The 72,089-nt window shown below is 40.3% G+C and overlaps 1 long non-coding RNA gene across 1 annotated transcript; it reads right to left on the bottom strand.

The window, feature by feature from the left end:
* Positions 1–21,957: 21,957 nt before the first annotated feature.
* Positions 21,958–42,331, bottom strand: LOC125924835 (uncharacterized). Its single transcript, XR_007458592.1, has 3 exons — positions 41,780–42,331; positions 39,742–39,777; positions 21,958–23,225 (listed from the first exon to the last, which is right to left on the bottom strand). It is a non-coding gene; the product is annotated as an uncharacterized LOC125924835 (long non-coding RNA).
* Between the last annotated feature and the right edge of the window lie 29,758 nt (positions 42,332–72,089).

Genomic DNA, 72,089 nt, shown 5'->3' with positions numbered 1-72,089 from the left:
GGCTAACACGTACTCGTTTACCAGTTAAATGTCCATGTACCTAGTTTTTTTTTTTTTTTCCTTAAAGCTAACATTGGGCTTTATTTGCCTTTTTGAACTCTTTTTCTTTTAAATGTTTATTTATTTTTGAGAGACAGAGACAGAGCACAAGCAGGGAAGGGGCAGAGAGAGACAGAGACACAGAATCCCAAGCTCCAGGCTCTGAGCTGTCAGCCGAGAGCCCGATGCAGGGCTCAAACTCACAAACCGTGAGATCATGACCTAAGCCTACGCCGAGGTCGGACGCTTAACCGACTGAGCCACCCAGGTGCCCCCTGCCTTTTTGAACTCTTACAGCAATAAATAAGTGCACAACTAAACAACAAAAAATACCAAGAAATAAATGAAAAGACAAGCCATAAACCATAAAGATGTATTTGCATGCTTATAACAGATAAAAGAATAATTATTCCAGAATATATAAATAGCCCTACAAATCAATAATAATAATAATAATAATAATAATAATAATAAGATAACCCATTCGTGTTGTTTTGTAGCAACTGCAAATCTGGGTGAATCTCCCCAAACCTTCCTTCCCTCGTCCTCCCCTCATCACTTATTCCCTCTGCACAACTCCCAACAGAAGTTCACACCTGAGGGCAGAGGGAGCTTGAAGAGAAACTACCCCAAGTCCCTTTTCCTTGCCCTGAGCCCATCCTCCACAAAGCAGGACACCAACAAGACGAGATAAATTGCTGTGGGAATCTTAAATGCCATTATTTCTTTATACTTCTACCTTTCTTTCTAACAGGGAAAAAGAATGCTGGTTGTGCCTTATGTCTCCTTGTGAAAGAGGAGGGGCACGTTTAGTGCAAGAATCTTTCTTAACTCTCCCCCACCCCCCAGATTTGCAGGGTAGGTATCAGGAGTTCCACTTAATCAGTGAAAAAACCAAGCCCAGAAGGATCAAATAACGCTCAAATGTCCCACAGGTAAAAACACAGAAATTGCATTTGAACCCAGGACTGTGTGATTCCAAAGCGCAGGCCTTTTCCCCTAAACCACACTTCTAAGAATGCAGTGATTTCATCTGGATTTCAGGAAGTGAGTGTGTCCCACGAATCAACATCACTGTGAACAAGCATGACACTGTGACAAGGCTCTGTGCCAGGTGGTGGAAGTGGGGACAAGGGTGGACTCAAGAGGGGAGTGCGACATGCGACGAAGGAGGGGAGCTGGTAAAGGTCAGTGGGATTACTGGACACTGGGAAGTTACCAATCCTATTTGGAGTGCAGAAAAATCTTTTTTATTTTTTTTAAAGAGAGATTGAGAGAGAGAGAGAGACAGAGACAGAGAGAGAGAGAGTGGGAGAGGGGCAGAGGGACAGAGACAGAGAATCTTAAGCAGGCTCCATGCTCAACATGCTCAGCACAGAGTTCAACCTGGGGCTCAATCCTACGACCCTAGGATCGTGGCCTGAACTGAAATCAAGACACAGATACTGAACCAACTGAGCCACTCAGGCACCCCAGAAAAATCTGTTCTCACCTGGTGCTGTACATACAGCCTTCCTACATATCTGGTATTCAAGCTGGTGTTTTGAGAGGCAGCTTTGCAGTTCTGCAGACTGGAATTCAACCCCTGCTCTGCATCTTGCCAGTCGTGTGAACTCAGGCAGTTCACTTATCCTAAGCCTTGGTTTCCTCTGATTTGCAAAGCAGGACTAACACATCAGTCATAGGAGGCCCCTGAAACATTAAAAGAAATATGAAGTACTAAGCCCAGGGCCTGGCCTGTAGTAAACTTTCAATAAAGAGTAGCTATTATTTGTTTTGTCATTAAGATCATAATTTGGCAGGTAGGGATTACAAGGTGCAGAAATTCATTCATTCATTCAACAACCAGTCATCGAACACTAGGCTGTGTCACAGGCACCTGGCTGGGTCTTTGCTGTGCATCAGTGAATAGCACAGACTGAGATTCCTGCTCTCCTGGAGCTGTGTTCTGGAACAGGGAGTTAAACAAGCAAAATCACTAAGTACATGACATGATATGCTGAAACGTGGTATGTCTCCCAAAGAAAATATAAACAGAGGTTTAGGTGACTATTTAAGTCACACATTTAATGTGAACACTCACCTAACTTGAACCATCATCAATGAATGCTGACAATGGTAGTGAATTTGGTTGGAAGCTAATGCTGATCTGGGATCTGACCTTTTTTGGTAATAGCACATCATGCTTTCTCCAACCATCTAGTGTCCCAGATAGAGCAACCTTGTCACTCACTGATAGTTAAGGGAGACCTTAAAAATTCTAGATGCTGCTTCCAGAGAAATGGTTTCTTATTAATAGTTGTTTTGTTTGCAACAAGAGTAGCACCCAGTGGTTAAGTTGCTAACTGTGTTATTAAAAATCAAAAACAAAAATCCGAAGCTATAGGTATAAGTGATGGTATTGTTTTATTGGTGGTTGAGGAGAAAAGTATCTCATAACTTGAAAAATCTTCTGAAAAAACAACCAGTCTTAGGAACTCCACGTTGGAAGGGACCTTTAAGGTTATGCTCCAGTTCCAAAGAATAATGTGGTTCAGACATGACTGGTTTGACTTGAACTGTATTGGACTGGAGCTCCATTTTCTGGGAATTACAGATTGATAGAAGTTGATACTCAGAAAAGGGAAGATGTAGTTATCAATAGATCTTTTAAAAAAAATTTTTTTTAATGTTTATTTATTTTTGAGAGAGACAGAGACAGAATGCAAGTGGGTTAGGGGCAGAGAGAGGGAGACACAGAATCTGAAGCAGGTTCCAGGCTCTGAGCTGTCAGCACAGAGCCCGACGCAGGGCTTGAACTCATGACCTGTGAGATCATGACCTGAGCCGAAGTCGGACACTCAACTGACTGAGCCACCCAGGTGCCCCATCAATAGATCTTCTTGAGAACACTTGCTAGGAGAGAAAGACTTTCCTTTACGAAGATGCTACTAAGAAGGCTGTTGGTGAGATACGGTTTTCTTTTTTTCTGCCACATACGTCAAGGCAGGCAGAGCTGGGAGAGATGCGACCAGAAGCAGAGCTGGTAGACCAGCCCTACAAAGCTGGTGTCTTTCCCACTCTGCCTATTGTGCTTGACTATGAAAAGTTTCAAACACACAGAAAAGTACAGAGACTACTGTTACAAAATATCCAAAATACCTACCCCAACCCAAACTTAACGTATTTCACGTATTTCAACAACATTCCTTATTTGTTGCAGGTACCTATTTAATATGGATAGATAGTAAATAGATTTAGTTGTAACTGATGTCCCCTTCATACTATTCCCAGCCCTGTTCTTCCCTTCTCCCAGAAGCAGCCATCATACTGAAGTTAGTGCATATACTTCCTGTCTATATGTTTATATTTTTATTCATATATATGACTCTAAAAATAAGGCATTGTATGTATGCTTTTAAAATTTACTTAAATGGTATTTTATGTCATATATTTTTATCGTAGCTTTCAGGATCTCCTTTGAGGTTTGTCAATGTTATTATAGATGTTATTATAGTAATAGTTTATTAGTACTCTTTCTTTTTTTTAAATATAATTTATTGTCAAGTTGGCTAACATACAGTGTATACAGTGTGCTCTTGGTTTTGGGGGTAGATTCCCGTGATTCATCACTTACATACAACACCCAGTGCTCATCCCAACAAGTGCCCTCCTCAATGCCCATCACCCATTTCCCCTCTCCCCTGCACCCCCCACCCCCGCAATTAACCCTCAGTTTGTTCTTTGTATTTAAGAGTCTCTTATGGTTTGCCTCTCTCCCTCTCTGTAACTATTTTTACTAGTACTCTTTCTAAAACAATGACCAGTTGGATTTCTGACCCCTGGGACCCATCTGGAAGGTTAACATGATATATTATTCCACACTGTGTGGTCTCTCTGATGAATTCTTTACCTTATTCATCAAACTGTCAACTTCCTAAGACCAAAATGCCAGTATAGGAGGTGAAATTTGCTGAGACAAGGACAAGAGCTACTTGAAGAAAGTAGGTGAAAGGCAACTAAGCCATTTAAGTGTAAGGTGCAGAAAGAGGGGGGCACTGAGCTGCTCTATACACTTTATGACCTCAGCCTCTCAGAGGTTTTTTTCTCTTTCCAATCCCTGTAGAAGCAACCAATATTTCAAGTATTTCTACCATAGGTTGTATTTGCCTGTTCTAAAACTTAATGAAATTAGAGTCATATGGTGTGGGTTTTGTGTTGTGTTTCTTTCATTCAGCATATTTTGGAGATGCATCCAAGTGGTCACATGGTCATGGTTCATTCTTTTCTTATTGCTGCATAATGTTTTGTTTTATGGCTATTCCAGTTTCTTTATCCATTGTCCTATTTATGGACACCTGGGTCCCTCCTAGTTTTTGGCCATTATGAATAAAGCTTTATGAACACTCATGTACATGGTTTTTGTTGTTGTTGTTTTGTTTTGTTTTGTTTTTGTTTTTGTGGACATATGTTTTCCTTTCCTTTTGGAAATCCACATTCTTGCCAACACTTGTTATTGTCAGTCTTTTAAGTTTTAGCTATTCTTGTGGGTTTGTATCTCACTGAATTTTTTTTTCACTAAAAACTTAGTAGCTAAAACTAATTTTAGGGGTGCCTGGGTGGCTTAGTTGGTTAAGCATCCAACTCTTGATCTCAGCTCAGGTCTTGATCTCAGGGTCATGAGTTCAAGCCCCATGTTGGGCTCTGCACTGGGCATGAAGCCTACTTAAAAACAAAACAAAACAAAACAAAACAAAACAAAAACAAAAACAAAACTAATTTTAAAAACACAAGCAAGGTTATATATAACATATATATTTGAAATATATCTGTGTATCTTTCAAGGAAAGGTATTCAAGAAAATCTAATAAATATTGTTTGAAGAATATATTCACAATATTGTATGCAACAAACCAAATTTGAAGAATGATGCCCCTATACATCCTTATAACAGTTCTAAACTTTTATGTATCTAATAACATCACTTCAAAATATCTCATTATGGGGGTGCCTGGGTGGTTCAGTCAGCTAGGCTTCTGACTTCAGTTCAAGTCATGACCTCATTGCTCATGAGTTCAAGCCCCACATTGGGCTCTCTGCTGTCAATGTGGAGCCTGCTTCAGTTCCTGTCTCCCACTCTCTGCCCCTCCCCAGCTCGTGCTTTCTCTTGGTCTCAAAAATAAATAAAATATATATGTCATTATGGTTTTAAATTGCTCTTCTGTGATGACTACCTGTTGAACTTCTTTTCATTTATTCATTTGTATTCATGTATCTTCTCTTGTGAACTATTTGTTAAAATCTTTGGCCAAGCTTTGAAAATGTGCTGTTTATCTTATTATTGAATGGTGTCTTTCATAAACTGGGTCAGATACATGTTTTGCAGAAATATATCCAGTCCTGTGGTCTATCTTTAAAAGCAATAATTTTTAATCTTGATGAAGTCCATTTATCATTTTTTTTCATTTATAGATTGTGCCTTTGTGTCCTGCTTAAGTAGTCTTTGCCTAATCTAATGTCACAACCATTTTCTTCTAAGAGTATAATTAGTTTTAGCTTTTACATTTAGGTCTATGATCCATTTTGAGTTAATATTTATATGGTGTGAAGTGAGGGTCAAGGTTAATTTTTTTCCATAATTTTTTTCCATATCTAGTAGTTCCAGTACCTATTATTGAAAAGACTCGTTTCTCCATTGAATTATCTAATTTGGCACCTTTGTTGAAAATTAATTGACCATATAAGTGTGGGTCTATTTTTGGAAAGTGAATTCTGTTCCAAATAAAAGTCATTTTCTTTTTCCTCTTCTTGCCAGTATTTTGAAATTACACTATTTAAGGAGCTATTTGTTCATATTTATTCTTGTGTTTCTGATAAATATTTCCTTACTCTGGTTACCATCTATGGCAATGGTCAAGCATTTGGTCTTTTCTCCTATCACTTCCCGTCTTTCTCCTGCCCTCAATCAACACTTCAGACACATATGTCAGCATCTGTGACTTTAAACTAATTAAAAAGTTGACTTACCCAAGGTTCTTACTTTTGTATTTTTCTAATCCTTAACAGATAATGAAACTTCAGTAGGTCTGATGCTAGTGACACTAAGCTAACACTTCAACATGTGTTATGTGTCATCACTGATCTGAACACATTAAAAATTATTTAATTGTCCTAACAACCTAATGAAGTTGGAATTATTATCCTTCTTACAGAAGAGGAATCTGAGTCCTCCAGGGGCTATTGTAATTTGTCCAAGATCTTACACATGGTAAGTAGCTGAGCTGTGTATTACACCCAGTCTGTCTCCAGAGCCTGTAAACTTTACCAAGATGCTAAATTACAAAATGACTTTGGTTGTAGATTGCATACCATCTATTATTATTTTTAAGTTAATATTTTTCTATTAAGTGGAGCTGTAAGACGTCTTAGAAGGCATTTTTCAGATGAGGAAACTGAAATCCAAAGAGAACTAAGCTGGAGGCAGAGCCAGGCCCTAGCCTTGGAGGCCCGAGGACTTTTTCTTTGCTCACACTGACTTCCTGGACTTCCAGGAGTGCCTCAGTTTGGATTCCACCACCCTGTGGTATCTCCCAGCAGTGGGGTCCCCAGGATGTAGCCCTCTGTGCTTCAGAGAATTGATCCTTTAGCCCCCCTGCCCCACTCACCAGATCATACGGTCCTCTCCTCATGAGGCATACTCTCAACTACCTGCCATGCAGGAAAGTTACCCAACACGTTTATCCTGTGGTCTCCAGGCATAACAAATGGACATTTACTGAGCCCTACTATGGAAAACATTGTATTAAACTCTATTAAAATATAAGATACAATAATAGCATGCCCTCCAAAGGCTCATAAATACTACTAGCAAGTAATATTTATTATATCTCTAAAACATTTCTTTAAAAAATTTTTTAATGTTTATTTATTTATGTATTTATGTATGTAGGTATGTATGTATGTATGTATTTATTTATGTATTTATTTATTTATTTTTGGTGTTGCTTTGCCTTTTATTTTTATTTTTTCCAGTATTAATTTTTAAGTATAATTTATTGTCAAGTTGGCTAACATACAGTGTGTACAGTGTGCTCTTTGTTTCAGGAGTAGATTCCCATGATTCATCACTTACACACAATACCCAGTGCTCATCCCAACAAGTGGCCTCCTCAATGCCTATCACCCATTTTCACCTCTCCTCCACCTCCCCATCAACCCTCAGTATGTTCTCTATATTTAAGAGTCCCTTATGATTTGCTTCCCTCTCTGTTTGAAACTATTTTTCCCCTTCCTTTCCCCCATGGTCTTCTGTTAAGTTTATCAAAGTCCATGAGTGAAAACATATGATATCTGTCTTTCTCGGACTGACTTATCTCACTTAGCATAATACCCTCCAGTTTCATCCATGTTGTTACAAATGGCAAGATTTCATTCTTTTTCATTGCCAAGTAATATTCCATTGTATATATAAAGCACATCTTCTTTATCCATTTCATCAGCTGAGGGACATTTGGGCTCTTTCTATAATTTGGCTATTGTTGAAAGCACTGCTATAAAAATTGGGGTACGTGTTCCCCTGTGAATCAGCACTCCTGTATCCTTTGGATAAATTCCTAATAGTACTATTGCTGAGTTGTAGGGCAATTCTATTTTTAATTTTTTGAGGAACCTCCACACTGTTTTCCAGAGCGGCTAATGTTTACTTATTTTTGAGAGAGAGAGAGAGAGAGAGAATACACAAACTGGGTAGGGGCAGAGAGAGAGGGAGACACAGAATCTGAAGCAGGCTCCAGGCTCCAAACTGTCAGCCCAGAGCCCAATACAGGGCTCGAACCCACGAGCTGTAAGATCATGACCTGAAGTTGGATGCTAAACCGACTAAGCCACCCAGATGCCCCTCTAAAACATTTCTGTACAGAACAAACTTTATAAACATAGCTGTCCCAAGTGTCCTCTTCACCCCATCCTTCTACTAATGTTTGTTGTCTCTTCACATAGTTAATAAAGGTATTGGTGGTGTCTTGGTCTAACATTATTATATTATAGTATAGAGAAATGAACATTTATTTGGAGGCAGTGATCTTGATTTCTAGGGTCCCCTGTGTTACTTATTAGCTGGGTGAACTTCTGCACATCATTGAGCCCCTCTGAGCCTCTTTCCTAATCTGTAAGGGGATGATAATAGTACCCACTTTCACTGGGCTATTGTGGCAGTCAAATGAGATAACAAAATGCCTTGAAAATTCAAATCTGTTTGAGGGCTATAGAAGAAAGAACTTGGACTTCAGAGTCAAAAGAGGTAGATTTTGAGCTTCACTGAACACATGGCAGAATCTAATAACAAAGTCATGTTGAGGAGGTGGGTGGTTGGGAAGGCTAACCCAGGAGGTAAGGGACTAACCCTATACCTGATTTTCATTCTTTCTTCAGCAAATCACAAGTTATTACAAGTCATAGCCCTTCTTCAACAATCAAACCAAACTGTCCATGATCAGATTTCAAAGATTTAAATAGAAGGAGGCCTTGATTGACAGGAAGAGAGCATTCTCAAAGACTGATACAATAATTGAGTTCTCTCTTTCATTCATCCCTCAACCAACTTTCACTGACTGTCTACAGTGTTAGCTGCTGGGCATTATCTTAGATGCTGGAAACATAAAAACCAAGATGGGTTAATGGTGCTTCTAAAACTTCTCAAGGGGGCGAGGAGAAGGAGGGGGAAGGGCTCAGGGGAGATAATCTGGTTGGCAAAATCTGAGAGAAGGAGTGGAGGAAACTTGTCTTGGGGAGAGATGATGGAGATGGGGAGCAGGGCTAAAGAGTCTATTAACTAGTAGGGAAGACAGACACAGAAATTAAGAATGACAATGCAATGTAATAGTTGTGTGAAGGAAATATGAGTATAGTGATATAACATCCCCCCCTCCCGAGCATGAATTCAAATTGACAGGGATACCAAGGGAAGAGCTTTGCAGCCTCAGGGAAGACACAGATTTATGATTTCTTAGACCATTAGTCTATGCATTTAGTGCTCCTCAGCTCGCTTTCAACAATACCTTACTTTGCATGACACTTTACATTAAAAAATACTTTCAGGGGCGCCTGGGTGACTCAGTTGGTTAAGCCTCAGATTCTTGATCTTGGCTCAGGTCACCATCTCATGGTTTGTGAGTTCCAGCCCTGTGCTGGGCTCTGCACTGGCAGTGCGGAGCCTGCTTGGGATTCTCTCTCTACTGTCTCTCTCTCTGCCCCTTCTCTCTCTGTCAAAATAAATAAATAAACATTAAAAAAAAAAAAAGATTCTCTCTCTCCCCCCTCTCTCTGCCCCTCCCCCACTTGCACTCTCTCAAAATTTATAAATAAACTTAAAAAATACTTTCACATTCTGCGTTTCTTTTGGTTTATAGAAAATAGGAATGGAAAATGGGATACTTCCCATTTTACAGATGAGGAAATAGGCACAGAGCAGTTACTAAAGTCGCAAGTCTTGTCAATAGTCTGGTGGGAATTACAATGTACTCTTTTAGTATGAATAAATAACTTTATTGTCAATCTAATAAGGGCATTATCTGGCTGTTCTTAACCTTCATTGATCTAATTCTCCTCTTTCGGTCCAGTTGTGTATTTTGTTTGTTTGTTCTAGAACATAGTAAGTGTTTGTGTAGTCCTTTGCCACTGTGATTTGAACAAGCAAAAACATGAATAATATTCTGGGACCCAAAGGCCTCATATTTTCAAAGCAGCTGTAATTATAGTCCAGCCATATTCTACCCTTAGGAAAGAATCTTGCAGTTTCTGCAACTGTCAGATGAAGGGCTTAGGCTACAATCGCTCATTGCTAACATTCTAGGATTTGCTTTTATAACCATCAATGTAATTTTAAAGTATTCATTAAGAGAACACACACACACACACACACACACACATATACACACAGAGAGATTTTTAAAACATGGTAATTACAAACCAAAATATTAATAATCAGTATCTTTGGGTAGTTAAATCTTATTTGATTTTTTTCTTCTTTTTGCTTAAGTATGTACCTTTTTTTTTTTTTTTTTGCAGTAAGCATGGATAGCTTATATAATTTAGGTAATAAATATATAATTCCACTAAGAACTGAAACTATGCCAAAAATGTTATCAGCACTTGGCAAAATCTACTATACTTACACACAATGGAGTCTTTACAAGTCCGTGTTTGAAATTTCAAATTCATTGATGAGACTAAATATTACCAATTTTTGACAAATGTATGTTAATTCAGTAAGTTTTGATATATAGCCAAAGAGAATTCCCTAAAAGAGAGTGTTGGGCTCATTATCGCCAGAAGATACAGTGATTTCTAAATTATTCTGTCTTTATGACTTATGACAACACCAAGATGTAAAGACCCTGATTTTGCCTCCAAGTGCTTATCATTTAGTGGAGTTTAATTTTATGGGGGTGGGTGGTAGTGGTTAGGTTTTGAAGGTAGAAATTATCCCAAGTCTCCACAACCCCTGAAAAGACTTAAATCAGCTTCTAAAAGTAACATATGGTTGCATTTATGATGGAGTAAAGATGCTACTAACTCGAGACTGCTTTTCTGGGGCCCCCAGTTTAATTCTTTAGTTTCTTGGAGACACAACTACTGCCAGCTTTCCTGGCTCTGGGATCCTTAAAGCCACTCATTATCACTGCCATCAGCCTGTGTGGTGACTGGCTTGCTTTACTGCTTAGGAACATCACTGCTCATTAGCTCGTTATTTTCCTTCCATTCTTTCTCTCCTTCTTCTCCTTTAGTCCTTATGAGCCACAGAAGTTCACACTCAGAATATGTGGTGCCATTTTAAGCGGGTAAGATATATTCACAAATACCCAATTGAACAAGACCATGTGAGTTGTGTTAAAACAGACCAGCAGCTGAGGCAGGGTGGGAAAAATGGAAAACATTAGGAAACAGTGTTATGTCAACTGGGCTTCTATTACTGGAATGTGGTTTCCAATTGCCCACTCTGGGCTTTAGGCCCTCCGCTGCACGCCAGGGTCACAACACAGCCCACAAGGACAACTGTGCCCACTCCCCTCAGAATTCTCAGTCTAATGTGGGAGACAGACATTCATTAGGCAATCACACAACAAAGAAAGGCAAATTCAGGAAAGTGCTCAGTAAGTTTAAGAATAAGTCATCTGGGGGCAATGTATGTAAGGCGGAAATAGAAATCACACTTTGTGAGAGCTCACCATGTGCCAGGCTCCCTGAAAGAGGGTCTTTCCTTCTGCCACATGCAAACCTTAAAACATATTTGACAGGTCTGTAATATGGGCCACAGTTTTTAAATGAATAATGGAGGCTCAGAGAGGGAAAGTCATCTAGAAAAGTAGAAAAGGCCAGAAAAGAGACCCTCGGTGGCAAGCTTTGGAACTGGGCCGTGTTTGGCTGGCAGTGAAGGAGTTGCTGGAGGCTTCTGAGCAGGCACAAAGGCTTGAAGCAAGGTACGCTTAGGAGGGTTTGAGGTGGGGAAGGAAAGGCTGGTGGAGTCAATGAGCCAGCTGCAGGGCTGGCTTAGATAGGGGTGAGGAACACTGCTCCTGAGGGAGAGAGAAAGCCTCCAAGGAGGCTTCTTAGATGCAGCCTTAACAACCAACCAGGTGGGGAGGGGGTTGGGATGCAATAATCATATTTTATTTTTAAAAACTCCAATGCGCAGCATAATGTAACAAAGGAACATGCATCCAACACCTTAATTTATGCTGCTAAATTCTGTAGCTTATAAAATAAAAATATTTAATATTCTACCAAAGACAGAATTCAAGTCAAATGTGGGTAAAAGCATAGACCAGTTAACAGGTAAGACTGGCGACATTTTTCACTTGTTTTAAGCCATAATTAATTCAATTGATTATTTAAGGAATAACTAATCCCTGGGGCGCCTGGGTGGCTCAATCAGCTGAGTGTCCAACTTTGGCTCAGGGCATGATCTCGCCGTTCGTGAGTTTGAGCCCCTCATGGGGGCTCTGTACTGACAGCTTAGAGCCTGGAGCCTGCTTCGGATTCTGTGTGTGTCTCTCTCTCTGCCCCCCCTCCCCCACTCATGCTCTGCCTCTCTCTCTCTCTCTCTCTCTCTCTCTCTCTCTTTCAAAAATTAACAAAAAAAGGAATAACTAATCCCCACATCTTATAAATGCCAGTCTTTATTTTATTTTCAATTCAGTATTTTCTTTTTTCTTTTCTTTTTTTTTTTTTTAAAGTAGGCTCCATGCCCAACCTGGGACTTAAACTCACTACTGGGAGAGCTCAAGAGTTGCTTGATCCACGGACTGAGCCAGCCAGGAGCCCCCAGTCTTTATTTTACATTCAGCTTTGGGCTATCTCACTTGGTGATGTCCCCAAATAGCTGTCTTTCCAAAGCAGTGGCCATGATGATTTTGAGAGATTGCTGGATGGCAGTTCTCTGGGGGAAAAATCTAGGCCTCACAGTGTGGGGGGAGGAAGAGGAGTGTAGGCTTGACCATCCCCACCCCATTTCCCCTACCTTGCACCACTGTGCTGCAGAAGGGGTTAGCAGCCTCTCCACCCACAAGGGGGCTCCTTAGAGTCCTCAGTCACAGAATGTGTGGCTATCTCACCAGTTCCTGTAGCCCTGGGAGGAATTTAAGCACTGTTTGCCCAGCCCTGTTCTTGCCCCGAGGGTTTAAAGATTCTGAGACAGTCTCCCAACCACGTGTAAGCTAGGACTGCGTCAAGCCCCTGTGCATGGTGATCTTATCCACTTTTGCAGCGTGTTCAGAGAGTTTATGGTGAAACTGTTTAATGTTTGGTTCAGGTTCCCAGCTGTAAAGCACTGAAGTGAGGCTCTCTGAACTTCGGCATACCTTCCTCCTTTGCTTTATTTCTGCCTCACCCAGAAAAGCCGCCCTGCCTGGTGATAAGCTTTGGGTTTGCTATCCCCTGTGCGGTCCTCTGGTCCTCTGCAGGCAGCCTTGGTATCCCCCAAGAGCCAGTAACAAAGGCAGACAATCGGGCCCCACCCAGACCCCACCCCGACCTTCAACCTGTCCCCTAGGTGATCTGTGTGCCTGACCAAGCTGAGGAAGCCCTGGGCTAGCACTCGGCAGATAGGTTCCTAGAATCATTTCCCAGACTGGGAGAACAGCAGTTCCAGGGGAGAAACATGAATACTGATGAGGTGCTGCAGGGTGCATCAGAATTTCAAAGGGGAGAGATATCAGGCCACAAGTTACATTTCTAAAAGGTCCAAAGTAGGACAAAGAAGGGTTTATAGTCCTAGAAGCATTTAATTGACTGCATTTAAAACAAAACAAAACATTACAGGAGGAGCACGTGCCAGGCCTGGGGCAAGTGGGCCTCAAAACTTCTTTGCCCCTCGGGATAAACCTACTGAAAGACTGTGTGAATGGTTTTAAGAGTTTCCCTGACTCTTGGACAAAAAAAGTGCCTTCTGAGAATTTGAAAAACTCTTGTTGGAGACAAAAGGGGGAGAGATTTTTTTTCTTCTATTTTTATTTTTTAAAGGATTTTTATTTTTTATATTTTATTATTTTTAAAAGTTTATTTATTTTGAGAGAGAGAGAGGGTGCGAGCCGGCGAGGGGCACAGAAAGAGAGAATCCCAAGCAGGCTCCTTGCTGTCAGTGCAGAGCCCCACACCGGGCTCAAACTTACTGTGACATCATGACGTGGGCCAAGATCATGGGCCAAGATCAAGAGTCGGTGGCTTAACTGACTGAGCCATCCAGACGTCCCTCTTCTATTTCTAAAGACGGGATTTAATAATGGTTCTTCAGTCTACTGTGAGACCTGGAATCCTAGTCAAGTGTGCATTTCAAGTCCTGCTGCTGTCAGCTGAGTCACCTTGGGCAAGGTGCTTAATCAGTTTAGGCCTCCGTTTCTCTCCGAGAGATGCATAAGAATACCTACCTCACAGGGTTGTAAGCAGTCCGTGCATGGACGTGTACAAAGTAGTCAGACTGGGGCCTAGCACAGAGTAAGCTTTATATTCCTTTTGTTTACAAAACAATGAACTGAAAATGTCTAGCTTTGCATACTCCCTCAAAATTGTTGCCCTCAGGATCAAATCCCCACCTCTTGTCCCTGCCTGGGCCCAATGTGACCTGACCCGTCCTATCTGTGACCTCAGCCCCTCCCGTCCCTCTCCTCCCTGGGACCCAAGGCTCCAGCTGCACCTGTCTTCCTTCTGCCCCTCCAGCATGCCAGGTTCAGTCCCATCTTCTGGCCTTGTCCCAGCCGGTCTTTTCGATCTGCTTCTGCACATGACTTCCATGTCACCTTGGTCTCAGACCCACATCCTCTCCTAGAGAGGTCTTCCTTTTTGAAGAAATAGTCTAGCATTACTAATGGCTATTGCCCCTTTACATTTTCTTAGCACTTACCATTACTGAATTCGTTTTGGGTTTGCTCATTTACATTTTTACTTCCTGACTCTCCCACCAGGAGAATGTTAGACTCAAGAGGTCACAATCTTGTTACCACCCGTTCCCCAGCACCTAGAACAGGGCTTCCACTCAGGCGGGGCTCAAAGAACATCCGTGGAATGAAAGAATGCATGAGTGAACCAATGGAAAAAGAAATGTCACTGGAAGAAACACTTGAAGCTGAAACCCCAGGGAAATTCAGGGGTTGCTGCCTTTGTCTTAGGTAAAGGCAGAGGGTCAGAGAGAGAAGTGGAAAAAACCTGGGAGAAAACTCCCTGGCCATCCTTCCTAGGCTGCCTTCACCCCTCTGCCAATCTGCCCCTAACATTGAACTGGGGGGGTTTTAGGTTGGCACTTGTCTTGTCTCCCCAGGGGCTTCCTGTTCCTTGAGAGAAAAAAAGCCTGTTTTTATACAACTTTTATCAGTGCACAACACCATACCAGTCAGGCATATAATAGAGGCTCATTAAAAATATTAGGTGAATGAATATATACAAACATATATATGCTATTACATTTCAAATTAATGCTAATAAAGTTCTCGATGCTTGTCTTTGGAAAATATTGGGTTTTTAGTAAATGAAAAAGTTTGTTTCGCCTTTCTATGTTTTGGAGTCTCCTTAAAGTAGGGTATGGAAATGGAATGGAAGGTGTGCTTTGGTACACGGTGGCCCAGAGTGGAAAGCAGTTGGAGGGCAGGGAGGATCCGGGGGCGGGACACCTGGGAGCAAAGTCCAAAGCTGGAGAAAGTTTGCTTGCAGCTTATTGTGGGAGGGCTGGATACAGAGAGGAAGGTGAGGAACCTGGGATTTCCTGGATGGAGGTGGTCTGGTGGCCCTGCCCAGCCTGTCCCACCTGGGTCTTCAGTGTCTGGTAACAGGCCCAGCAGGGACTCATCCTGGGTGCTGAGGGTGTGGATGGGAGGGGTGGGGACTGCTGGCTGGATATCTGCGGGGAGTCAGCAAGTAGTCTCTGAAGTACCTTTACATAGATAAATGAGGGTGGGAGAGGGAGAGAGAAAGAGAGAGAGAGAGAGACAGGGAGAGAAACCCCCCCAGGGAGAACAGAGGAAGGTTCTGTAAAAAAGGCACTCAGGTGACCCCTAAGAATTCAAGTCTTCCATTAAGCCCCACCTGAAGGCCAATTCTTCTGCAATCTACAGGGTGGTTTTGGCTCTAGGCTTATCTAAATCCAGTTGGGAGTGTGGGGGAGTGGGGGGTTGTGTGGGGAAGGGTTTCTTCCTTTAAAGTGGGAGGACTAAGGAAACAGCTCAAACAACAAAAGCTTTGCTGGAATTGAAATGCTTCAAAAGTGAACTGGCTACCAAAAAAGGAAAATTTGTGTTTGCTTGAAAAATGTATCTTTCTCCTCCCCCCAACACACATCCATAGTATGTACATGTCACACACACACATGTCCATAGCACGTATGTGTGCAGGGCTCCTTTTAAATCCTGTGTGGGAGCATAAAATAGAATTAGACTCTTCTACTCCTGCTTCTCCTGGGAATAGCAATTCTAATGACAACATGCTTGGAAACATTTTATCAAGCAAGCACACTACGTGCCAGCAAGATACAGAGAGATCTGGACCATTTGGTAGGATTAGGGAGTTTTGGGTTATAGCTAAATCAAGAGTAAAACTAGGCCAATGGTTGAACCTAAGGAATATGTGGTGTTCCACATGGAAGAGTGTCTTAGGACAGGTCACTTAACCTCTCTTCGCCCTGTTTGCCTCATTTGGAAAATGGAGATAGTACTGGTTCCTACCTCACCCTCTCATGTCCATTAAATGAGCTAATGTGTGGAAAGCAGTTGAGGGAGTGTTTGGCCCACTGTTAGCACACATTAGAACTTGTGTATCCAACAGGACTTGGGTGCTGTATTACTGGAAAGCTCTCAAATTCATTTCCACTCCACAGATGATCACTTTAGGGTTTGGGACGTAAAGCGAAAAGAACACGTGCCAGCCTTCAGGGAGTCCAGTCTAGGGTGAAGACAGACATGTGGACAGGTGATTATAATCCTATGTGTTGTGTAGTGAACAAAGTGTGCACCACGTGCTGGGGAGCATCAGCTTTGTTTCCCTGTGGTCTGCCTGTAGTGTGGCAAATGAAAGGGGGCCCTCTGTTAAGGTAGTCTACACTATCTATTCGTTCCAGCACCTAGCACAGTACCCGCCATATAGAAGGACTTGAAAAAAAGACTCGCTGAATGAATGGAACTCATTTAGACCTTGTCTCTGTCCGTTTCAATAAAAGAACAAACCCGTGTCACAATATTGGTACAACACTTTAAAACCGAATAGAGGGGGGGAAAAATCCAAGGTGGGTTGGGTAGAGCGGGCTGGACCCAGTGGTCTCTATGCAACATTATTTTGGGGCTACTGTCTTTTCCTAGACCCCGGGCTAGGCAGTGGGCTGACAGCATGGAGAAGAAGTGGAGGAAGGGAGGGCCACACCACCAGGTACACTCAGGCCGAGGGCTGGGCACTGGACACAGGGCAGCAAAACTGAAGGGCCACACAGCCAGTTGAGTACAGAGGAGTCAAAAAGGTACTCGAGGGCCACGTGGAAAAGCTAAACTTTGTACACGTGTGGTTCTCCAAGTGTGTGAGGGGACACGCGGCAGCTGTCACAGCAGAATCGTCTCAAAGCTCTTTTAGGCTTCATTTCGTTTTCTTTCCTCCCACACCTCATTAGGCCTGACTTTCTCTACTCTCCCCAGGGTACAGTGGGGGTTAGAAGCACACACCCTGGAGTCAGGTGCATATCCCAGTCCCATTAGTTCTGTATCCTTTTGACAAGTTATTTCACCTTCCCGTGCCTCAGTTTCCCCCAACTGTCACGTGTACAGTTGTTGCGAGAACTGAGTTAACACAAGGGCAGAGGGCGCAGCCTGGCAGGGAGTAAGTGCTGGTTACACTCCAGACGTTAACATGTCACCCAGATGGTGTGGCACTGTCTTGGAAGTGAGCCACTTTAACAATGGGAATGTCCTGGCTACCAGCCACTCATGGGCCCTGGGAAGGCATGGTGTGTTCAAAGTAGAGGCCTCGTGTGGTCACGTTTGCATTTTAGACAGAGGCAGATTTAAAGAAGGGGGACAGACCGTGAGGAGGTCAGAAGCCAGCAAAGAGGCTGGGGCAGAGCCTCCTTGACAGACAGGAGGTTCTGAATCTAAGAGGTGAAAGGGAGGGAAAGAACTGGAGGTCAAATTGGCAAGGCTTAGTAAGTGGTTAGAAGTGAGCAGTAAAGGTGAATTCCCCAGTTTCCAGCTTACTGACTGGGATAATGGTGGTGCCAGGGCTGAGACAAAGAATGGAGGAGAGGCTGGCTTGGGAGAGCGTTAATGATGACTTCCATATTTCATGTAGGAACATCCTGCTTACACCGATTCCACAATTCAAAACCTGTCAATGAACCGCTATTGCCATTAGATAAATGGGGATTCTAGTAGTGCTTACCTCCCAGGATTATCATAAAGATTTGTTAATGCAGGGGTGCCTGGGTGCCTCAGTTGGTTAAGCATCCAACTTTGGCTCAGGTCATGATCTCACAGTTCGTGACTTTGAGCCCCGTGTCGGGCTTTGTGCTGACAGCTCGGAGCCCGCAGCCTGCTTTGGAATCTGTGACTTCCTCTCTCTCTGCCTCTCCCCTGCTCACACTCTGTCTCTGTCTCTCAAAAAATAAATTAAAAAATGAAAATAAAAAAAAAAAAAAGATTTGTCAATGCAAATCAAATACTCAAAACATATTAAGTGTACATGGTATTATAGTATTATGTGTTTACTATTACGAGTCTATAACTCATACCCTTTCAAAGCTCTTTTTTCTGTCTTCTCTTCATGACCCAGACCCACCTTGTTGCATTACAGTTCCCCAATTTACAGAAAACACTGGCCTTCTCTGTCTCCAGATTTGAGAACTCTCCACCTCCCCTTTTTTCTATTTAACTTGTTCTCCTTCGTGTCTCAGCTCATATGTCACTCCCTCCAGGAAGTCTGAGCTGGGTGAGGGACCCTTTCTATATATTCTCAAAGACTTTATCACATTGGTGTGTGTCTGTAAGTCTCTGTGTTGGGAGCTGCTAGAGAGCAAGATCATGACTATCCTGTGGAACGCTGTCTTCCAATCATAGTGTCTGGGCCACTGAAGGATAGTCTATACATTTTGTTTAGATGGATGAATAAAAGAGTCAGAAGTTGGAGGAGAGCTCCAGATGAGAGATATAGACTAGGAATCCTCAGGGCTCCTGGCTAGCTCAGTCAAAAGAGCGTGTGACTCTTGATCTCAGGGTCATAAATTTGAGCCCCATGTTGGGTGTAGAGATTACTTAAAAATAAAACATTAAAAATCAAAAAAGAGGAATCATCAGCACATTGATGATGCTTGAATCGTGAGAGAGATGAGATAATCAAAGGTGAGCCATATTTATTCTTGAGCTCTCACATTTGACCACTTATGTTTTTTCTGGAAACTGTTCCCCATGGCTCCCCAAATACCATCTTATTCTACTTTTGCTATTTTGGCGATAGATACTGTATGGTCTCTTTCATTGGTTTCTTTTACCTTACTCACCCCTTGAACATCTAGTTTCTTCCCATAATTTCAACTATCTCTTCTTGTTATCTCCATGTCCAGTTTCAACTTTGCTCCTGAACTCCTGACTTGTATTTCTAACTGCTCATAATTCCTCCAACTGGACCCTTTCACAGTTAGCCAACTGGAACAGGTCATTATTTCTACCTTCATTCCCATGCCTCAGACTGAGCTCTCCTCCCTTATTTCCTAGCTTGGTTAATAGGCTCCCTGTGCACACAATCACCCAAGCTAGGTCTTAGGAGTTTCACTTCCTCTGCCCTCTCCACCCCCACATCCTTCCTCTTATGTATCTTGCCATTTCTGATTCTGGAAGTCTTGAATGTGACTTCTCATTTCATCTGCACTGTCACAACCCTAGCTCTGGCTTTCATTATCCATTGCCTAGACTATTATCATAGCTTCTTAACTGGCCTGTCTCCAGGTAACTTTCCAGAACACAAGTCTGATCATGCCACTTTTTCAAGCCAAGACCTTCCAAAGTTGCACAGCCTACAAAGTTAAGTCCAAGTCCCTCACCAGGGCATTCAATGTCTTCACAGTCTGGACCCAATATATTTTTCCAGCTTCATCTTTAGCTGGCCCACGCTCCCAAAACACACCATGTATATCTCCACGTTGTATTAGAGTTACTTGTTTAACTATCTCTGGTACTCCCAACTCCAAGGGGTCAGGACCAGCCCATGTTAATCTCTGCATCTGAAGAACCTAGCAGAGTACCTAAGAAATGAATGCCTTTAGAGTAATTGGCTATCATCACTTCCAAAGACAGCATCTCACCCAACCCTCTTCATCTAATATCTAGCTCTGTGCCTTCTACACAGAATGCACCCCATAAATGTTTGTGGGAATTGTTGACTTATTTGGAACACAAACCCCCTGAGAGCAGGAACATTACTCACTTATTTTTTAAAGTGAAAAAATATATTTGACATATTACATTATATAAATTTATCTGATACATTTATATTGTTATATGATTGCCACTGTAGTGCCATTTGTATTCATATCTCTTGTCAATAGTACCTGACACAGAATAGGTATTGAATAAATATTTGTTGAATAGAGGCAAGAATGAAAGATCCCTCCTTTGCTATGGTATCTACCATCTCAGACTTTACTTTTATTTTATTTTAATGTTTTAGTAGACAGAGAGAGAGAGAGAGAGAGAGAGAGAGAGAGGGCATGAGTGTGACCGTGAGCAAGTGGCATAGAGGACAGGAGGAGAGAATCTTAAGCAGACTCTACACCCAGCTCAGAGCCTGATGTAGGGCTCAGTTTCACAACCATGAGATCATGACCTGAGCCGAAATCAAGAGTCAGTTGCTTAATGGACTGAGCCACCCAGGAGCCCCTCAGACTTTATTTTTAATAGTGCAAAGGTAGTCAGTACTATGTGTGTCACATCTGTGCTTTTGTTTGCTAAACTTCTGAATCCTGTACACCATCAAAGAAAATTACCCTTCCCCACCTCCACTGGAGTAGAACTCCTCTTGGACTGATGGGGGCATTTGTGGATTTTGCAGGTGTAATGAGAGGAAGGGGAAGTTAAAGTTATCCTGATGTTAACTTGAATTGATTTAATGAATGTAAGTTTCTTCTAATGTTAGCCATGTTTTGGGGCAATAAAAGATAATGTGTTATCTCCCATGTGATATGGTCCATGTTAGAAATACACAAGAGAAACTAGACATCAAATGAACTTACGTTAAGCATTTTGTTGGAGGGGAGGTTTCACTTACCTATAAAACAAAATGTACCAGTGCTTCTCAAAACGGATCTACATCAAATTCAGGTATACTGTGAGACGTGTAGCTTTCTGGGTCCCATCTCAAATTGATAAATCTGAATCTCCGGGAGTGGGGCCCAGGAATCTGCATTTCAGCCCTGTGACCACTTATCTGGAAATTCTTATCCATGGCTTCAAGGACTCTACTCTTTCTCTTTCTCTCTCTCTCTCTTCTAGTACCTTGGTTATAGATCCTTTCTATTCTCTTTTATTGGCTGCTTTTTCCTTTATCACTCTGGAGATTTCCCCATAACTTCAACTATCACTGTAACTATTGGTCCAACTACTCTCTTGAACTCAAGTATTTCCAGGATTCACCGCTGGGTCCTCTGCATGATCAGCAAAGGCTCCAGGTGATCCTTCTGTACTCTGAAGTTCAAAGATAGCTTGAAACTTTTTTAGTCCCCTCTTCTCCCTTTCTTTCCTTCCAAATGCTGACTGATACAACAGGAACGTTACGTGAGTACAGAGAAGGACACACATATCAATACATATCATCCACTACAGTCAATTTAGTGGCAAGTATTACTTCAGTGGCTACCAGACAATAGCTACAAAGTCTGTATTAAAACTCATTAATAATATGAACACATTGCTTCTTCATTGATAGACATCCTCTGTGTTTTTGACCTATGTTTCTCATTGATTATCTAATTTCCCAGAGCACAGGTTCTAGCCTAGGCTCAGGTTGGGCCTGGGAAGTACCTTGAGGTGGGCTGGTCTGTAGTGAGGGCAACAGAGAAAAAGGAGCTAAAATGAAACTGAAACCAAAACCAGGCAGTTTTTTTTCCCCTAGCAAATCACCAAGCTGAGGGATTGCCAGTAATGCTCCACTCTAGCTACACAGTCAGATTGCTGGGGGAGCTTTTAATTGACCGCACCCGTACCACATAAATCAGAAACTCTGAGAGAGTTTGAAAACCACTTATGCTGGCTGGAATGCGGGCCCACTGGAACACAGTTACAGCCATGTAGTTGGGGTGGCTACAGCCTTATTTGTGGGCAGGATAGCACTGTCAAGGGTACCAACCCAAGTCAGACAGATCTCAACCTCCTTTTTGCCTTTATCATAGTTGAGCATTTACTACGTATAAGGCACCGTATAGACACTAACATATAAAGAGAAGTGGTAAAACAAATGCTTTTTGAAAGATATATCTTGAATATATACATTATATCATTTTATTCTCACTAAAGGCTAATGCTCATATTACTTAGCATCACCCCCACTTTACAGATGAGAAAACAGGCTCAGAGTGGTTAAGGTATGGTAAGGTCAAGGTAAGAACCGGTAAGTAGCAGAGTCAGGATTCAAAGTCATACTTGCTGGCTCTAAAACCCATATTCTTTCCACTGTATTTTGTTGTCTATTATGTCAAAAGAGGAAGAAAACATTTTGCCTGTCCTCCTGGAGTTTTCATTCTGTTTAGGGAATAAAGGTATGGCTCTAAAAATAAAATATCATGCTAAGAGAAGTTTAAGCTCATTGCTCAAAGAATGAAGGCAAGGTTGGAAATCATTCCCTGCTGAAGACAGGCTCTTCTGGGATGGTTCCTGGGAAAGGGTGTTCAAAGCAGGTCAAAGCCGGCAGATAGAGATGCTTGACAAAGGCTTATGTCCGGTAGAGAAGGCAAAAACAAGGTGTGGGGACGACACAGACTTTTTTGGGGCAAGGTGTGTGTGGCCTACTCTGATTGAAGCAGAAAGTTCTGTAGTAGATTCATGTGATGTAACCTTGGAACAACAATGTATCCAGGGCCCAGAAGTTCTTGGATGCCGTGCACAGGAGGTTAAGTTGTTCACCAGGCAAAAAGAGCCTCACAGAGATTTGAAGGCCAGGAGCGTGACGGTGCATGAGCTTGTGAGAGAGTGTTGAGGTCTCAGAGTGGCTGGTGGTAGACTGAAGTGGACAGAGACTAAAGGTCAGATGACTGACAGGGAAACAACTGAGGCACACATATCAGGCGGTGCAGAGAGAGGAAATCAAAAGGAAGGATGGGCAGGGGGAAGGATGAGAGACATTTCAGAGGTGAGGCACACAGGACTTGAATTGATGTTGTAGGTGGCCTGGCTGGCAGGAAGGGTGGGATCACGCAGATTGTTTCAAACTTGGGAAGGACCCCAAATTGGGGGATGGGTATATTTACTTAGGGCAGGAAGAAGTGAGGATGTGGGGATTGGGTGTGTGGAGCTCAGGGTGATGGGAGGAGATGGCTCATGAGGCAGATGACAAGTCAGACGTTGCTGAGAAAGGATCGAGGTCCTAGCCTTTGGTTCAGATGTAGCAGCCATTTGCCTGGGCGTGATGTTTGGAGCAGCTAGCTCTGGTAGAAGGGTTCTACTTGACTGGATTCCTATCAAATGTTAACTGCATGAACACCACTGATTAAAAAAAAAAAAATGGTATCAGAAAACATAGGGTAAAAGGAGTTTTGGAGTCATATCCAGCTAAATAAAGAACAAAGATTGCTAGCTGGTTAAACAACTAAAAAGCTATTTAAACATTACTAAAAAGTTACTTAAAAGTTAATTGAATCAATTTTGAAACACTGACTTGGAGATTTTTCCTATAGACTGGAGGAATCATAATTAAACTTAATTGTAGTCATGCTAGATTTCCTCCCGATGTTTATTTTTCTTCTAGTTATATTTCAGACAATTAATAGCATCTAATGACTCAGAGTTTTGTGTAATTACCACCAATGATTATAATCTCTCTCTTATGGAATGTTCTTTTCACACAGGCACACTGGAACTGAGGGAAATTTATAATTATTCATGCAAGTCCCTCTATAGGCTGTAAAAAATTTATCAGACTTTAAAACAAATTTATTATGCATTTATATATTTCTATTTGTAGCTAGAAAAAAGATGATAAAAACTAAGTATACTTTTAAAAGTTCTAATAGTTCCCTCTCCAACAGACCCTTTCTTTCCTTTAATTTTAGAGTATTCAAGAAAAAGGAAAATAAAAAGGGAGACACTTTTTATTTTTTAATTCCTCGAAATGCTTAGTTTATAGGTCTCCTTTCCCCTTAAGTGTGAAAGCATTTTAGTGAAAGTTTCACCTCAACTTTGTCAATAATTAATCCTCTGTTTCTTTGAAAAGTCTGACAATGTAAGAGTAACAATAACAGGCCATAAAACACTCCCCCCTAATTGTGCAAGGGCTCATTCTTCCCTAACCAGGTTCGGGTTGACTGGAATGTGCTGAAGTCACATTCCAGCACCTACCACCAGCCAGAACCACACAGGACTCCAAAGGGAATGGACAGGAATCTTTATCTCTAGTTCTCCACTTAGCAAGGAGGACTAGGAAGAAGGGCTAGAAGAGGCAGGGAGGCACAGTGAAAATGGAAACGGGGCTGGAAAACAAGGGCAAATTAACTAGGGAGGAGAACTGGTCTGTGTGTAGAAGGATGGGGCAAACAGGAAAGAGAAAATCAAACCAAGGGTGAGGCCAATTAAAATAAGTCAGGGAGGATGATAGAAAAGCAGATCAGAGATCAGTCAGTAAGGACAAAAGCATCACATGCAGAAAGAAGGAACACATTTCAGAAGGTAAACAGTGTTCATTCCCAGGGATCCATCCCTTCCCCCTTCCTCTCTATCAAGAAAACGTAGTTGGAAATCCAACTGGAAGACTTCTTCATTTATCTGGCTAGTGAATGACTGAATGGAAACTTAAAAACCAAATCTTTAAATTCTTACTGGGATCTACTTAGTAACTCCTTAAGACAGGGTTCTATCATGAATTAAAAAATTTTTTTTCTAATAAATTTTTGCTTTGAACTTTTTGTTTTAATTTGCTCTTGAGTGATGGGGCTGGTTTCAAGAGAGGGAACTCACTGTGACATCTTGGCCCAAAGTCCTCAGAGATCTTTTTTCTTAATAATTTTATTCAGGTATTATAACATACCGTAATATTCACCAGTTGTAAACATACAGTCAATTATCTTTTGTTAATGTACCCGGTTGTACAACTATCACCATGATCTGATTTTAGAACTTGGGTCATCACCCTGGTAAGACCTCACTTGCCCATTTGGCAGTTAATTTCCATTCCTACTGTAAGCCCCAGGCAACCACTGATCTACTTTTCTATTTCTGTAAATTTGACCATTCTGGACATTTCATCTAAATGGAATTATATAATACATGGTCTTTTGCGACTGGCTTCTCTCACTCTGCAATGTTTTTGAAGTTCATCTATGTTGCAGCAAGTATCAGTTTTGCATTTTTTTATTGCTGAACAGTATTTCATTGTGTAGCTATTCCACATTTCCTTCACCTCTTCACAGGCTGGTGGACATTTGGATTGTTTCCACTTTTTGGTTATGATGAATAATGCTGCTGAGAACATTCCTGTGCAAGTCTTTGTGTGATCAATGCTTTCATTTCTCTTGGTTAGATGCCCAGGGATAGAATTGCTGGATTATATGGTAAAGTTATATGTACCATTTAAAAAAACCTGCCACGGTTTTTTGAAGTGGCCGCACCATTTTATATTCTCAACAAGATAAGAAGAAGAACAATGTATGTGCTTATCTTCATATTTTTGTCAACTTATGTTATTATCTTTCATGTTTATACTTTTATTTTTAAATTTTCAGCTTTATTGAAACATAATTGACATAAAATTGTAAGATATTTGAGGTGTACATTATGGTGATTCGATACATATAGATACATTTTGAAAAGATTCTTCCATCTAGTTAATTAACATATCACCTCACTTTTTTTTTAAGTTTTTACTTATTTAAGTAATCTCTACACCCAGCATGGGGCTTGAACTCATGACCCTGAAATCAAGAGTTGCATGTTCTTCTGACTGAGCCAGCCAGGTACACCACCTCACTTTTTTTTTTTTTTTTTTTTAATGAGAATATTTAAGTTCTATTGTCTTAGCAAATTTCAATTACACAATATGGTGATATCAACTATAGATCCTCATACTTGATTCATCTTATAGCTGAAAATTTATATCCTTTTACCTACTTCCTCTTTCTGTCACCCTTCGGATCCTGGCAACTACTTTGCTACTTTGTTTCTATGAGTTTGACACTTTTAAAAAAAGTTGTTTTTTTTTAAGATTCTACATGTAAAGGATGAAATGTAGTATCTTTCTCTGATTTATTTCACTTAGCATAATGCCCTCAAGGTTCATCCATTTGTTGCAAATGGCACGATTTCCTTCTTTCTCTTGGATGAATAATAATCCTATGTCATTTTCTTCATCCATCTGTTGACAGATACTTAAGTCATTTCTATATCTTGGCTGTTGTAGATAATGGTGTAATGAACATGGGAGTGCAGATATCCCTTCCAATCCATGAGCATGGAATCTTTCCATTTATTTGTGTCTTCTTCAATTTCTTTCATTAATGTCTTATGGATTTCAGTGTATAGGCCCTTCACATCCTTGGTTAAATTTATTCCTAGGTATTTTATTATTTTTGATGCAGTTATAAATAGGATTGTTTTCTTAATTTCTCTGATAGTTCATTACTAGTGAATAGAAACACAACTGATTTTTATCCTATAATTTTATTGAATTAGCTGATTAGTACTCTAACAGGTGGAGTCTTTAGAATTTTCTCTACATAATACAGCATCTGAAGATAGAGAGTTTTTTATCTTCCTTTTCAATTTGGATGTATTTTCTTTTTCTTGCCTGATTGCTTTGGCTAGAATTTCCAGTATTATGTTGAATAAAAGTGGCAAGAATCTTATTACTGATCTTAAAGGAAAGGCTTTTAGCTTTTCCTCATTGAGTATGATGTTGGCTGTGGGCCTGTCAAATATAGGCTTTATTATGTTGAGGTATATTCCCCCTTACCCAGTTTGAGAGGCTTTTAAAAATCATTAATGGATATTGAATTTTATCACATGCTTTTTCTGCATCTATTGAGATGATTATAGATTTTTATCCTTCATTTTGTTAATGTGATGAATCACATTGATTAATTTGTGGATGTTGAACCATGCTTGCATCCCTGGAATAAATCCCTCCTGATTATGGTATATAATCCTTTTAATGTATTGTTTAATTCAGTTTGCTAATAATTTGTTGAAGATTTTTGCATCTATATTCATCAAGGATATTGGCCATAATTATCTTTTATTGGAATGTCCTTATTTGTTTTTCATATCTGGATAATGCTGGCCTCTTAAAATGAGTTTGGAAGCATTCCTTCCTCTTTAATTTTTTTTTTTTTTAAGATTTTATTTTTCTTGGGCACCTGATTAAGCATCTGACTTTGGCTCAGGTGATGATTTCACAGTTCGTGGGTTCAAATCCTGCATCGGGTGAGCTTGAGCCCTGCTTAGGGTGAGCCCTGCTTCTCTCTCTCTCCTCTCCCTGTTAGAGAGAGTAGTATATTGTTTAATTCCACATACTGGCTTACTTGCATGCATGCACGCGCGCGCACACACACACACACACACACACACACACACTCTCTCTCTCTCTCTCTCTCTCAAAAAAAAAAAAAAAAGATTTTATTTTTCTTAAGTAATCTCTATACCCAATGCGGGGCTCGAACTCACAACCCCAAGATCAAGAGTTGCATGTTCCACCAACTGAGCCAGCCAGGCACCCTCCCTCCTTAATTTTTTGTAGAGAAGAATTGGTATTAATTTTTCTGTGTTTAGTGGAATTTCCCATTGAAGTCATCTGTTCCTGGACTTTTGTTTGTTGGGAGATTTTTGATTACTGATTCAATGTCCTTAGTAGTAATTGGTCTGTTCAGATTTTCTATTTCTTCATCATTGCCTTGGTAGGCTGTGTGTTTCTAGGGATTTATCCATTTCTTCTAGGTTGTCTAATTTGTTGGTGTCAATTGTCCATAGTAGTCTCTTTATGATGCATTGCATTTGTGTGCTATGAGTTGGAATGCCTTTTCCATTTCAGATTTTGAGTCCTCTGTTTTTCTTAGTAAGTCTAGCCAAAGGTTTGTCTATTTCAAAAAAAAAAAAACAACACAGCTCTTAGTTTTATTGATCTTTTCTATTGTCTCTAAGGAATTTTTTTTATTTGAGAGAGAGAGAGAGAGAGAGAGAGAGAGAGAGAATCCTAAACAGGCTTGATGCTCAGCATGGAGACTGACGTGGGGCTGGATCCCAGGACTCTGGGATCATGACCTGAGCCCAAATCAAGAGTCAGATGCTCAAACAACTGAACCACCCAGGTGCCCCTCTATTGTCTTTTTTACTCTTTCATTTATTTCTTTTTTTCTTTAGTAAAATCTTTCAAGATTTATATGACCTGAAGAGAAACCAGAGTATTTTCATTTCTTTCTCTCTACTAATTTGGGGCTTAGTTTTCTTTTTCTAGTTCCTCAAAGTATAAAGTTAGGTTGTTGATTTGAGATTTTGGTTTTTAAAGTAATCTCTACATCCAACACGGGGCTCAAACTTACAACCCTAAAATCAAGAGTTGTGTGCTGTACTGACTGACCCATCTAGGTACCCTGAGATCTTTTTTTTTTTAATCTATGCATTTGTTGCTATGAACACCCCTCTTAAAACTGCTTTTGTTAGATCCCATAACTTTTTTATGTTGTATTTCCATTTTTTTCTCTAAAGTCGTTTTTTTTTTTCTCTTTTAAAAAAATACTTATTTGTTTAAGTAATCTCTACCCCCAATATCAAAGTCATGACCCTGAGATCAAGAGTCACATGCTTTTTGACTGAGCCAGCCAGGTGCCCCTTGATTTCTCTTTTGACTTTTTTATTGACCTATTGGTTGTTCAGTAGCATATTGTTTAATTTCCACATATTTGTAAATTTCCCAGTTTTCTTCTTGGAACTGAGTTCTAGTTTCATACCATTGTGGTCAGAAAAGATGCTTGATATGATTTCAGTCCTCCTAAACGTATTAACATTTGTTTTGTTGCAGAACATTTGATCTATCCTGCAGAATGTTCCATGTGTGCTTGAGAAGAATATGTATTCTGCTGCTATAGGATAGAATGTTCTGTAAATATCTGTTAAGTCCAAATAGTCTAAGATGTAGTTTAAGTCCAATTTTTTTCTTGTTAATTTTCTGTCTGGATGATCTATCCTTTGTGGAAAGTGGGGCACTGAAGTCCTCTACTATTATTTTGCTGTCTACTCTCCCTTTGGGTCTGTTCCTCTTCTCAGACTGACCCCTTTATTATTATATAATGACCTTTTTTGTGTCTTATTATAGTCTTTGGCTTAAAGTCTATTTTGTCTGATATAAGTCGGTTACTTCTGCTTTCTTTTGGCTTCCATTTGCATGGAATATTTTTTTCCATCCTTTTATTTTCAGTCTATGTGTGTCCTTAAAGCTGAAGTAAGTCTCTTGCAAGCAGCATATAGTTGGATCTTGTTTTGTGTGTGTGCGTGTGTGTGTGTGTGTGTGTGTGTGTGTTTGGTTTGGTTTTTAATCCATTCAGCCACTCTATGTCTTTTGATTGGAAAATTTAGTCCATTTACACTTAAAGTAATAATTGATAGGTATGGACTTATTATTGCCATTTTTTTTCATTGTTTCCCAGCTGTTTTGTAATTCCTTTGTTCTTGTCTTCCTCTCTTTGTGATTTGATCATTTCTATTGTGGTCTGCTTAGATTGCTTTCTTTTTATCTTTTGTGTACCTGCTTAACATTTTTGCTTTGTGGATACCATGAAATTTATATAAAACATCTTATATATATAATAGTCTGTTTAAGCTGATAGCAACTTAACTTTGAACACATACTAAAGCACTACATTTCTACTCCCCAGCTTTAGGTTTTTGATGTCACAATTTATCTCTTTTTACCTTTTGTATCCATTAACAAATTATTATAATTATAAATATATAATTATAGTTATTTTTAATGCATCGTTATTTAGTTTTCATACTAGGTTTATAAGTGGTTTATCCACCACTGCAACATTAGAGCATTCTGGATTTAACCATATTTTCCTTTTATCAGTGAGATTTATACTTTCATACAGTTTCCTTTTACTACTTAGCGTCCTTTCATTTTAGCTTGGAGAAGGTCCAAGCTTGGAGAAGGTACATTTTTTGTAAGGCCAAGCTAGTGGTGCTGAACTCCTTCAGTTTTGCTTGTCTGGAAAATGTTCTCTGTCTTTCAGTTCTGTAAAACAACTTTGTTGGGTAGAGTATTCTTGGTTGGCAGCATTTCAGCACTTTGACTACATCGTGCCACTTCCTTCTGGCCTGCTGAAAATCTGCTGATAGTCTTATGGGGATTCCCTGTATGTAACATGTTAATTTTCTCTTGTTGCTTTTAAGATTCTCTCCTTGTCTTAAACTTTGACAATTTAATTATAATGTGTCTCAGTGTGGTTATCCGTCTTTAATTTTTATTTTATTTTTTTAAATGTTTATTTATTTTGAGAGAGAAAGAGCATGAGTGGAGGAAAGGGGCTGAGGGAGGGAGAGAGAGAACCCCAAGCAGGTTCCATGTTTGTGTGGAGCCCAATTCAGGGCTCGATCCCACAACTGTGAGATCATGACCTGAGCCAAAATCAAGAGTTGGATGTTTAACTGTGAGCCACCGAGGTGCCCCTGTCTTTTAAATTATAGCCTTTCCCGTGGATGTGAAGTGGTATTTTGTGTGGTCTTAATCTGAGTTTCCCTAATGATTAATAATGTTAAGCATCTTTTCATAAACTTATTAGCTATTCTTATATCTTCTTTAGTAAAACATATATTCAAATCTTTTGCCCATTTTTAAATTGGATCGTTTGTCTTCTTACTACTGAACTATAATCGTTTCTATCTTCTGGATATAAGTTATGAGATACATGATTTACAATATTTGCAATATTTTCTTACATTCTGCATCTTTTCATTTTCTTTTTTTGTCTTTTCATTTTCTTAAGCGTGTCTTTTAAAGAACAAAAGCCTTTAATTTTGATAAAATCCAATGTATTAATTTTGTCTTTAATGTATTGTGTTTTTTGTATTGTATCTAAGAAGTCTTTGCCTAAGCCATATTCACAAAGATATTTTTCCTATGTTTTCCTCTAAAAATTTTGTAATTTTTATGCTTATATTTAGGACTCTGATCTCTTTTGTGTCCATTTTTTGGTTAGGGTGTAAGATAAGGATCTAAATTCATCTTTTTCATCTAATAACTTTTATTTTATTTTTTATTTTTTAAAATTTACACCCAAATTAGTTAGCATATAGTGCAACAATGGTTTCAGGAGTAGATTCTGTAGTGCCCGTTATCCATTTAGCCCCTCCCCCTCCCACAACCCCTCCAGGAACCCTGTTTCTTCTCCATATTTAAGAGTCTCTTATGTTTTGTCCCCCTCCCTGTTTTTATATTATTTTTGTTTCCCTTCCCTTATGTTCATCTGTTCTGTCTCTTAAAGTCCTCATATGAGTGAAGTCATATGATTTTGTCTTTCTCTGACTGACTACTTTCACTTAGCATAATACCCTCCAGTTCCATCCACGTAGTTGCAAATGGCAAGATGTCATTCTTTTTGATTGATGAGTAATACTCCATTGTATATGTATACACCACATCTTCTTTATCCATTCATCCATTGATGGACATTTGGGCTCCTTCCATACTTTGGCTATTGTTGATAGTGCTGCTATAAACACGGGGGTGCATGTGTCCCTTCGAAACAGCACACCTGTATCCTGTGGATAAATGCCTAGTAGTGTAATTGCTGGGTCATAGGGTAGTTCTATTTTTAGTTTTTTGAGGAACCTCCATACTTTTTTCCAGAGTGGCTGCACCAGCTTGCATTCCCATGCATCTAATAACTTTTAAATATTTAGAAAAATACTACATTTTTTGATAATATTTGGGATTATGACACCATGTTTCTTTAAACTACCTGATCTTTTCTCATTTATTCGTTTTTTATTCTTTGTTATATCCTCCTTTAGGACAAAATACTAGAGGTACAAAGTGGCCTTACATGTGTTTTTCACTGCTATATCCTCAATACTCAGTAAATATTTGATGAGGGAATGAATGAATGAATGAATGAATGAAATACTAGGGTAGTAAATCAGTCTGGATAAACAAAAATGTCTTTTACTGCCCGAATGGGAGAGGGGATCTAGAACAACAGTCCTACGGAACATACTTGAGCACAGTGCTAGGGGTAAGGGCTCACCTTAGGTTTGGGTCTTTATTCATGCCTCTCTGACTCAATACCTGGACCTGCCACTGGAAATAATGCTGATACAGTGCCTTCTGCCTACCCCAAGTATAGCTCTGGGGGGGGGGGGGGGGGATTTAGCGTAGTAAATGGCATGGGCTTTATATCAGATATTCATTTATTTGCTAAATGTATTCATGTCTCTTGCTATGTATCAGGCAATTTGCTAGGATGTGGGGAGTCTGGTAGACAAGGCAGATGTTTAGCTTGCCCTTATGAAGTGGTCAGCTCCAAGAACTTACTAACTAGCTGTGTGACCTTGTGAATATTATATAATCTCTCTAAACCTGTTTTCCTCATTCATAAACTGAGGATTATACTGTACTACCTCCTTTGATTTTGGTACGTATTAAATAATTACATAAAGTAATGATAACAGCTATGCCATATAATAAGTGTTCAAAATGGTATTATACATTTATTATACACACAGCCTATTCAGCCTCAACTTCCATTTAGTATCTTTATGGATAGCTTTCAGTAAATCACTAAGGGACAGAAAATTAACATTTCTTTTAAAAAAAACATTTAAACTTTTTTATTATAATGGCAATATATGCACTAGGGTCAAAAACAATTTCAAAGAGTACAGAGGCACGTACAATAAAAAGTTGTACTCCAATCCTTTCCTCAGAAGTAATCACTGTAAGCAATTTTTTCCCTCCCCTCAAAAATCTTGTGCTTATAAAAGTATATATATGTACATCCCAAGAAAACCAACAGCAACGGAATTAGATACTACTAATTGGTTATCAACAGCATTTTCACTTAATAGTATATATTTTGGAGAGTTTTCTAAGAGCAGCATATATTGTACTTATTCAGAATGAGTATTTCGTAATATTCTCAACAGAATTAAAAAAAAAACTCTCTTAAGCTTTGAGAAAGTTTGTGGGCTACACCCTCCTTCCCTCTCCATCCCCGGAAGTCCCCAGTCTCAGCCCCAACAGCTTCTAGCAGTCGGGGACTGGCACCTGCCCACCCACATTTTTTGGCCTGTGGCCAGCTGAGGTCAAACCAGCAGCAGAGAGTAGGGGTGTGGCTGGGGGTGGCAAAGAAGGAAGAGAAAACAAGTTTTCTATGAGTTGCTGGGAAAAAGCATCAAGAGTAAAATCAAATTGACATAAGACACTAGCACCTAAAAGTGTTTTATTACATGTATATTTAAATAAAAGGTATCAGGAAGAATGTTCCATAGGATTTAAAAGGCAATGGATACAGGAACACCAGTCTCTCTTTTTTTTTTTTAACTTTTTTTTTATGTTTATTTATTTGTCAGAGAGAGACAGAGCATGAGCAGGGGAGGGGCAGAGAGAGAGGGAGACACAGAATTGGAAGCAGGCTCCAGGCTCCGAGCTGTCAGCACAGAGCCTGACGCAGGGCTCAAACTCACAAGCTGCAAGATCATGACCTGAGCCGAAGTCAGTCGCTCAACCGACTGAGCCACCCAGGCACCCCAACACCAGTCTCTTTAAAGCAGTAGCTACAGCTACCATGCATCTGAGTGCACAACCTGTGGGTGTGGGCAGTGAGAAGAGACTTGGGGTCCCTGTGGATAAACGTGCCCCCCTGAAGTACCAGGGGGTGGGTGGCGGGGGTGAGGAGAGAGATCCCTTCAGAGAAGGGAAAGAGCAGGACATCAAGGTTGGGCCTACTGCCATATGAAGGAGAGGGAACACTCTGCCCTTCCTCCCTGAAAATTAGGCTTCACGCTTCCTCTATTTTCCACCTGTTTGTGTCTTCTCCCACCTCACTGATCTTAGCCCAGTTGCTTTGACTTCTGTGAAGAGCTTTGCTAGAGCTCAGCTCCCAGCCATGACGCTAGATAACTGATGTCTATTTCTGACCAGAAACCCTTCTTAGTGGTTGGATGCTAAAAGCAAGTAAAATCTAAAACAGAGATTCTGATCATCTTAGGGGATGGAGAAATAGGTCTTTACCTCTTTCTCCTGGCTTATTCGTTTCATCTCAGTTCTCTGTATGGTTTCTGGCCCACCTGGGCCAGAAAATAAGATTACAGAATGGCTTAAAGCTTCTAAATTAGTCTGTTACAGAAAGCAGCACCTCAGGCAACAGGCCTGGCTCAGAGCCCACACTCAAGAAAGCAGAATCTCTTCTTGGGTGGGGCTTTCCTAGACATAAAGGTTTTACCATGCCTCTAAGCAGGGGAAGCTTGGGCCAACATTACATGGGCCAGGTAACAAAATTAGGGACAATGAAACCAGATAAACCACCTCATTAGTGGCAGCTTACTAGTATAACCCATTTTAACAAAGAGAGGTAAGACAGAGGACCCAAGGTACCTGCTGTCAAGTTCTTTAAAATAGTCTCCTCTGGGGTGCCTGGGTGGCTCAGATGGTTGAGCGGCCGACTTCGGCTCAGGTCATGATCTCATGGTTTGTGAGTTTGAGCCCCACATCAGGCTCTGTACCTGACAGCTCAGAGCCTGGAGTCTGCTTTGGATTCTGTGTCCCTCTCTCGCTGTGCCCCTCCCTCACTCATGCTCTGTCTCTCTTTCTCTCAAGAATAAAGAAAACATTTAAAAAAATTAAAAAATAATAAAATAAAATAGTCTCCTCTGCAAAGGCAATGTTCTTTCCGGCAGTCTTGGTTTAGTTGAGAGGTCACATGTGCCTTCATCCAACACTGTGTGACAGTAAGTAGCAGTTCAGAGGGGGAGTCTCTAGAATTTAGTCTCCTCACTCCTGCTATGAAAGATCACCCCTGAACTGCTGAACCTCTTAGAATCTTTTTATCAGCCATGGAATCAAGAGAGTAGAGGTCTAGGACCAATCTGTCTACACTCAACTAATTGTTGAGTGTTGATTTGCACATTAAAAATCACACTTACTCTGTCAAGATACAATCATTTTCTTAACTATGCACATCATGGTGATACTGTGTTGCTTGCTTTTCAGAAATTCAGAAAAAATATGAACGATTAAGCATATTTTCAAAACTGCCTGACATACACACCCACATGCACAGACATACCCACACACATATACAGGTAAAATAACTGAATGAAGACAATTCTAAATAGCTTTTATCTTTTTAACAATTAGGAAAAAACTCTATGAATATTTGCCTTTTCAATTTCTACACAGTACAAACTTCCCCAAATATCACTTGGTGATTGAGTCTCTAAAGATTAAATAAAAGGTCTTCCTGATACTTATAAACTGCATTCTCTAGCTAAGACAAGGCACAAAAGATCCTGTGACTGCATTATTCTTTGGAGCCAGGATTGTGGTTATGTGGGCAACCAGCCCTTTAGGACACAACAGGCTGGTGAACCATTGATTCATGAAACACTGCCAGGAGTGGCCTTAGGCCAGACCCTGGGGCAAGTTCAGCCAGCACCAGGGCATAGCCCAGGCCAGGAAGGAATAGTCAAATGTATAACTTCCTGTCTTTGTCAGAAACCTAAGAATCTGGAAATTATTCTCAGCTCCTTCCTTTTCCTTTATATCCTCCAATTATCAATGTCTCTCAACTGGTTGTACCTCCTAAACACCTCTCCAACTATCCACTCCTCTTTAACTCTATTGCTTCTTTCCTAGGTGATACTAGTTGGATTTTTTAAAAATCTGTATTTTAATTCCAGTTAGTTAACAATGTAATATTAATTTCAGGTGCACAATATAGCGATTCGGCAATTCCATACATCACCTGGTGCTCATCACAACAAGCGCACTCCTTAATACCCATCACCTATTTAACCTAACCCCCACCACCCTCCTTTTTTAGTAATCAAAACAGTATGGTACCGACAGAAAAACAGAAACATAAATGAATGGAACAGAATAGAAAACCCAGAATAAACCCACAACTATATGGCCAATTAATCTTCAATAAAATAGGAAAGAATATCCAATGGGAAAAGGAATGTCTCTTCAACAGATGATGCTGGGAGAACTGGACAGCAACATGCAAAAAAAAGAAACTGGACCACTTTCTTACACCATACACAAAAATAAATTCACAATGGATTAAAGACCTAAATGTAAGTCCTAAAACCATAAAAATCCTAGAAGAGAACACAGGCAGTAATTTCTCTGATGTTGACTATAGAAACTTTTTTCTGGATGTCTCCTGAGGCAAGGGAAACAAAAGCAAAAATAAGCTATTGGGACTACATCAAAATAAAAACATGCACAGCGAAGGAAACAATCAACAAAACTAAAAGGCAACCTATGGAATGATAGAACATACTTGCAAATGACATGTCCGATAAAGGACTAGTATCCAAAATCTATAAAGAACTTATAAAACTCAACACCCCAAAACCAAACAATCCAATTAAAAATGGGCAGAAGTCATAAACAGACATTTCTCCAAAGAAGACATCCAGATGGACAACAGGTACATGAAAAGATGTTCATCATCACTTACCATCAGGAAGATGCAAATCTAAACTATAAAGAGGTGTCACCTCACACCCATCAGAATGGCTAAAATCAACAACACAAGAAACAACAGGTATTAGTCAGGATGTGGAGAAAAAGGAACACTGGTACACTGTTGGTGGCAATGGCTGGTTTTCCAAATGGGCTATATCCATCCACTTTTGTCCCTTCCACCAAGTTCCTGTACTATGGCCAGGTGGATTAAAAAAGCAAGTATATATTGAGCAATTCTCCTTCAGACTTCAATGATTTCCTTTCTGCTCTTAGACTGAAGATGAAAATCCACACCATGATCTAGAGGCCATGAATGAGCTGCCCCCTGTTCAACTCTCCAGGACGTTCCTATTACTCACACCACTATTCCCCCATCCTCTCCACTGTCCTCCTGCTCTCCTCAGGGCTCCCTACAGCTCAGGAGATTTAGAGACAGGGAAGACTCAGGTACCTGAATTTTCCCTAAAACTCGTTAGGTAGTTGTGAACCACCACTATGGTTGAAAGCAGCTAGAATGAAGGCAGAGCCAATCTGAAACTTACTCCTTAAGATCAGTTTAAACTTGTGAGCATCAGGGTCTGACTCCGGTTTACAAAAGCCAGGAAAATTCCCCAAGTGGCAAGTCACTGGGCAGAATTTCTGGAAGAGCAGGTTACTGCTGCTGCTACCCCAAAAGGGTTTAAACCCATTGGGTAGGGGGTGCCTGGGTGGCTCAGTCAGTTAAGCATCTGACTCTTGATCTTGGGTCAGGACATGATCTCACGGTTCATGGGTTCGAGCCCCGAATCGGGCTCTGCACTAATAGGGTAGATAGAGCCTGCTTGGAATTCTCTCTCTCTCTCTCTCTCTCTCTCTCTCTCTCCACCCCCCCCCACCCTCCACACACAAGTTCTCTCTGTCAAAATAAATAAACATAAAAAAAATCTGCTAGATGCTCTTTTACTTTCTAGAAAATCTAAACCTAGCTAAAATATGAAATTATGAGGCTGAATGCATTCACAAAAGCACTGAAACATGATCTTCGATGGAGCAGATGTTTCTACATAAGCAAAGCTCAGCTGGGAAGGTCTTTCTTTGGAGGAACAGAACTGCAAGTTTGTAGATTCTGTTTACTCCTGCTACAACAGGGCTTGCTAAGTGAATTTGGATGAGCTATGGGTCCAATCATGTTCTAGAAACTAGACAACTAGGAAAGGCAAAGGCTGGTCAACCTGGGTATTGCTCCTCTCTTCCAATTCCATTACAGAATGTGTATCAAGTCCACTATTTTGCAGATATCTCATGAATTGCATTTTTAAAGTAGGATTGATTTTATTTGTCCTTGCTATATATAGCACACACTGAGTCCTCAGCCAGCTGTGGGAGGATATGGCTGCGTTTAGATTCCCATCTGAGTTGTGTGTGACAGTATCTGGCACGCTTTCAAAAACTGCAGTCATTACTTGGAAAGTAAGCACAGGGGGAAATAAATCAACTTTTAATGTCAGGATATCACACCCTTTCTAACTTTTTTGAATATGAATGAAGCAGTAACTATACAATTAACCTTGATACTATCACTCTATAGTCAGACAAGTACTTTACCAAAAGGTATTGTCTACCACAAAAATATTGTATCTAAAATTTAAAAAAACCAAAGAGCTTTCCAGGCCAGACAAAAATGTCTTTGTTAAAAATGATGATTGTATGTAAGTAATATATGCAAAAGGTCCCAAATAAAAGTGTTCAAAAGAACATACAAAGAAAAATCTATCCAGCTCCTACACCTGTACTTCAGCCATCCAATTCCCTTCACTGCAGGCAAACAGAATAAGCATGTTTTTACTTAACTGTCCAGAGAATTTTTATGCATTTGCACACACGTGGGCACATACATGCTATTGTACACCTTGCTTTTTTCCTTTTTTTTTTTTTAATAGTATGTGCTGATAGCTCCACATTGGCATACAGAGACATGCTTAATTTAATTGTTAACAGCTATGGGGCACCTGAATGGCTCAGTCGGTTAAGCGTCCAACTTCGGCTCAGGTCATGATCTCATGGTTCATGAGTTCAAGCCCCGCATTGGGCTCTGTGCTGACAGCTCAAAGCCTAGAGCCTGCTAAGGATTCTGTGTCTCCCTTTCTCTCTCTACCTCTCCCCTACTCACATTCTGTCTCTCTCAAAAATAAATAAACATTAAAAAATTTTTTTTAATTGTTAACAGCTGTGTTCCATGCAATCATTTCTTGACTGTCCAGTGAACCCTTCTCTACCATAAAGACCTCTTGTGGCTTCTCAGTGTTCAGGTATGATACAGAAAGGCCTCTACAACACATCCCAATTGGCAACCATTCTTTAGCCTTAGTTCTCCACTTGAATCAAACTCACCTACTGTGGCTCTTGAATGGTGTTCTAATCCCTGCTCTTTTATTAACTTACTGGCTGGCTATAGACAGGTGATCTCACTCTTCTGGCCCTTGGTCTTCTCATCCATGAATGAGGGTTGGTACAGGGAAGGAAAGAGGTGCGTCCATTACTAAGATCCTTTTCAGCTCTCACATTCTGTGAATCTGTGACTAGACGAGGTCAAAGGGCCTTTCCAGCTCTACACTTTGATCAGCAATTTAAATTTTCACGGGTTTGATCTTGTTTCCTCAATTGTACACGAGCTTATTAAGGACAAGACTATTTATTTGTTTCCCCTAGAATGTCCTGTTAGAATGGTTGCTCCAAAAATGTTTGTTTTCTGGGTTGTCACTTCAAGTGCTATGCTTTAATAATTGCTCCAAACCTACTGCTTGAAATAGGTCAGTTAACCCAGTTTCTTTCTTTTAGGACAAGTGATAGAAATTACAATGTTGGCACTCTATCAGAACAACTGGAACAATTCTTGATTTTAGCTTTAGGTCCTCAGCAATACATCTAACTTATGCAATCTACGCACTCCTGACATGACACATAGAAATACTATTAATAATTTGGAAAGTAAAAGTATAGAGTTTTAGAAATAAAGAGAACATTAGGAAAGGCAAATTTCAACCTTTTTATTTTATAGATATGGAAAAATAAGGCCTAGAATTTAAGTGATTTGTCTAAGGATTGTGACTGAGCTGGTGTTAGGTTGAAGCAGGGTTAGAATCTGGGTCTCCTGACCCAAACGCTTTACAGAGTAAAGGAAACAGAACCTTTACAGAGTGTTCATTAGATGCCGTCATTAATTGCTCCTGCTTTATGTGGAATTTGCTACTCCACAAAACTATATACATTTAATTTATTGATTTAACAACAGGTTTGACTCTTACTGCACTTCCTCATCTGAAAAATTAGATTAATAAATGTACTTACCTTACATGATTGTAGAAGGATCACATGAGATAATGCCTGTAAGAGCCAAGACCAGATGTTATCTATAATTATTAAAGATCCTCATAATGAAAGGTCATTTTGTAATATAATTTCCCCTTCTGTTGATTTTTTTTTTAGAGGAGAGGCAGTTGGATTTAAATATTAGGTTTCATTGAAGACAGGCACACCTCTATATTACCCTAGCTAAGGTCACATCCCCTTAACTGACTTATCCTTTATCTTATTTTTTTAAATTTTTTTTAACATTTATTCATTTTTGAAAGGCAGAGAGAGAGAGAGAGAGAGAGAGACAGCGTGAACGGGGGAGGGGCAGAGAGAGAGGGAGACACAGAAACAGAAGCAGGCTCCAGGCTCCGAGCTGTCAGCACAGAGCCCGATGCGGGGCTCGAACTCGCGGACCGCGAGATCACGACCTGAGCCGAAGTCGGCCGCTTAACCGACTGAGCCACCCAGGTGCTCCTATCCTTTATCTTAAAATGGGAGAATTACCCTGGTTTTTGCTCATCTTTCAGTGACTATAAGGATTAGGAAAATTTCATTCATGCACACATATCTTTATGAATTTTGCCAAATCTGCATACCATCTCTGTTATTATTTACTTAGTGTTTTTATTCAAATCTACCAAATTTTAATTTAAGTCTATTCATACACCATTTAGGGAAACACTAGTACAGTTAAGTGCACTGAGCTGAAAGATCAAAAGATTTGAAGTCAAATCCTAGCTTTGCTCTTTACTAGTCATGTAATTTTTAGCAAGTTATCTGTTTCTTTATCTATAGAATAATGATTAAAGTATATAATTCACAGTGTTGTAATGGTGGTAACTACGGTAATATATATGATAACACTTTGAAAAATGTGTCACCAATATATCTTAGTTATTGCTGTTAAATAAAGGGGAGATTAGGTTATTGGGAGAAGAAAGTGGTATTGTTTTAGTAGTGGGCAGTTTTTTCAGAAGGGTAGGAAAGTGTATAAAGCATTTAAAGAGTGGATATACAACAATGCACTATTACATAGGTTAGAATATGGCAGAAAATTAATAAAATACTGCAAAAAGACAGAGGCAAAATCCACTCAAATTCACTTTGATGAAAACAACATTCTTAGTACAGGCACAACATAAAATTGTGGCAAGTTTATGTGAAGTTTTAAAAATAGAACTTCAAACATTAAAATGTAATTATACATATAATGAATCAAAAGATATGTTAACAGTAATTAGTGTTTTATATATTCTATTGCAATCATTAATTTTCTGAGACTAACATAATTTTCTTAATTGATCTCCAGAGTATAATGTAAATCACGTCAAGGCAACTAGTCCCTAGTTGTGAAGTGTATGAAAAGTCAAGACTACAAGCTTCTCAGACCCAAACCATGCTTACTTTAATAAAAAGCTCTTCGAAACATATTCCAACCCTTCTCCACTCTCTTCACCTCCTTGACTACCTGCTGTCCCATCACCTTCAACCTCACACGGAAACTAGAGTGGTTTGACTAGATTACTGTCAACTTCCTATCCCCAAACCTCTCTGATGACTGTCTTCCTCTTCTCCCTGGCCCTCCTTCCTAGTCTGAATCATCCAAGTCTTTATCAGAGCTTTGTGCTCTCTGCATCTTCTGTTCTCCCTGGGACTCGAATCTTGCCCTCTGCAGCTTTTATGAATCAGTATTAAATACTTTCACACCTTCCCTAACCGCAGGTTCCCATATATATAGGACAGCTTTGACGCTTTATCACTTATGGTCAGACGTGTCCAAAGAAGTCTATTTCTAATGACCTATTTTGTCTTCTGCATTCTTCACATCCCAACTCAGTGTCCACATTCCTTTTCCTCCAGGAATATTTTTCCCCCAAAGTATATCCAGAGATATTTTCATAGAGTATTGCACAAATAGTATAAATATAAAATTTGCCTGTAGTGCCACTACATAAATTGTCCATATGCACCCATTTCCCCTTATAAAACTTTTTTTCCATGTAAGTAGGTTTCTTGTAGTCATAGCACTCACACTGACTTCTCGATCCACTCTAGGAATAAAGCAGAGCCTGCTACAAAAACTGGCTGGTCTGGCTTCAAGAGGCCTTTCACCTTCTACCTGAGAGATTGTTGCCTCCACTTATCTGAGTATATTCCTATTAAGATCAACAAAGACTTTTATGCTGCTATATCTAACGTGTTCTTAAATCCAGACTTAAAGCTCAACTTCTTAGTAGTGTTTGACACAACTGATCACCCTTTGTGACACCTCCTCTTTTGCTGGCTTTGTGATGTCACACCCTCCTGGTGACTGCCTACTTTGGTGGCCCCTTCTCAATTTCCTCCAATGGCTCTTTCTCCTCTGCTGTTCATGCCATTTGGGAGTTCCTAAGGACTCCAACCTGAGCTCTTTAGTTGCCACTTTACAAACTCTCCTTAGGGGAGATCATAAACTATTGAGGCTCCCAGGGCACCTGGATGGCTCAGTTGTTGAGGGTCCAACTTCAGCTTAGGTCATGATCTCATGGTTTGTGGGTTTGAGCCCCACATTGGGCTCCATGCTGACAGTGTGGAGCTTGCTTGAGATTCTCTCTCTCTCTCTCTCTCTCTCTCTCTCTCTCTCTCTCCCTCTCTCCCCCTCTCTCTCCCTCTCTCTCTCTGCCCCTCCCCCACTTGCATTTTCTCTCTCTCTCAAAATAAATATATAAACTTAAAAAAAACGAAACTGTTGAGTCTCCCATTTCCATCTTTATGCTGGTGATTCTCAAATTCATATATCCAGCAAAGACCTTTCCCAGAACTTCCTGTCTATCTAATGGTCAACTAGATATGTCTACAGGATTTTTCATGATAGGCATGCAAAGTTCAGTGTTTTCTAGAACAGAACTCAATGTCTTCCTACTTCCAAATTTTATCTTCCCAAGTATTCTTTGTATTGGTAAAGACCACCACCATCCACTCAGATGCTTGAGCCAGAAGTCTAGGTTAAATCATCATTGATTTACTCTTTATTTACCTTTTCCTTACCATGCCCTCTTCCAATTCATTAATTACCAAGACTTTTCCAGTCTATCTCCTACACACTTCTTCAATCCATTTACTTCCCTAAATTGTCACAGTCACCACAGCAAGTCCAAGGCACCATCATCTTTCACCTTCCCACTAAAGTACCTGTGACTATGTCACTTCTCTCCTTACACTCTTTAATGGTACCCCATTGCCTTTAGGATAAAGGCTCGAATCCTTAATACCTACAAGGTTGTGTGTGATCTTCCTTCTGTCTGGTTGTAGAGGTTCATCACATGTCATTCTCTCCCTCACTTTCTCCATTCCAGAAACTGATCTTTCAGTTCTTTGCAATTGAGAAGCCACATTCCTTCTTACCTTGGGACTTTGCCTGGAGTACATTAGCTTAATTTCCAGGCCCCTACTGCTGTTCCTTCTCTGTCATCTCCCACAACTCTCTAGACCTCCCTCTGCCCCAACTTTAACATAGTTACCTTTTTCTTTAGGTCTTGGTGTAAACAAGAACAATTTGTTCTCCTTCTCAGTATTATCATAATTACATCTGCAGAAATTTTCAGTGTCTTTCCAGCTACTAATCTGTATGCCCCATGAGGACAGTGAATTTTCCTGACAGATACATATAGAATAAATATTTGTTGAAGTAATTTATTTTTCAGGCATCTTTCTGGCTATTAACTTAAGATTTCTTTACAGTAAGACATTTGAATAACCCCTTTCACTCATTAGATTGAGATAATTGGAACTATGAGGATTTTTTTAAAGCTTTTGAAAAATAAAGTCTAAATTAATTGAAGGTTTAAGAGGAAAAAAAATTCATTTTCCCCTGAGACTTTATGTGGAGAGACTTTCACCTGTGAAGAAGAAAAAAAGATTTCCAAAACCTACTTAGGGAGTCAAAAGCAAATTGATAATACCAATAGCTGCCATTTATTTGGCACTTGCTAATTTCCAAGGTGATACAGTGAGAGTATATCAATTAATTTAAAATAACTATAAGGTAGTTACTATTTTTAGCCTTACATTAGAGGGTAGTTGTTGTTTCTGTTTATTGCTCTAAGAGAAGTATGAGGGAACAGTCTCACGCCTCTTAATTAGGTCATATTTTACAGTTACACTAGATTCTGATAATGACTGGGACTCTTTCCTGGCTGGCTCAGCTAGACCCCAGGCCACACTGCCAGAGGATTGTCTCTCACCATGTGCCACCTCTTGCATCACAGATTTTTCTCGGATGGGTTTGGCTCCATCTTATTACTGCCAAAGGGATTTATCTAGTCATGCATTGCCCTTGAGGCCGTGGTAACTAGGCCTGTGATTTTTTTTTGGACTCTGTGGTTCTTCAACAATGTTCAGTAAAGAGAACTCTGGAAGGGGACCACATGTAGCTCCTTGGGAGGCATAAAGGATGGCAAGTAGTGAAGGTATAGGAGGGAGCTGGAAAATAACATATCTTGTTTCATTCATTCACCCATCCACTTATTAATTAAATGTATTGTACAAATATCTACTGCTTATCTACCATGTGCCACGTACAATATTAGTGAATGAGAAGTTCCTGTCCTCAAGGCATTTATAGCCTAGTTGTAGAAACGGCTAAGTAAATCTAGAAGATACTGTTGAGGGAGCATAAAAGAGGAGTATTCTAATGGTCAGAACTCTTAAGGTTATAAGACATGAACCCAATTCAAAAACTGATTAGGCAAAAGTATTAATATTTATTGACTTAGGGAAAGAGGGCTGGAATAACAAAGCTCTGAGAAGGACAGACCCACAGCAAGAACTTGGTACCAACTGTCAACCGGCACTAGAATATTCCTAGGAGTTTTGGAGTGTGTGTGTGTGTGTGTGTGTGTGTGTGGAGAGAGAGAGAGAGAGAGAGAGGTGGGGGGGGGGCAGAGAGAGGAGAGTGAAAATCCCAAGCAGGCTCTGCAATGCTAGCACATAACCTAATGTGGGGCTCGAACCCCTGAACCGTGACAATATGACCTGAGCTGAAACCAAGAGTCGGACGCTTGACTGACTGAGCCACCCAGGCGCCCCTCCCCAAATGTCGGCTTTATTCTCCCTTACTGCAGACCAAATCTCACCACAGGTCAAGAAGCAAAGGGTTCCATCAATTCTAAGCCTCACATCAACCCAGGGTCTGACTCAGAGAGGATCGGATCCTCTTTTTCAAATACAGTCTAAAAATCCCCAGGGAAGAACTCAAATCAACCCACTTTGGGTCACATGCCCATCTCTAGACTGGTGATTCTCAACTTCAGGCAGTTTTGCCCCTCGAGGGATATTTGGCAATGTCTGGAGACATTTTCTATTGTTATGACTGGTGGGGGTGGAGAGGGTGCTATTGGTATCTAGTGGCTGGACTCAAGGAATGCTGCTAAACATCCTACAACACATAGGACAGCTCCTCCCCCCCCACAACAAAGAGACATCCAGTACAACATGTCAATAGTGCTGAGATTGCGAAACTCTTCTAGATCAATCAGTTGTGGTGTGGGGGAGGGTCGAGAGGGGCATCAAAGGCTCTCTTTAAAAAGCGAAGTATTGGCTGATACTTAAAGGATGAGTGGGAATTAGCCAGGGAATTAAGAAGCTAGGGAAAGCTGATCCATGGAGGGAAGTACCTGAGCAAAGAACAAGGACTGCCCAGAGCAGGCACCCATGAATAGCACTAGTAACTTCACCTCTCAGTGCTGGTATCATCATCCTGCAGAGCAATTACAATAATATTAAGCACAAATAATAGGTCATGTATATTTCCTCCACTATATTAAATTTTTTATCAAGGGCTAGTGTTTTATCTGAAATTTATTTCTATTTATCAGGAGATTGCTTTAGCCAGGTGTTAAAACACATGAGTTGACAAGACCTAGTGGGTAGTAGCACTGACTCTGGAACCAAACAGCCCTGGCTTTGAATTCAGGCCCATCACTTCCTAGGGGTGTCCATGGCCACCACAAGTGGAACAGGCCAGTGCTAGGGAAATGCAGAAAGGAGGACGTCACCTTGGACAGGAGCGGATATGGCCAGCCACACGAGACCGGGAAGAGGAACCTAGACCTTTTAGGATGAATAAAATTTGGTAAATAGAAGCGAGTAAGGGATACTAGGTAGAGAAAGCAGTATGTTCCAAGGTTTGGAGTTAGGAAGGAGTATAAATGTAGGTAAAATAAGTCAAAAGTAATTCTAGGATATAGTGTGTGTGTGTGTGTGTGTGTGTGTGTGTGTGTGTGTGAGAAATGGGAAACTAGAAGAGGGAGTGGACTTGAGCAACAATAAGAAGTTTAATTTTGGACACAAATGAGCATTTCTTATGGAAAGTGTAAGTAGGGGTGTTCAGAGAAAAGTCAGTATCAGGCAGGATATACATTCAGGTGAGAAGTCAAGAGTTGGAGATTTGTATGCATGAGAAGGAACTCTTCCTTCATGTAAAATCCTTAGAGAGGAGGAGAAAAGAGAAGACAAATGGTTGTTGCAAGAAAGAAAGGAGGAAGAACAGAAAAGAAAACAGATGTGTAAATAAAGACAGAAAAGAATAAAATCAAGATGATGTGGTGTCATGGAAACCCAGGAAGGAGAGAATTTGAAGAAAGAATGGTCAATAGCCAAATACTGCAAAGAGGCCAAAGGTGGTCAAAGCTGCTAAAGAGGTGACTGGACACGTACAGTGCAACTTAAATTTTGTATTTCTAGTTAGAGGGTGGGGGTAGGCATGCTTTGGAGGAAGCCTGGAGTAGAAGCGGGGTGAGGACGTAGAGACCACTAGGATACAACAGCCTTGAAAAATTTGGATGCAAGACCACAATGCCCCCTATCATTGCTATTATTTCACGTTAATTTGAAATTCTTAACCCAATGCACAAGTGTAAGAGAAAGAGGAATAATAACTGAAAATAAGCTAGCAAAACACATGCATTTGTAAATTATATTATCTTCTACCCACAGTGCCTCAAAGATGTAAATAAATAAAAAAAACTATTAAAACTAAAAATAAAACAAAACAAAAACAAAACTATTAAGGCTAATACAATAGCTCATAAGCTGACTAATTACAAAGTAAACATACATGGCCACCAGTTACTAAAAAAAAAAATCCAATTCACAATTGAAACTCAGAATGACTAAAAAGAAGGACTGAATAAGTAGAAAGATATAAGATCTCCAATATTGTATATGTATCAATCAATCACCCATAAATTCATATAAATGTTTAGTACAACTCCAATCAAAATTCCAATGCACCTTTGGGATCATTTGACAAACCAATTCTAAATAACATTGAAGATAGAGGCTGGATCCTACAGAAAGACGTGGTAAAAAATTCTTCTTGGTGAGTTAAAGGATTTTAGGAAAGGGATATTAATATTCAATTTTAAGACTCATCTATTTAATATAAACCCCTTCCATTTTCTCATTCAGGAAAATCTGCCAAAAGTAGGAATGTCTTGTGTGGCAGTTTCAGGGAAGAAAAATTCAAACCAAAGGGGGTAGAGTTCCACCTTTAGACTGGTGGTGAATAAAGAGAAAAGAACAGCTTGAGAAGGTGAATTCATGATTAAATTTGGTAGAATCAGAACTGGGAGCCAGAAATGACTATGAGACTAGGAACCCATGGGAACTTGAAGCAATCTTAGAAAATGAACTGCAACTCCAGTGTGATGTGGAAGAGGTCTTGAGCCAACCTACTCTATAATCTCAGAGTTGAGGGTAATGTCAGTTGACATCTCAGTTACATATGTGAAATCTTAACTTTCCTAGAAATTCCTAGGGAAAAAAAAGACACATTATTCCTAGTGCTTATCTCTGTAGTGTTGAATTATAGACAATTTTTATTTTGTTTTTATGCTTTTCTGAGTTTCCTGAATTTTGTATAATAAATGCAAGTTACTTTTATAAGAAAAGTTTAGGGGAGCCTGGCTGGCTCAGTAGAGCATGTAACTCTTGATCTTGGGATTGCAAGTTTGAGCCCCACATTGGGCATAGAGATTATTTAAAAATAAAATCTTAAAAAAAAAAAAAAGAAAGAAAAGAAGAGTTTGTCAGTGAAAAATAGAATTGAGAAGAATGCTTGGGTGCAAAGCAGGGTCAAGTAAAGCTTTTGAAGTTCACTTGCTTGGTGGTTTCCAGAAGGGTCATAGCAAATGATTCTCTCAGTGTCTCATCTTCAGCCATAATTAGTGATCATGGTTCTCACTCTGTTTTGCCATCATCACCAAGCACTAAGGGGGAGCAACATATCTTCACCCGTGATCCCTCCTTCTGACTTCCCATACAGATGATGCCTATTATATACTTTGAACTGTCTAGTTGTTTTATGTGCTTAACTATTATCTTATTAACTAGGTTGTTGGCTTGTCTAGAAGCTTATCATGTCTTCTATTTCTGCTGACTCTCCTATGGTACCTAATAGGTATCAGATAGTGCCTTTCCTGGGTAAGTTCCTTGAAGGCATTCACATCTGTATTCTGCATCTGTTATAATGCTTGGCACATAGCAAGAACTCAACATATGTTTGGATGCAGTGACCTCATTTGGCTTCCAAACAACTCAATAAGAGAGAGAGAAAAAAAGATAATAATGATCAAAATAAAATATCAAGAATTACTGTTTATTGAGTGCATCCCATGTGCCAGACATTATGCTAAACATTTCACATAGAGTATCTTGTTTATTCCTCAGAATAACCCCAAGAGATAGGCACTACAATTATTTTAGTTGGTGAATGGGGACAGAGCCTTAGAAAGGTTCAATGGTGGGCACCTAGGTGGCTTAGTCAGTTGAGTGTCCAACTCTAGATTTCGCCTCAGGTCATGATCTCACCGCTGTGAGATAAAGCCCTGCATCAGGATCTGGGCTGGGCATGGAGCCTTCTTAGGATTCTCTCTCTCTCCCTCATTCTCTGCCCCTCCCCTGCTCTCCCTCTGAAAGAAAGAAAGAAAGAAAGAAAGAAAGAAAGAAAGAAAGAAAGAAAAGAAAAGCGAAGAAAAGGTACAATGGTTTGATCAGTGTCTAAGAAGTTACAGAGGCGACAGAAGAACTGAGGTCTGAGGTTTTCTTCTTTTTTTTTTTTTTTTAATGTTTATTTATTTTTGAGAGCGGGGAGGGGCAAAGAGAGAGGGGGACAGAGGATCCCAAGCAGGCTCCACGCTGATAGCAGAGAGCCCAATGTGGGGCTCGAACCCATGAACTGTGAGATCATGACCTGAGCCAAAGTTGGATGCTTGGTCAACCAAGCCGCCTAGGCACCCCAGAACTGAGGTCTTCTGATGAAAAAATCAGGGCTCTATTATCTTCTTCTGCCTTTCATAAAACCAAATTTGATCTCAATATTTAGAATCCTCTCCTTGCTCAATTAGAAAAAAATCTGAGGGGCACTGGGTGGCTCAGTTGGTTAAGCATCTGACTTCAGCTCAGGTCATGATCTCGCGGTTTGTGAGTTCGAGCCCCGTATCGGGTTCTGTGCTGACAGCTCAAAGCCTGGAGCCTGCTTCGGATTCTGTGTCTCCTCCTCTCTCTGCCCCTCCCATGCTCATGCTCTGTCACTCTCTGTCTCTCAATAATAAATAAATGTTTAAAAAAAATTAAAAAAGAAAAAAAGAAAAAAAATCTGAGCTCTTAAAAATGAAATCTAAGGAGTCTAAAATAGGTAATAAAACCACTCTGCATAGTACAAAGGGATTACTATTCAGTACTAAAGTCATTTTTTACTTTAGATTTTAGGCCAATAGAATATTAGTTTGATTAGAAGAATGACTTTCTAGATCATTAAATTTAGGGGGGCAGGTGGAAGAGCTTGATTCCAGTTTGAACATGACCTATCTACCCCAACACCCCATCTTTATATAATATTATCAAATATAATCTCTATTTAAAGTGATGAAGGCCATATTTGTTATTAAGTTTGTCGGCTATGAAGCAGACTGGGGCACCTCCAAAACGCATCAAATAAATTACGCCTTTATTCCTTAGACTTTCTGAACTGGTTCTTAGATCATTTTCTACTACTCCTTGAGCCAAAATTTGGGGTGAGCGTGGAAGCAAGTATTTATCTTTGTTTACAAACCTGTAACAGGTAGGGGCAAATGGGTGGCTCAGTCGGTTAAGTGTCTGACTTCAGCTCAGGTCATGATCCTGTGGTTTGTGGGTTTGAGCCCCATGTCGGGCTCTGTGCTGACAGCTCAGAGCCTGGAGCCTGCTTTAGTTCTGTCTCCCTCTCTCTGCCCCTCCCCCACTCTCACTCTGTCTCTCTCTCAAAAATAAATAAACATTAAAAAAATTTGTTTACAAAAAAAACCTTCACAAGCAAAGGTCCTGTCTGTGCCCCCCACCTGCACCACCATTGTTTGCCAGCCCCACCTCCAAGACTCTAGTGTGCTGGGGCCCTCAAGCTTGCTGGCTTACATAAGGAAAACATCTAGGGTAGGTATCATCCCCTTGTCCTGCCTCACAGTTCTCAAAGGTAGGCATAGAGCAAAGGCAGCTCAGCTGGCAGCTGTATGCACTGCGGAGGGGTGGAGGGTGGACCACTTGGCTGGGTGTCGGAGGAAGACAGACTCTTCTCATGCCCAGACCCCTGGCATCTGCACGAGGCTGGTTCGTGCCCAGAACCGCACGTGGTCTAAAGATGGCTGGGTGAGAGGCAGTGGGCACGAGCGGGCAGAGAAAAGAGAGGGAACTGGAGGTGGATTTGGCAATACCTAGCTTAACTTCCTAAAGCCCTGGGATGTCAGTGGAACACCTGACCGGTCTGTTTTACTGCACACATCCTGCCACCTCCCATCCTGGGAACTAGGAAGATTCTCACCTGCTCAGAATCTTTCAGCTCCTGAAAGCAGCAGCAACAGTGGGAACTCTGGGAAATTTTAGAATAAATTTTATACCTCGGGGATTCAAAGCCCTCATATAACATGTGTATTAATTTTCTATTGCTACTGTAACATATTACCACATATACAATGGCTTAAATATGACAAATATATTAACTTATAGTTCGGTAGGTCAGAAGTCTGAAATGGGTCTGCTGGGCTACATTCCTTCTAGAGGCTCTAGGGGAGACCTGTTTCCTTGCCTCTCTCAGCTTCTGGAGGCCCCTTCCTCCATCTTCAAGGCTAGCAGCCTAGCCTCTCCTCTCCTCTCTGATATCCCGCTTTCTTATTAGGACACTTGTGATTACACTGGACCCACCTGAATAATCCAGTATAATCTCTCTAGCTCAAATTCCTTAATTTTTTAAAAAATTTTTTTAATGTTTTTAAATTTATTTTTGAGAGGCAGAGACAGAGCGCGAGTGGGACAGGAGCAGAGAGAGAAGGAGACACAGAATCCGAAGCAGGCTCCAGGCTCTGAGCTGTCAGCACAGAGCCCGATGCGGGGCTTGAACTCACGAACTATAAGATCATGACCTGAGACGAAGTCGGACGCTTAACCAACTGAGCCACCCAGGCGCCCTTCAAATTCCTTAATTTAACCACAGCTTCAAATTGCTGTGTGCTGTGTAAAGTAATGCATTTGCAGGTTCTGGGGATTAGGATGTGGATGTCTTTGGGAACCAGTAATCAGCCTATTACAATATGTGAATATGATTTTCTATTTTCACACATCTGATCTTCAAACACATTTACAGAAATGAATAGAAACAGTTATAAAAATAGAGGGCTGCAGGCAGTGAGGTAAAAAGATGTTTCATTAGAAATAAAAGATGACCTGCTCCCATCATACTAAGAGATGCTACTTGGGTTTTTTCATTTTTGCTTTTGTTTTCTAAAACCTCTCCTCCTTTTTTTTTTTTTTTTTAATATTTATTTATTCTGAGAGAGAGAGAGAGAGAGAGAGAGAGAGAGAATCCCAAGCAGCCTCCATGCTGTCAGTGCAGACCCCCGACTCAGAGCTCAATCTCATTAACCATGAGATCACTACCTGAGCCAAAATGAAGAGTCAAATGCTTAACTAAGTGAACCAAATCTCTCCTCTTTTCTTTTTTTTTTTTTAAAGATCATTTATTTATTTTGGAGAGAGAGAGAACAGGAGGGGCAGAGAGAGTGGGAGAGAGAGAAAATCCTAAGCAGGCTCCACGCTGTCAGCACAGAGTCCGACGTGGGGCTCAAACTCACAAACCATGAGATCATGACCTCAGCAGAAGTCGGATGCTTAACCAACTGAGCCATTCAGGTGCCTCCAAATCTCTCCTCTTTTTAAATGGAATGTGGAATTGGAAAACTGGAACAGCAGGGGAGACTCTGGGAAAAACAAAACTGCTACCAGATATTCTTTTTTTTTTTAAATTTTTTAATGTTTATTTATTTTTGAAAGAAAGAGTGTGCACGAGAGAGTGCAAGCAGGGGAGGGGCAGAGAGAGAGAGAGAGAGGAACACAGGATCTGAAGCAGGCTCCAGGCTCTGAGTTGTCAACACAGAGCCCAAAGTGGGGCTTGAACCCACAAACCGTGAGATCATGACCCGGGCTGAAGTCAGACGCTATACCCAGGGAGCCACCCAGGTGCCCCAAGGAATGCTAAGGAATTTTAAATCCCCTTTTGGGATAGGTTGAATTTACTGAATCTTCAACATAATATATTCACTTTAGGGAAAAATCTTTACAGGTAATCATGGTCACATATAAATCATACTTTTTTCTGCCTTCACCATTTCTTCCCCTTACCCTGCTCTATCAATCTAAACAATAATAATATTTTTTTGTTTGTGCAGCGTTTGTCCTGTTTCCACACGGCTCTGAGCATTTTACATACAATGTTTCATTTGATCCTTGCAATGCCCCTGTAAAATGGATACTATTATCCTCAGGTTATAGATGAGGAAATCAAATTTAAGTAATTTTTCCAAGGTCGTACAGCAAGCAGGTGACACGGCGAGCTGGAGTAGCAATGTGCTCCAAATTCCACACCATTAACCACTGTACTTACATTTTGCATCTTTCAAAAGAACACGATTTATAGATTCCAGGTGGAATTTTTGCAGTGTAGACATTAATAAGGAATGCAAATGTCATGGAATTACTGGTTAAACTATCTTTGCTTCCCACTACCTTGAGCATGAGACAAGAGTCCACCCCTCCTGGATCTGGAACATGCTCCTTCCTCTCCATTATCTGTGAATAGAGCCTTCCAGGCAATAAATCACTCTGTGGTTTTCCTTCTCCCCTATTGACCCACAGAGGCCTGATTCACACTTTGTGAATTCCTTATACATCAGCCAGCTTGTAAGCAGTGTGGCTGTCACTAAAGAAACAAAGTCATTTTACACTCTCTTTCAAAAGCAAACAAACCTGGACAGCACCACGAAGCACTTCAGAGGGATGGGGAGGGAGGCCAGCTCCCAAACCGTGAAAGTGGAGCCTGTAAGAGGGAAAGGCAATGCCGCGTTGGGGAGTTCACAGGGACATTCAAAGCTAACTTTGGTTCCTTTTTCTGGCAACCTGTTTCCCCAAACCACCCTCTGCTGCCCAATCAGACGCGAAACTCTGGCGATTTGATATGCTTAGTTCGAGGAGCCAGGACTGCCTAGATGGCATGTGTGACACAGGACGTCCACGTGGGGTTGGGCTGCGTGGATACACACAGGAGATCTCAGTCTGTGTACCGCCTGGTGTTACTGTATATCAATAAAACCACGTTAAAACAAAGCCGCAGAGCCTTTGGGTGGCACATTGTGGATGGGAAAAAGCGCCAACCACACAGCTCCAATGCTAAGGATGAAGGCTATTATAGGCTGATTGTGCCGCTGGCAGCTTCAGGTCCTAACGGGTGCCGGCTAAACCTCGTCCCCCTGCCTGCCTGCCTCCTTCCCACGCTGCCCAGATACCCGGTTTCAAAGTGTGGAGCCAAGGAAAACGTAGAACTCAGTACAGATGGCAGTGTGCAGGCCAAGATCTGAGAGCATGAGAAGAGAAAAACCCTAGTCCTGAAGGCTCTCTCGTTCTCCCTAAGAACCACCAGTTAATCTTTTTCCTCTTTTTTAAAAATTAAAATGTTCACTCTCTATTCAGGAGCAGAGAATAACTTCATGGGTGACATTGAAAAGGAACAGCATTAGACACCACAAGTTCTTGGTGCTATGATTAGTAGTTGCTGCTGCTTGTCATAATACATCAGAAGAACAGCAACCCATCTGTTCCAAATTGATACAGCAAAGGCTCAGTAAGAAGTGTTTATCCAGATTCTGTGGGGAAGTGTCTGCATTTTATGGCATATTGACGTGTGTGCCCGGACGGCTAAAAGATGTCAAATGCCAGCTTTCTACCTGGCTGTGTATTATGTAACATCTGTCACCAGGATAGCTAAGGGTTTTGACAAGTGGGCTGTTTTAGCATGAAAATGTCCAAGTGGGAAGAAGAATATCCTCTGCTGAAAGTTTAATGCCACTTCAAATCTACGACACCACTTAGACTACACCATACTGAGGATGTAATAGGAAATGGAATCAAACCACCACTCCAACCCACAAAACAAATTGCTATTAACACCCTGTGTTGGCTTCTCCCAGGCACTTCGCACTAGTGGTAATTAGCAGCACATAATTGCTAATGACTAATTACCTTGGCCTGTGTAGACATCAGGAGAATCAAAGTAAACTATTGTCCCAAAGCCTGACTTAACAGATACATAGATGGTAAAACTCCAAGTTTTAATAGCTTCCAAGAACTGCTGGGCTGGGGAATATCAGCCGGAGCGGAGAGCTGGGGGGCAGGGGAGAGGAGCTGGGAAGGAGAGGTATGTGAATAAATTGTTATTTACATTCGAGGAGGGAGAAATGGGCAATTCTCAGCCTCTGTATGCTAATGTCTCAGAAAATAAATTTCATTCACAGAGGCTTAAGAAGTCTCTGTATACGCTTACTTGAAGGTCTGTTTTTCCTTTAGACTGTTGTCTGAGGGTGTGATACCTAAAACTTACTGTAGGAACATCTGGTATCCTTAATAAAACATGTCAGGTAAATGGGTGGCTTCTGGGCAGCATATGTGGCTATAAGAAGATGTAAATATTTCACTTTTCTGGAAAAAAAAATATCAAGGTCAAAGAGATGAGTCTTTGCTGCAAGGTGTTAATGAGGTGTCACAAGAACATGGGGTCCTGCCTACTAAATTCCCCCTTCCTATGTCCCTGAGTGAGAAGCCATGAAGACTCCAGAATTTATATAAAGAAGGGTTTAGGGACACTGATGGAGTTAGCAAAACAGACTGGAGAACTCGTTTTGAAGCTGTTTGGCCAAACAACCACAGTTTTGACTTGTAGGTTTGCTTGGTTTTGGAAAATGACTTTGGGGAAGGGGAGGTTATAGGGTTAAAGTCCATCTCCTTCCTTCCCCCCAAGCCACTCCCTGGAACTGCCACTGCAGGGAAGGAAGAGGATTCTTCGAACATTTGTGTTTCCTTCTGGTTTTCTTCATTTACCTGATGTATTGACTTTTTGTAGAGCAACCAGAGGAGGGCATGAATTTATATCAGTTAATCTTACCTACATTTAATTGCCTGCATTCAAACCCTGTGGATTTGTTTTATATAACTGAAATGCGTATCTTTCTATTAAAAACTTAAAGTTTAGTTTTACTTTTGTATTATTTTTAATACTTTAAAGGGGTTCAAATGGTTCTTTGGGGATTAAAACTTTATAATATATATAACCTTTGCCAATTCTATCCAAGCACCACAAAAACTGAAGAGCACACTTTTTACTAACTCAGTCGTACCATTTTATTTTGACTACACAGTAAGAACGAGGTCTAGGATCTTACACCTTAAATACCACATTCTAATTCCAAATTCACACCAGACTCATCATAAAATATGTACATCTTATAACAGGGCACTACCAGAATTAGTGTAGGTTTTCTCTTTCTCTCTCTCTCTTTTTTTTTTTTTTTTGAAAGCTATTCTGTTTATATTTTCTGGAAGATGTTGTACAGTAAACACTGTACTACTGAGTGATTCAGAATCATTTAAAAGTTCTGGCTATTTAAAATGCAACTGTATTCTGACTACCCTGTGACCCAGCCATTGCACTACTAGGTACCTATCCAGAGGATACAAAAATGCTGATTCGAAGGGGCAAAGGCACCCCAGTGTTTATATCAGCACTATCAACAGTAGACAAATTACAGAAAAATCCCAAATGTCCATCAACTAATGAATGGATAAAGATGTGGTATATATACAATGGCATATTACTAGGTGACCAAAAAGAATGAAATCTTGCCATCTGCAACAACATGGATGGAACTGGAGGGTATTATGCTAAGTGAAATAAGTCAGAGAAAGACAAATATCATATCATTTCATTCATATGTGGAATTTAAGAAACAAAACAGATGAACATAGGGGAAGGGAAGCAAAAATAAGATTAAAAACAGAGAGGGAGAAAAGCCATAAGAGGCTTTTAAATACAGAGAACAAACTGAGGGTTGCTGGAAGATAAATGGGTGAGGGGCATTAAAGACTGCACTTGCTGGGATGAGCACTGGGTGTTGTATGTAAGTGATGAGTCACTAAGTTCTACTCCTGTAATCACATTACAATATATGTTAACTAATTTGGATTTAAATATAAACAAACAAACAAATAAATAAAAGTCACAAAATAAATAAAACAAATTTATTATTTGTATTATTTTGTATTAAATTCAAAAAATAAAAAAATAAAATGAAATACAACTCTATTCTGGCATGTCAACCAAACAACCTGTCACTTCTAAGACCCTGGTTACAATAAAACTAAGGAGATAAGTTGATATTCTTAGGCTCCTACAAGTCAGGCATTAATTCAGAACCCTAATAGTTTAGAAAAATGACCTTGAACATCCGTGTAGATGTCTCCCATCACACACATCACAAACACCAGTGCCAAATGGAGGCAGAATAACAGGTTAGCACCCTTTCCAAAGGATATCCTGTAAATATCTATTCACGGTTTATTTTGAGGAAAGATCGGGTAAGGAATGATGCAGAAAGTGGACCACTGGCAGGCATTCTGAGCCTCACATTTACTGTGTTAAGCAGTCCAGCTATGGCTCCAAGCTTGCACACCCCACTAGAACACAATTACCCTGCATTCAATGAGACGCATTCTCCTTAAAAGGCAGAGGGTCCCTACCCCATGGTGCTTAGTGGAGTAGTTCTCCACATTTTCTGTGAAAGAAATTCTGACGAATACTATTTACTATGTTCATTTATACTTTTAGTGATGTCTTAATGCTCAGTAACATTTTTTGCACCCCTTAAAGTTTGACAACTAAATGGCTGTCAGCTGACCCACCACTTACTGTTGCTCCTGTCCATACCAGTCCCCCCACCCCCACACTCCATTTTTGTGGTCTTATGCAAATGAAGTCATTTGCCTGGTGGGGAAGCACAGTATTTTAAAGTTTTGTTTTGGTGTTTTAGCTCTAGAACTTTTTTATTCCCACTTTTTTTCTAAATATGAGGTGTATGGGCCATCTTGCCCCCATTTTTTTACTTCAGTCATTAAAGTCTTGATAAAATTCATGCTTGTCTTTAATTGTCTCAGTTTAAGCTTTTCCAATGTTCTTCTGCCTTGTGTCAGGAACTTTTTGTGAAAAGACTCCAATCAGGAAGGAAGTTTAGAAATTGTACAGTAAGAAGCCATTTTTTATAACTTGCTGCATAAAGTTGTCACCTGATTTGTCCAGACAAATTTAAGTTTCCATCTGGATTAGTTTCCTATTGCTGCTGTAACAAATAACCACAAATTTAGTGGCTTAAAACAACATACATTTATTATCTTATGGTTTTGGGGGGTGGGAATTCTGAAATGGATCTCAATAGGCTAAAATGCAAAATTTGGCGGAGTTGGGTTCTGTTTGGATGCCCTAGATAGAGAAGCACATATTTCCTTTTGCAGCTTTTACCAGCTTGCCCACTTTGCTTTTGACGCATGGTCCCTTCCTCCATCTTCAAAGTCAGCAATGGCAGGTCTCACATCACTCAGACACTGACTCTTCTGTTTCCCACTTCCACACTGAAGCGCCCCTGTGATCATACTGGGCCCCCCTGGATAATCCAAGCTTATCAACCACTGCAAGGTCAGCTGATTAGCAACCTTAATTCCAACCGCTATCTCACTCCCCTTTGCCATAACATATTCACAGTTTCCAGGAATTAGACGTGGGCATCACTGGGAGGCCATTATTCTGCCTACCATCCCATCTTAAAGCACTCATTTAAATATCACATGGCTTGGGGGTGCCTGGGTGGCTCAGTTGGTTAAACATCCGACTTTGGCTCAGGTCACGATCTCGTGGTCTGTGAGTTCGAGCCCCACGTTGGGCTCTGTGCTGACTGCTCAGAGCCTGGAGCCTGTTTCAGATTCTGTGTCTCCCTCCCTCTCTGACCCTCCCCCATTCATGCTCTGTCTCTCTCTGTCTCAAAAATAAATAAACGTTAAAAAAAAAATCATATGGCTTGGAGTATTCTCTCTTTCAGTATTTATTCCTGACTGACCATCTACTCATTAGAGTTCTGGATTTGTTTTCCAAAGAATTCCGCAGTGGGGGCCACTTCTTACAAGGGAATTGGAAGTAGAAAAAAAGGAAAATGGACAGGGATCGTCCAATTCCTTTGAGTTCACTGAAACACCCCAGGGAGAAGACTGGAAACGACAGACCAAAAGACTAAAAGTAAACATCATTGTCTACTATGACTCATCCCATTGCTAGATATAAACTGAGCAAGTCATTAAATGTAATCCATTTCAATTTGATTCAGGCAAATGACAACAACAAAAATAAAACACGAAAAAGGAGAGAATATTGGTGAATATAAAGCTGGAGGTCCTTGTGTGACTTCCTGTCACCTGGGGGAGATGAGACAAGTTCCAAAAAGAAACTAATACAGGCAAAGTAAGGTGATGTCATAATGGATATACCACAGAGCAACAGATATAAAGGAGGGAAGGGATATGTTTGAGGAGATGGCTTTTGAGATGGACCCTGATGGATGAGGAGGTATAGATTATACAGGATAAGCTGCCAAGCAGAGAGGTTATAGGAGCAAAGATACAGTCACTTGAGTACTTAGAGATGCCTGCATGATCTTCCAACTGCAACAAACCCTTCTAAATCAGGATTTAATAACCTCATTTTGTTTTACATTTGGGTCCAGATAATTATTTGATGAGGGAGACTCTTGTGCACTGTGCAATGCTTAACAGCATCTCTTGCCTCTACCCAGTAGATACTCAGCAGCACTCTGTGAACAACCCCCTGCTGTGACAACCCTAAGTATCTCCAAATATTGCCAAATGTCCCCTGAGGGGCAAAATTTACTCCCTCACCCCTGTTGAGAGGCATCCACCCGCATTCACGTTTAATATTTATCTCAGATTATGATTTGGGACCAATATGAAATTAACAGCTAAATCAGTCACAGCTGTGGGTTGACAGTGTTCAAGGAGTCTTGTTTCTTTAGATACTGTGCAGACTGTTCAAGATTTACTGAGCAGCTCTGAAAATGTGTAATTATTAACTGTGGCGACTCAGCCAGTCCCAAGCACCCTAGTCTGGAGATAAAGACATAATGTATAAAATAAAAGGTGTAATGTTCAAAGGGCAGAGCCCACCCTGCTGCCCTTTCCAGGGGACAGGTCTGATGAACCCAAGGGTGGGATCCTGCCCCTTTCCATTCCTACTTCAGTCCCTCATCCCCCTCTCACCTGCATTTGGCAACACTCTCTTAACTGGTTTCCCCTCTCAAGCCAGGTAAATGCCCTTTCTCTACGAGATGTTTGGCTTAGTTTTAAAAGAATTCTCGGTTTTCATTACCAGCTGTTAATGTGTGCTCTAGTTATCCTCACTGCATCCCTGACTATCGCTTTGTCTTTTATCCCTTTAGGTAGCCCAAGGATGCTAATGATGCCATCCCTCGTTGAGAAGTGAAATGGGAGTCAGGGATGGGGTGAGCTTTAGGAACGGGGTGGGGGTTAGAGCTATCTATGGAACATATTACTTATTTAAAACATAGTAAAACAAACAAAATTATTCCAACTCCATCCCCCTGTGGACGCTGTTGGTGCCCTCTCCAAACTGCTTCCATTGTTTTCAGCAGCTCGGTGTGTGCACCGCCAGCTTCTGCAGGCTTTGCCAGTACCTGTAAGTGAAAGAGGACTGTCCTTCGGCAAAGGAGCTGCATGCCCACAGGGAAAACAGGAACTACCCAAGAGTCCTCATTTCCCCTACGGTGGACAGTAGATGACGACTGGCTGATGTGGGCATACAAAAACCCAGCTTCCTGCCTTAAGGTGGGGCAAACTCTGAAATGGAGTTTATATTCCAGAGCTCCTCACAGCATCAGGCTGTCTGGGACTTAACTGGAAACTGCTCTTCTGCTTGGCTTCTTGCCTCTCCTTATCCTCATTGCTTCCACTTCCTTACTAGTTTCTTCCGGGATTGTTTCCTTAAAAAAATTACTTGAACTCAAGTCCTTGGTTCAGGGTCTGCTTCTGGGACAATCCAAACTTACATTCGCCCCTAAAACTCCTTCACCAGAAATCTATCTCAACTAAAGATTTGAGCACATCCCTCCCCTGCTAAAGCTTCTGGTAGATGCTCCCTACCCTACTCGATGCCTTCATATGGCGTTCAAGGCTGGCCCCAATCAACCCTTGCCGACCCCTCCAGCTGTAAGTCTCAACCCATCCCAATTTCCTACTCTGTGGTTCAGAAATGTTAAACGTCTTTGGTTCCTCATTCATCTCCTTGTCCTCTGCTTGGTTTCTGGTGTTCCCATTATCTAAGAAACTTCTAGTAGCCTCTCAGCCTGCACAGAACCTCCAGGTGGGCTAAGGATAGGTCTAAGAACCTATCAATCACTTTCATTGCATTTACCACATATTGCAATTCTCTTCTTGTCTCCCCAACTAGACAGTGACATCCCTAAAAGCAGGAAGCATGCCTTCAGCATTTTAAAATCCCCATTGGCTAGCACAATGCCTGACACATAGAAAAGGCTGTTGTTAAAGCTTTTGTATGAATTCACATAACCATATTTTTTTTTCCTGTAGAGTAACCAGAGATATTGAAGGTAATTACAGCAGCACGTACTTCAATTCTATCACATGGAAACTAGAAACTCACTCCTAGAATAAAAAAATGGTGACAACTTTCAAAATATTTATGCTCCTGGAAGTCAAGGCATAATTACAGCAGTTGAACTGATTAGACAAGGGTATTAAGGCTTCATCCTACAATATATACCTTGGGCTTTTTTGCTAACAATTCTTGTACTCCATCTCAGATGATACAACTGGCCAGTCAGAGCCTTTATGTAACCCTTGTTGTTTTTTTAGTGGCTTTGTTTACAAAGCATTTTTTTAACTTTGTGGGTTTTGTGGATTCCACAGGACTGCTCCCTGACCTACCTCCTGGATTAGGAACACAGCCTGCTAGCTCCACGGCAGCCACTCACCACCGTGCCTCATTCCTTAGCTGGGTTGGCATAAGAGAAAATGCCACAGGAAAAACAACGGAGAGCTAAAATAAGCTCACTTGGTTTCATCCTGCCAGAAACTATTTGGGAGAATAATTCAACATCCATCAAATGTGAAAATGTCAGAAATTAGGAGAAAAAGAAATGTATTTGCTACTTTTAAGGAAAAGTCACATCCTATAAATTGGAGAAGAGTGTTTGCAACATTCAGAAACTTGGCAATAGGATTTGTGGCATAGACAGCCAGGGTCATAATGAGGTGAGAGGCCATTCAGTTGAGCAAGGAGAGGTTTTTCTTTATGGTCCACATCTGGAAGATATCGAGCCAGAGCTGCAGTGGAAGCACCCAAAGAATCACAACATATGTGTCATTGGAGGTCTGATTGAGGGTCCTTTCCTGTTTCATGTTTCTCAAATTATGGCCTGTCTGCTACTCACTCCCATCCCCTCTTGCCAACTCAAAGACATTGTTCTGGTACTTTTCCCTCCCCTTCCTTGCATCACCAATTCTTCCTCTCTCTGGGTCATTCTCCTCAGCATCAAACCTGTTACTTCTTTTATTGTCTCCCAAATCCTCTTTTGATCCCTTCTTTTCCCTTTGGTTCCTGTCATTATAACAACAGTCACTTCTGTCATTATAACAAGAGTCCTTTAAAAGTTTTTCCATTCTGTTGTTTCCAATTACTTTCCTCACATACTCATTTTAACCCCCTCCAATGGGGCTTTGCCCCCTTACTCCACCAAACTGCTCTTGTCAAAGTTACCATTGGCTATCACGTTGCCAAATCCAATGGTGAGCTTAGTCCTCAATTACCTGATCTGTCGGCAGCATTCAGCACAGGTATTCACTCCATCTTTAAAAACACTTTTCCCCCAACAAGACTTCTAGGAAATGCACACTCTTGGCTTTCCTCCTTTCTCATTGGTCTGTCCTTCTGTCTCTAAGCTGATTTCTCTTCTTCTCCTTGGCTTCTTGACATTGAAGTGCCACAGGCTCAGTCTTTGGAACTCCTCTCTTTTTTCAATCGACTCCCTTGGTGAACTCACCCAGTCTGGTGCTTTCAAAGCCATCTATCTGGTAATGACTTCTAAACTCCTATATTCAGTCTAGAATTCTCCTCTGAACTCTAGATTTGTATCTGCCTACTCAAGATCTCTACTTGGATGTCTAACATACATCTCAAACTTAAAATGCACGAAGTGAATTCTTGGTCTTTCCCTGAAAAACTCCATGAAGATTTTCCCCATCTCAATGATATCTTCACAAGGCCCAGGCTTAGTATCTTGGACCTGTGCCTAACTCTTCTCTTTTACTCATACCCCAAATACAATTCATGAGTGAATCCTATTGGCTCTGTTCTCAAGATCTATCCAAATCTGATCACTTTTCACTATCTCCACTGCTGCCTTTATGGTCTAACTAAATCATCATCATCTGTCTCCTAGATTATTGCAATAAGCTTTAAAAAAAATTTTTTTAATGTTCTATTTATTTTTGAGAGAGCACAAGCAGGGAAGGGGCAGAGAGAAGAGGGAGACAGAGGATCCAAAGCAGGCTCTGCCCTGACAGCAGTGAGCCCGGTGTAGGGCTCAAACTGAGGAACGGCGAGATCATGACCTGAGCCTAGACAGATGCTCAACTGACTAAGCCACCTGGTGCCCCTACTGCAATAATCTCCTAATTGGTGCCCCTGCTTCTACCTACTTAAAAATGACATCAATACCATATTCCCATGCATTCCCCACCTTTATTCCTTGGTTTTGCCATTTACTAACATTTAACTTTGTATACACACATATACAGAGGTACAGTTTATATACAGCTCAAAACACTCATTTTAAGTATGCCTTTTGATGAGTCTGACAAATTTATACACATGTAGCTACTACCACAGTGAAGATATAGAACATTTCCATCAGGTCAAAAAAGTTTCCTTTTGCCTCTGTCTTCACTGTAAATTTCTCTCCCCAACCCTGGCTCCAGGAAACAACTGATGTGCTCTTTAATGATGGGTTGGGAGTGGGAGCAAGAACAACATGGTTTACTCTAATGGGAAGGATTCAGGAGAGAAGGAAAATAGATGATGTAAATCACTATAGATTATCTTTGCCTTTTCTAGAAGTTCATATAGATGAAATTGTTAGAGTATATACTCTTTGTGTCTGGTGTCTCTCATTCAGCATAATTTTTTTGAGATTTATCCACACTATTGCATGTATCAGTAGTTCATTTTTATTTCTCAGTATTCTATTTTAAGGATGTACCCACGACTTGTTTATTAATTCATCAGTTTATGGCCATTTGATTTGTTTCCAAGCTGAGACTCTTATGAGTAAAGCTGAATAAACATTCTCAAATGGTTTTGAATATAACTTTGCATGGGTATGTTCTCATTTCTCTTGGGTAAATCCTACAATTGCCAGGTCATATGTTAAGTATGTAGTTAACTTTGTAAGAAACTGCCAAGCTGTTTTCCAAAGTTATTGTACCATTTTGCATTCTCACCAGCAATGTATGAGCATTCTAGTTGCTCTCACATCCTTGGTAACACTTGATATTTTCAGTCTTTTTAATTTTAGCTACATTCGTAGGTGGGTAGTGGTATCTCCTTGTGGTTTAAATTTGCATTTCTCTATGACTAATAGTGTTAAGTGTCTTTTGATTTGCTTATCAGCCATCCATATATATTCTTTGATAAAGTATCAGTTCAAATCACTTGCCCATGTTTTTAATTAGGCTACTGTTTTCTTCTTGAGTTGTTAAGAATTCTCTATATATTCTGGACACACGTCCTTTGTCAGGTATCTGCACTACATACATTTTCTCCCAGTGAACAGATTGCTTTCATTTTCTTAACGGTGTCTTTTGAAGAGAAAACATTGAAAAAATTTTGATGAAGTTCAACTTATCAACTTTTTCCTTTATTATTTGAGCTTTCTGTATCTCAAGAAATCTTTGCTTGCCTGCAAGTTGTGAAGATTTTCTCCCCTAACAAAATGTATATATTCTCTTGTTTTATTTTGTCTCCCACACAATTAAAAAAAAATGCTATTAAGTGGTATAAAGTGCTCGAGAAATATTTCAATATTACCCAACTGGATATGTCAATACTTTCCAACTTATAGCTCAACTAGGCTGCATTTTCTTAGCTTGCTGATGAATTTCTATGGGGAGCAATATAACATAGTGGCTGAGAGCAAAGATATGCAACACAGAGGAACCTGGAGCTGAAATCTGCAGCCTGTGCATAGTGGCCGTGATTGGGCAAGTCACTTCACTTCTCAGAGCCTCTTTCCTCACAGGCAAAATTGAAACGATGAAGATTTTATGACATAATACACACAAAGCCCCTGACCCGATTTGGGGCACATGGATAGGACTTAATGAATGTTAGATGCCATTATTATTATTGCTGTCATTAAAGTAAATTTGAAGCCTCTCATGTGAACTTAGCCAACAAAACATGGTAAATAGTACTTATAAGACAGTCAGAAGCTAAAAGATTATTATTAAGTTATTATAGAAGCGTCTTCCCAAATAGTAACGAGCCACATGTTTCACGGTTGGCAGTATGTTTTCCTAACAAAAATTTGGGGGTGTTTGTAATTTGTTAGAGCCATATGTGAATGGATTCCTCCCAAACTTCCAAGAATAGAATAACCTCAAATTATTTTTACCACAAATGGGCCGTCTAAAAATGTCTTGGCTGATGCTGCTTCTGTTTCATAAAGTCAGGTCCTGAAGAGTTTTTGTGAATTTAATGTATTTGTATCAATTGTTTGTTCTCTTCTCATCCTTGACCATGGCAGCCATTCATCACTCACATGCTGGGTTTTAGGACAATATAGATTTATCTGCTCTCTTTTCCATTCACTTTCTCTGACAATGTACTACTAACAAAAATTTGTTTCAGAGCTTTTGGGCGCATTAGCGACATAGCTTGTCACATTTCAAATCCTGGAGTCAATGTTTAATAGAAGATCTGGGCTCAACTGCTGGTTGCATTTAATGAATATTTTAAACTAGCCACTCTAACATTTTGGACGACTTTTTGGTTTCTTCTTCTAACTGCTATGCCGTACGCACAAAGGTCTCATTATTTGTTTGGTGGTGACTTTCCCAGAGGATGTAAACTCAGTAAAACTGATTTTGATGTAAAGAGGCTGTGATGACCAAGGGGCTTTTGCCGTTTAGACTGTTTGAAACCTGCATTGTTTGGGCAGCAGTGCCCGTTCTCCAGTGAAACATCCTGAAAGCATGAAATGACTCATCCTTTACACTCTCGCTGATCTACAGGCTTCAATTCAAACCACACAAGATACGTTCAGTTTGGTTTTGACTGTTTATCATATAGTTAGCTAAATAGTTATTTGCTTTCTTACTCCCGAATTGTATTCTACCTCTCTATGTTTGCTCAGGGTATAATATTCCTTTTTCAGGGAAAGAAGAGTTGGTCCTTGGTTAACAGAACTTTTCTCCTTTCTAATCACTTTTACTTTTTTTTTTAACGTGTATTCATTTTTGAGACACAGAGAGAGACAGAGCGTGAGCAGGGGAGGAGCAGAGAGAGAGGGAGACACAGAATCTGAAAGCAGGCTCCAGGCTCTGAGCTGGCAGCACAGAGCCCGACGCAGGGCTCGAACTCACCGACCGCGAGATCATGACCTGAGCCGTAGTAGGAGGCTTAACTGACTGCGCTACCCAGGAGTCCCTCTGATCACTTTTCAAGTCATACATCAACACATACTTTTTTCTGTTTCCCTGCTTTTAGCTTTTGCAGAGTTTGCTCCCAAGGGCACCCAACCAAGACAAAGTTGTGTCAGGTGAAGCCTGCAGAATCAGGACCGGTAAGGCAAAGGAAGCAGGCTTCTGCTGGCCAAACAGATGCTACTTTTCCTAAGCATGGATGCAGTGGAGGATGTGGCATGGGGGGACCCACCAAAGCTCATTGTTATGGTAAATTAAAACTTTATTCCCTTCACTGTATTCCATAGTATGCATCCATAATATATCAATGCCCCTGACAGAATGATTATTTTAGGTTATCAGTTTTATATATTTTAACGTAAATGGGTTCCTGATCATTTCTCCTGAACTGATGTCCATAGGAGAGGAAATACAGGTGAGAGGCAGAAACAAATGGAACATAAGAGTACTGGGTATGTGAAGAGGGATGGAGAAGGGTTATTGAAGATAGGAAAGGAAAAGGGTGCCAAACCCCAATCTTCATACTCTCCAATTGTTATGAATGATCATGAAAGTGGGGTGCAGGGGACTCTGCAGTGATCAGTCAGACAGCCTAAAGCAGCGGTTCTTCATTTCTACTATATATTAACCTCAACCAGAAGGTTCTAAAACAGCCTAAGCCTGGGCTCCACCACTCATCTCCAGCCAGGTGATTTCATTGATATGGGACAGGTTCCAGAGATCAGTATTTTATAAACTCCCCCAGTGTTCCTCAAATGCAGTATGGGTCAAGAACCGCAGCTTAAAGGAACCTTCAGGAGTCCCCAACAGTGGGGATCTCCATTTTGGTACCTTCTCTTAAGGAGCCTGGGGAAGTCCTAAGGACTGTTCGGCAATGGAAGAAATCCCCACTTCTATCTTGTGGGAAGAGGAGGAGATGGACTGTCATCACCCCTGGAAACTCCCTGTGGCCTTATGACTCTTCCTGGTCCTCCACATCAGCACTAGCCACCGAAAGCCTTAAGGGGTGTGGCCTGCTGTTCATGCCCATTTTTTCAAATTCTTTCAGGACCAAATTCCTTTGGAGATATTTACAATTAACCTTTTTCTCAAGTTAGATTTCAGACAAGTTGGTATGGATGGTTACAACATGATTTTCCAGTTTGGTGTGCATTGAAGCCTACTTCCCCAACAGCAAGAAAAGCCTATGGGGTTTTATGGCATGTTTCTTAAACACAATCATAATGCAGTTTGCAAAAGACAAGGGTGTGGACAAAATATGTAGAAATATAATCCACTTAAAAATCAGAAGCATAATTCTGAGCCTATAAATTAGAAAAAAAAAAAAAAGAAAAGAAAAACCACCCAAAAAACAAACCACATATCTCTTTTGAGATCTTAGTAAGCATGTTAAATGTCTAACAATTAGAAAACCATTCTGGCATAGTGAAAAAAATCATATTTGGCCTCAGTTTTCACATCTGAAAAATGGGATTGCAAATACCTGCCTTTCCTGTCAAAATTTATGAAGATCAGATAATTTGAGTATACTTTTATTTTAAAATGTTTATTTATTTTGAGAGAGAGAGAAAGAGAGAGCTCAAGTGGGAGGAGGGGCAGAGAGAAGAGAGAGAGAATTCCAAGCGGGCTCCATACTGTCAGTGTGCAGCCCAATGTGGGGCACAACCCCATGAATCATGAGATCATGACCTGAGCAGAAATCAAGAGTCGGTGGCTCAACCCACTGAGCTACCCAGGTGCCCCTAAGTGAATATACTTTAGACACTATAAGAATACCCTTCAGATGTGAAATACTGCTCTAGTCCAGTTCAAGTATGTTTTTCAATTTAGAATTGATTGCATTGAAAAAAAATCACTTTATTTAGCCAGTTTCCAATTTCAAAAAGGCATAGAATATGAAAATGCCTACAGTAGCTCACACATATATACATCAAGATTTGCTACAAAGGTCTTGCATTGGTAAAGATTGTAAAGTTTTTAAAAAAACTTTTCAGAGGTTTTGGTCATTTTATCTAATTTTATCCGTATGACCACTTAACAGAAAATAACCCCCTCTTTCATTCATAAGTTATTCTATGCTTAAAACACTTTTTGAGGTAAATGGTAATGGTTTTAACAATAATGAATGTGGAAACTGAGCCACCTTGGCAACTTGCCCAAAGTCACATGACTTAGTAGCACTAGGACTTGAAACAAGCCCTTTTGATTTCATGAGAAATAAGCAACACTTTTTTTTAACCTCATTAAAAAATGTATCATATCTCATGGGTAAATAGGTTTTGTTAAAGACAATACCCAGCTTGTATTGTTCAGGATTGGTGCCCTTGAATTCGAAGACAAATACGTTGTATAAATGAGTCATAAAGCCAGAGAACTAGATGGGACTTGGTTATCTTGTCTCATCCCTCATTTTAAAGATGAGGAAATTGAGGTCCATAGAGATGGGGATTTTTTTTTTAATACAGAAATGCCTGTATTCACTGTCTGAAATTTTATAGAGAATTGTTGACATTTTGCAGAGATAAGACAAAAGATTTCAGTGGGTAATTAAGAATGTGCTTTAAAGGAGTTGAGAACTTAAAGTTTGTTTGTTTGTTTGTTTGTTTGTTTATGGGAGAGAGAAAGAGAGAGAGAGGAAGAGGGAGAGTCAGAGAGAGAAAGTGAGTGCACACACAAGCAGGGGAGGAGCAGAGAGGGAGAGAGAGAATCCCAAGCAGGCTCCACACACTGTCAGTGCAAAGCCCCACATGGGGCTCAATCTTACAAACTGTGAGATCATGACCTGAGCAGAAATCAAGAGTCAGATGCTCAACCAACAGAGCCACCTAGGTGTCCTAAGGAGTTGAGAACTTAAATGAATTCTACAAAAATTTTAAAAATTTTATACTTTTTCAATATTGTGTCACAGTGACACTAGTATTGGTGACTTTAAAGGTGAACAAATGATGATGATGGCTAACTGCCCGGACAGGTTCGATTCATTCTAGAGCCAATAAAATAGAACAAAGATCTCCATGGAGCAATGATTTTAGGGTAAACAGACATGACAGGATATAATTACATACAGAACACATCGGATCCGAAAGATTAGGTTGTAGAGAGGAAAAGTCTGTATTTGGGGGGAAAAAACCAAACCCAGTAGCATTTAATGCTTTTCCATAGAACCCAGGTGGAAGGGTGTGTGTGTGTGTGTGTGTGTGTGTGTGTGCACTTGTATCCAGCCACAGACAGGGGCAAGCAGATTAGCATGAATTTTAGTTGCAGAGCTATGGGCTCAGCATCCCATAGGCTAGTGTCATTCATGGATACAATAGGCAGCAAGAGTTATGGTGCCAGGGCAAGCAAGTCTGACGGGGTACCAAGGTGAGCTTCCAGGGAGCTGTAACTCTGCCAGCATTCTCCTGAACACTGGGGTTTTCTAAATACAACATCAGCAGAGTTACTGCATTGATTCTGTTCTGCTCCTTCAGAGATCTCAATTGCCTACACTGGTTAATCTCAACCATGGGGTATTTAACAACAACAACAATACAATAAAAAACAACACTGATGCTTGGGCCATACTTCCGGAGATTCTGATTTAATTAAAATGGGTGCAGCTTAGACAGTGGTATGTTTTTATATGCTCCTCAAGTGATTTTAAGGTATGACTAGGGTTGAGACTTGCTGGATGAGATGATGAGGAGCCCTTTTGGACTGGAGCTCTTCTGGAGGATGAGGGATTGCCCTCCTATAACCAGGAGTCATCCACATCAGTGCCTAGTGGTGGTGCTCTACTCTCTGGGAGGATGTAGGGCTCTGTGGGGATGGGGGCTTGTGTGGCATCTGTATACTCTCATTAAGTTGACTCCCCTCAGGTGGGTGGTCAGAGTTGAACTGTGAAGACCCCTCTAGGTCGTCAGAGTTCTAATCATTATAGACAAACATCCTCCAAAACCAGAGGACAAAAATACTTTTAGGTCAGATCTTAACAGAAGACTTCTCAGGTCAAATTTCTATTCTGTGTCTGGCCTAGATGTAGCCATCAGGAAATAGTTGTCAGATCAGGTCAAAGCAGTTTTGTACTGCCTAAAAAGAACTGAATATTATATGCCAGCAAGTTACTGACTGAAACCAGGCTGTCTCCTCAGGACACACAGCCTTATCCCATGGCTCCTTGTGGCTAAGCTTATATAGAAAACACTATTTCCATGTTAGAATGAGAACGGAGAAGGCAGATGATTTCTCTGAATTTGTAAGAATGAACCAGCGTCCTTACCCTTTTCACCCATAATCAGGAAGAGTTTCTTTTCTTTATTTCCTATGACAAGATGTGTTCCTTATCAGGACAATGACATCAACTTTGGTATTGTAAGCAACAACTCATATCAACTAATCACTTTTCCCTTTAATACTTAAGTTTAAATATTTTTCTTCTGTTTGTTTTTGCATTAAAAATGTATTCATGCTTCATCAAGAAAGCTTACATAACTGAGAAAAGCAAAATGAAAAAGAAAGAATAATCTTACTATTCAGATGATCATATTTACCATTTTGGCTTATGTTTGTTTTTGTTTTTTAATTTCAAGGAAAACACATTCATTCTTGGAAGAGGAACTGACAAGAACGAGGCAGAACCCAATCTTAATAGTGAATTATAATAGTTGAAAGATTCTAAAAATGGAAATTAGTAAGGGATCGAGTCAAAAGCTCGATTTTAAGAAAAAGTATAGTAATCAAACTTGGGTCCCACAAAGGACAGATCTGATGCTGACCCTTTGAGTTATATAGTCTATAGGCTAAGAAGTATTTAATTCCTGAGATTAGAATAGGTTCTGGTAACTAGGATCAGGTAGGGATTTATATGGCTATGTCTCTGGGGAAGGGGGTGCTACACAGGTCAGGGAACAAGCTGGGTCAAACAAGTATTTTCTTTTGTATTACATCACGGGCATTTCTTCTGTTAAAATATCTCTTACAGCTAACCCTCTTTACTCATCTTAAGTAAATGCAGCCTGGCTGTCTTCTCAGAAAATCTTCCTTCCTCCAGATGACCCTATCTATATATTGCTGCCAGGGGAGTCTCTCTAACCTGTTTAACACTGTCTTTCTCCTCCTTGGGAATAAAAACTGGTTCCTACTGTCTAATGGGGTCAGTCCCAAATGTCTCTCCCTTGCTTTCACAGTTCTTTATAACTTAGCATGAACCTTTATACTCAGCTTTGTTTTTCATGTCATATTCTCATTCTCTCTCACTCCACAATGTATTAATAGTTTTCTAAGTGCATCATTCTCATTACTGTTGTCCCTACCCTCATCTCCATACTATCATCTTGTCTGAAAGGTCCCACCCCTTTCTTCCTTCTGTCTATTTATTGCCAATCCTTCCAGGCCTAGATCTAGTCACAGCCCCTTCCTAGCACGTCCCCCAGTTATCCAAACCCACATTGATTTATGTTTTCTTAGACCTATCATACCGGTCCTAATTTACCATTACTTACTTACTACCTTGTATTTAGTCACCCTTTCATTTTTGTTATCTGTCCCTCCTCAACTTGATTGCAACTGTATTTGGAAATGAAATCTATAGCTTGATCTTTTCTCATCTATTATACAGGGCTGAATTTCTTTAAATACATACATAAATCCTTAGCTTATTAGATAGGATGTTGAGATTATATATAGAAAAATTTAATATTCAAACTCTATTACCATGAACTTTCCTGGGATTTTAGAAGAAATTATGCTTTTATTTTTCCACTCACTTAAATAGCTTTCCTAATTATTCAACATAATACAGCAGATGCAGCTTAACATGTATTATACAACAAAATGCATCACTAATAAAACTTAGGAAAGATTGTAACTTTAACTGTTTAATTGTCTAATAATCAAACTTCAATATTTTATCTCTCTTTATCATATTCATCAATGTCATGCAAACAGACTCACTAAAAGTAACCCAGTTTAGATGTGAATTTACCATCCTCATGATGACTTTATGAACTCAAGTATAAAAAGTAGTATTCTTTATCTAGGGCCACTTAACTAATACAATTTTATCTATGCTTACCTTCCATGGTTATACCAGAATTTTATATTTAGAAAAAATAGAATCTTCAAATCATATTTGAAGAAAATGTAAAATAGTAATGATTATAAAATTAAATAAATAA

This window comes from Panthera uncia, chromosome F2 (assembly GCF_023721935.1).
Source record: "Panthera uncia isolate 11264 chromosome F2, Puncia_PCG_1.0, whole genome shotgun sequence".
Classification (NCBI taxonomy): domain Eukaryota; kingdom Metazoa; phylum Chordata; class Mammalia; order Carnivora; family Felidae; genus Panthera; species Panthera uncia.
The sequence above is the reverse complement of the archived record's forward strand: the minus strand, read 5'-3'. Positions and strand labels throughout refer to the sequence as shown.